This window comes from Vipera ursinii, assembly GCF_947247035.1.
Source record: "Vipera ursinii genome assembly, chromosome: Z".
Lineage (NCBI taxonomy): Eukaryota > Metazoa > Chordata > Lepidosauria > Squamata > Viperidae > Vipera > Vipera ursinii.
In genome coordinates, this window is record NC_139517.1 from 116,143,834 (window position 1) to 116,215,922 (window position 72,089).

Below are 72,089 nucleotides of genomic sequence, written 5' to 3' on the forward strand. Positions count from 1 at the left end.
TCTATGTTTCCTCTTGTTTATTCAGGCTTCCTTTCTATCTTTTTCTCTCTTCCAGGCAGTGGAAGAGAGAAAAAAGAAGCTACGGTGAGCTCTTCTCTGGATGGATGATGAAATTAGATCAAGGATCACATGTAGTCATAAAGCCACAATTGTCAGTTCCCACACTTAGGGATATTACTATGTAGACAGACCTGCTTCACCCAAAGAGGACTGGGATTTAGTTTATCAAAACTCACTTCCTAGAAGGATCCTGGAGGTAATACTTTCCTATAGAACTTCTCTTTGCTGCTTGGCCTAGATCAGAGGTGTCAAACTCAATTTCATTGAGGGCCGCATCAGCATTGCGGTTGCCCTCAGGGGGCTGGGTGGGTGTGGCCTGGGTGGGCGTGGCCTATTGGCTGGGCGTGGCTAGAGTACATATGGCCTACTGGATGGGCATGGCCAGCTCTACATCATTCGCATCAAGGGTGCCTATGGGGGCCTGGGCAGGAGTGGGACAGATCTGGGGGTCTCTGGCAGAAGGAGGGTCTCTGGGCCAGGGCCAAGGCAGTGGGGACCGTTCCCTCACTGTTTCCAGGATGTCTTCACGGGCCACATGAAACCACTTCGCAGGCCTTTTGTTTGACATGTCTGGCCTAGATGGACCTACACTACAATAGAAGTGATAATATTCTGACTAGTGGTTGATCTAGCTACCCTTTTAATTTCCCACAATGGCGTGAAGGAGCCCTATATTAGAAACTGTGAGAAATTAAATTATGATTAAAATCATAACATTCTAGAGCCCCCTGCTTGATGTAAATTAATGCAAATTAAAATATTTCTAAGACAAATGCCTACCTAACTTACGGTATTCTTAATTATATTCAACAAAATCACTGGTTCTACTGTTGAACTACTATCAACATTGTCCTTTCCCCTAACAATCAGAATCTGCATTTCAATAATTTAAGATCATTATTCTTTCTAAGACTAGACAGAACAGGTCTTACTTTCTTCTTTGTGATATCTCTTCAGATACTTGCAAAGTGCTACCATGTCAAGCTTTCTCAAGGAGAAAATCTAGGTCCCTGTTCAGAATAATGGCCAGAATAGAAAAGTTAATTGGAAGTCTAAGATAATTACTAGCAGTAAATCGAGCCCCATTCATCGATAGCACACTGTAAGGTCTTATATCCAAGATGCACCTTTTTTTCTGTAAATCTTCTAGTGAATGAAGAATCTAGATAACAAGCTTATTTTTCCCTTCTATTTAGACTGTGATTTAGCACTATAGTCTATTTCTGAATATGAACAATAGCATTCAGATAATACACCAAGAATTAATGATGCATGCAAGACACAATGTAATGAGCAAGAAAAAAAGAAGCTGTGCTTGGTTCAATTTTGCATTTTGCATTGGTGGTTTTCCCTTTGCCTGCTTGCTTAAATCAAAATTATTTGCAGCAGGCACTCAAATGGAGTTCACCATGAACTTTGCATAAGCTTTTACTACAAATTAAGGACAAATTATTTCTTCTTCTTCTTCTTCTTCTTCTTCTTCTTCTTCTTCTTCTTCTTCTTCTTCTTCTTCTTCTTCTTCTTCTTCTTCTTCTTCTTCTTCTTCTTCTTCTTCTTCTTCTTCTTCTTCTTCTTCTTCTTCTTCTTCTTCTCTGTTTTGCAAACTCATTTTCCCTTCCAGTTTGCTTCAATCTCACTAGAAGGAAACTTTTTTTAACTAAACGTTAGCAGATGAGAAGTATGTGTAGCAGAAATGAGTAAATTAATTTACCTTGCTCAAAGAAGATTTCAAGCTCTAGAGGTGAGGACCCCCATTTATTTTTGTCTATTCCTAGGCTAGGTAATTTTATCATTGGTAGGACTCACATTGGTGTGCAGTGTGAAAGGTTATAGTCATCATTATGAAAGGCCTTTACATAAATGTGCAATTCATCATTGTAATGAGCAGGATGGAGCTCATGTGGTTAGGATGGTGGGTTGATGATCAGCAAGTCCACGTTTGAGACCTGAGTGTTACTGTGAGATAGGGTGAGCTCCTGTCATTCACTCCAGCTCAAAAGCGTACAATTGCAAGTACATAAATAGGGCACATTAATGAGGACATGAAAGGAGCTTCAAACAGGGTGCCCTCCAAGCAACAGGGATATTACCGGGCAATCCTTTCAACCCAGAAGCACCTTGGTGCTTCCAACACAAATGCAAGGCAATGACCAAGGTCAGTCAAAAGGTGTCAGCATTTTTAGAAAGCAATCTTTTGAGGTTGCAACTTAGGATTCCTTCTAGTTGTCCTCCACCCAGAAGGTTCTCTGCTATGACCCGATTTACTTTTCTTGTTTTTTTTTTCCAGGACAGAGGTTCAGCTTCCAAATTAAGCAGTGCATTGAAATCACTCTCTTCTAACATCTAACAGTTCTTGTGCCAGACATGAAAGATACAGAGGCTTTATTGAAGATACAAATGATTCTAGAGTACCAGTTGTTTCATACCATAGGAGCTTTTCATTTATTCTTTTTTTCATATTAAAAAAAATGCAAGTAAGATGGGGGTAGGACGCTAAACACAAGAAACACAGCACAGATACGTAATATATTGCTATCCTCTAACACATCTGTATTATATATGTAAACAGTTAAGTTAGATGTGATTAAACCGTATACGTGAGGAAAAGCAAATCTGACAGGAGAACACGCGGGAACTTTGACAGCTGTCAAAGTTCCCCGCACAGCGCAGGCGCAACCGCTGACAGCTCGCGGCTGTCAAAACACCGAGCCATGCGGAAGCCTGAACTGTCAAGAACAGACGACGCGGATTGGTCCAGATAGACGCGGCGCCAAAATGGACGTTCCTGATTGGCCCTCACTGACAGCTGCCGGCTATAAAAGCCGGGCGAGTTATTCTGTTTTGTCTTGCTCTAAATAAACCTTTTAGTTAACTAGCCTGTCGTCCTGAGTGGTCCTTCGGCTACTTCAACATCACTGCCTTGTTGGTAGTGCAGTAAATCTATGCACTGAGTTGCACCGGCTACTTCACTGGCGACGAGGGTGGGATCGCTCCAGAGCTGAAGTCACGGCCGCGGAAGAGAGTTCCTGGCCAGAGCTCTCACGGAAGTTTTAACTTCCAACGGAGCGAGACCCAGGACCGGACGACATGGCAAACTTCGGTCGCGTGAGGGAATTCGACACCCGACATCCCGAAAGGTGGCAATCACACCTGGGCCAGGTCGGGGGATTCCTCCTTGTCAGCAAAATCACCGATGACCGAGCGAAGGCCGCGGCGCTGCTATACATCAGTGGACCCCCCGTCTACGACGCTGCCGTACGGCTGTTCAGCCCGGTGCCCATAACCGAAGTATCCTACGCGGACCTGGTAGACCAGCTGACGAAGCATTACATGCCAGCCCGATCCGAACTGTACTGGCGGGTTCAATTCGCCCAGAAGAAACAACGCCCAGATGAACCCGCAAACGATTTCATCGCTGGGGTCCGACATGCCGTGCGGAACTGCCGTTTCCCCGACCTAGAAGACCGCATCAGAGACCAGGTGGTGATCGGCCTGAGGGACGAACGCCTACAGAAGAAGCTGACATCCAAGACCGACATGAGCCTGGCAGAGCTGACCAGAGAAATCATGGCCTACGAGTACAACCACAAGAAGAAGCCGACTAGCACGACCCCAGAGAGCCCAGCGACCGTCTTCCAAGAAAGCGCCACCCTCAGCGACAGCGAAGAGTCGGTGGATTTCACCGACGGAGAAGCCCTGCAGCGCAGAATGGAACGCAGGCAACCAAGGAGAAGCGACACTTCGGACCGCCGAAGGTCCAGGAACCCCCCTCCGCCACCGCCGCGTTACGAGCAACGGGCCGCCTGCGCCAGCTGCGGGGGCAACCATGCCCGAGGAAGCTGCCAGTTTAGAAACGCTAAGTGCCACAATTGCGGGAAGACCGGCCACATCAAACCGGTGTGCCGCAGCAAGGGCCGTGACAACATCAATGATTTGGAGGCAAACTCCCCAGGTAGGCCAGCTACCCAGGCCAGCAGAGAAAAACCGCCAGGGGCCCTGGTAGAAACAATTGACAGGGTAAACAGCCTAAGCTCAAAGGTTAAGATCAGGGTAAGAATTCAGGGGGTGCCCTGCCTCCTGGAAGTGGATTCAGGGTCAGCAGTCTCCCTAATTTCATTTATAACTTATCAGGAGATCTGTCAACAAGGCAAGGGAAAAATTCCCCTGAGGCAAACCCAGGTCCACCTAGCAGACTTCCAGAAAACCCCTATTCCTCTGGAAGGGAGGGCTAAGGTGGAAGTAGAGTACAGATCTTTCAAGGGTCCCCTAGAAGTACTGGTAACGCCGGGAAATCGCACCAACCTGATAGGGCTGAACTGGTTCGGACCGTTAGGGATCGCCATAATGGGGATAAATACTGTACAATCACCCAGTCTCGAAGCCGTTTGCAATAAGTATGCAGACGTCTTCGATGGCACTTTAGGGAAATACACGGGTCCCCCCATCTCTTTACAATTAAACCCAGCCATCCAACCCATTAAGATAAGAGCTAGGAGAGTGCCCTTTGCCCTTAAAGAAAAAATTGAAAGGGAACTAGAGCGCCTCGTTGGGCTCGGGGTGCTTGAACCGACAGAGGGCGGAAGCTGGGAGACCCCAATAGTCACCCCGGTTAAGCCTAATGGGGAAATAAGATTATGCGCGGACTATAAGGCGACCCTCAACGTAGCTCTTAGCCCCCATGCTTACCCGTGCCAGCGGTAAGGGACGTTTTTGCTTCCATCCGCTCCGGCGCCATTTTCGCCAAACTTGATCTCACGCAGGCGTAATTGCAACTGCCTGTCACTAATGACACCGCGGAAGCCCAACCATACTTCAACAGGAAAAATGAAATATCTTCACATAGGGGATGCCTGCTATGGGGAAATCGTGTCATAATACCAAATAAGAACACAAATCAAACGTTAGACATCTTACACGAAGGACACCCTGGCATTGTCAAAATGAAAGCTATGGCCAGAAGTTATGTTTGGTGGCCGGGAATAGATAAGGAAATAGAAAAATATGTAGGAGGGTGCTATACCTGTCAAGCAACCCGGAACGAACCACCCCAGGCACCAATCCACAAATGGGAAACAACAAAAAACCCATGGTCACGCATACATTTAGACTTTGCAGGACCTATCCAGGGACAGAGTTTCCTAATTGTAGTGGACAGTTATTTTAAATGGTTAGAAGTCACTCCCCTTAAGAAAACAACGTCAGGAGCCACTATACAAGCCCTAAGAAAAATATTCGCCACACACGGCCTCCCAGACACCATAGTTTCAGACAATGGCCCTCAATTCACCTCTTGTGAATTTCAGATATTCGCTATGAAGAATTGTATTAGGCTGGTCACGTCTGCACCCTTCCACCCATCGACTAACGGGATGGCTGAAATTATGGTACGCTCCACAAAAGAAGCTTTAAAAAAATTCGTCAAGGGGAACTGGCAAAGGCGACTCAGCCAATTCCTAATGTCACAACACACAACTCCATGCACGACAACGGGCAAATCACCAGCGGAACTAAGATGGGGGAGGAGGCTGATAACGCGGCTTGACAGACTGCATCCTGACACATACCCGGAAGAAAACGAACAAACCCCCCCCCATCCGCACACTCAAACCAGGGCAAATGATTTGGGCACGATCTTACTCAGATAAAAACAAATGGGTCCAAGGGACAGTGCTACAACAAACAGGACCCATTTCTTACCTAATATCCACACAAACTCACGGCAACCTACGCCGCCATATCGACCAACTCAGACCCAGACAACCACCATACACCCCAGAACCCCAAACGTCGGAACTCAACCTGCAACCCCCTCCAGAAATACTACCGATACCAAACCAAGAGGAAGAGGAGCAAAGAGACGCACCACCGGCAGACCCAGACATCGCCCCACTTCCACGTCGTTCCACCAGGAACCGAAGGGCCCCCACCTACCTAAAGGACTACCAGTGGGCAGGTTCCAACGACAGAGAGGGAGGAAACGCTCCAGGGGAGGGGTAAGGGGTGTATTATATAAGTAAACAGTTAAGTTAGATGTGATTAAACCGTATACGTGAGGAAAAGCAAATCTGACAGGAGAACACGCGGGAACTTTGACAGCTGTCAAAGTTCCCCGCACAGCGCAGGCGCAACCGCTGACAGCTCGCGGCTGTCAAAACACCGAGCCATGCGGAAGCCTGAACTGTCAAGAACAGACGACGCGGATTGGTCCAGATAGACGCGGCGCCAAAATGGACGTTCCTGATTGGCCCTCACTGACAGCTGCCGGCTATAAAAGCCGGGCGAGTTATTCTGTTTTGTCTTGCTCTAAATAAACCTTTTAGTTAACTAGCCTGTCGTCCCGAGTGGTCCTTCGGCTACTTCAACATCACTGCCTTGTTGGTAGTGCAGTAAATCTATGCACTGAGTTGATGATACATTTCATGCTATTTGCCTCTCTACCCCATTATATAATCTTTTGAACCCTTCATTCAGTTTTCTTTAAAAATAGAAGAGAACTGAATAACAGAGTTGGAAGGGACCTCCGAAGGCCTTCTAATCCAACCGCTTGCTCAAGCAGGAGACCCCATAACATTTCAGATAATTGGCTGTCAGATCTCTTCTTAAAAACCTCCAGTGATGGAGCATCCTCTATTTCCAGAGGCAAGTTGTTCCATTGATTAATTGCTCTCACTATTAGGAAATTTCTCCTTAGTTCTAGGTTGCTTCTCTCCTCGTTAAGCTTCCATTATTTCTGTCCTGCCTTTGGACAATAGGTTGACTCCTTCTTCTTTATGACAGCCCCTCAAATATTGGAAAACTGCTGTCATGTTATCTTACTCTACTCCTTAATCTACTCCTTCACTTTGTTAGATCAGACTTATTCAGTTCCTGTAACTGATCCTCATATATTTTAGCCTGTAGTCCTCTAATATTTTTTTACCCTGCACTCTTTCTAGAACCACAACATCTTTTTTTGTATCATGGTGACTAAAACCGAACACAGTTTTCCAAGTGGGAGTTTTACCAAAGCAGTATAAAAAGTATAAAGCAGTATGAAGCAGTATAAAGTATAAAGAACGCGGTGGCTCAGTGGGTTAGGATGCTGAGCTTGTCCATCAGAAGGTCAGCAGTTTGGCGGGTCGAATCCTGAGTGCCCCGTAACAGAGTGAGCACCTGTTACTCGTCCCAGCTTCTGCCAACCTAGCAGCTCGAAAGCACGTAAAAATGCAAGTAGAAAAATAGCGACCACTCCGGTGGGAAGGTAACAGCGTTCTGTGCGCCTTTGGCGTCTAGTCATGATGGCCACATGACCACGGAGATGTCCTTGGACAAGCGCTGACTCTTTGACTTTGAAACGGAGAAGAGCACCGGCCCCTAGAGTTGGAAACGACTAGCACGCATGTGCGGGGTAACCTTTACCTTTTACCTTTATAAAGTGCTACTAACACTTTGTATGACCTAAGACTATCCCTCTCTTGATGCACACTAGGATTACATTGACTTTTTTGACAGCTGCAGCACACTGCTGGTTCATATTTAAGTGGTTGTCCACTAGAACTCCAACATCCCTCTTGCAGTTACCACTTCTGAGGCCAGGCACCACCTATTCCATGACTGTGCATTTAGCAGTTTTCCTTGCTAAAGTGTAAAACTGTATTTTTCTTAGTACTAAATTGCATATTGTTGGACAGGAACAGGCAGGAAATCTGTCTCAAAAGATTAGAAAATTACTTATTATACTGGTATTCTGTTTTTCAGAATATCAATCTTCCTGAACCAGTTTTCAGCTATATATGTGTTTGTGTGTGAAGGAGAGAGAGAATGCCTACATATATGGAACTAGTTTGTTTTATGGTTTCATTAATATGCATTTGAAATAGGATATAAGCAAGGCAAACTGCATCATTTTTGGTACTCGACTCAGAAAAGAAAGTTGAACATTGGCTAGCAACATAATTCTATAAAATGAAGCCAGTAAAAAAAATGAGAGAGGGAGAAATTCAATGAAATACACACCCTTAGCTTTATTTCAAAAAGAGTTTTAAAAAGCATATGCAGAGAATCACTATGGCAGTGGTCCCCAGCCTTTCTGACGTGGCTGCCAGGATGGTGGGGGAGGGTTACATGTGAGTGGCAGCTGTGCATACTCATGCAAATGGATTTTCATGCATAAGCACGTGCACCAGCAAATGTTCACAAATGGAGTTTCACATATGAGTGTGCACCTGCCACTCACATGAAAGAAACTTTGTGTGTGAGCATGAGCATCGTTGCTTATACAAGTCCACCTGTGCGTTTGTGCTTGCCCATAACTTGTGTGGGCTGGTTCTGAATGTGCCATGGCTAGGGGGTTAGGGACCCCTGCACTATGGAATATTGTAAGAACACACATCCCTCAAATTTTCCTCAACATATTCCAGGTTCTCAGTTTGAACTCCACTTGTTGTGTGATGATTTATAACAGGGGTCTTCAAACCTGGCCCTTTTATGACCTGTGGACTTCAACTCTCAGAATTCCTCAGCCAGCGTGCCTGGCTGAGGAATTCTGGGAGTTGAAGTCCACAAGTCATAAAAGGACCAAGTTTGAAGACTCCTGGTTCTAATGTCATAACTGATTTTTTTTCACCATGACTACTGTAGATCAGCAAAGAAGCATCATATCTCTAATTTTATTTCTGCTGATTATGAATTTCATTATGAGGAAAAAACTGTTGTTGTTAGTTGCGAAGTCATGTCTGATGCATCACAACCCCATGGACAACATTCCTCCAGCCCTTCCTGTCCTCTACCATCTTCTGGAGTCCATGTAAGCTCACGCCTACTGCTTCAGTGACTCCATCCAGCCACCTCATTCTCTGTTGTCCTCTTCTTCTCTTGCCCTCAATCTTTCCCAGCATTAGGCTCTTCTCCAGTGAGTTCTTCCTTCTCATTGGGTGGCCAAAGTATTTGGGTTTCAGGATCTGGCCTTCTAAAGAGCAGTCAGGTTTGATCTCCTCTAGAACTGACCAGTTTGATTACCTTGCAGTCCAAGGGACTCGCAGGAGTCTTTTCCAACACCATAGTTCAAAGGCCTCAATTCCTTGGCACTCAGCCTTTCTTATGGTCCAGCTTTCACAGCCATACATTGCAATTGGGAAAACCATGGCCTTGACTATACACACTTTTGTTGGCAGGGTGACGTCTCTGCTTTTTAGTATGCTATCTAGATTTGTCATAACTTTCCTCCCTAGGAGCAAACATCTTGTACATAGGTCAAATTTGGTATGAAGGACTACTTCAGATGTAAGGCTTTGGAGTCTATGGGTGAAACTGCATACTTTCTAGCAGAAACCAAGAAATAATTATAGGACACGATTACTATTTTGAAAATAGAGAATGGTAAAGTCAGACTGAGGAGAAATAATAACAGAGGTCATGTACATTGAAAATGCTCAAAGGTACACATGGTTGATGTGGGATTCCAATCCATTGAGAAAATGTAATAGTTCACTTATCTAAGCAGTATATTCTTTAAAGGTGGAAGTATGGACAGAAACATCAGTTGTGTTAGCTGTGTTTCAAGGATGGCACCCAATATGGATAAGGCCAGAGGTCTGCAACCTTGGCAACTTTAAGACTTGTGGACTTCAACTCCCAGAATTCCCCAGCCACCTAAGTCCACAGTTCTTAAAGTTGCCAAGGTTGAAGACCCCTGGATTAGGCTGATGGTCGGCACTGGAAAATGTTACAACAGTAAGACAATAATTAAAGAGTCAACATCAATGTGACAGTTAAAAATGTGTTAGGTCAGTGGAATACTTTAGATTTTATCTCCAAAACTGCAGCATCGTTTACAACTCCTTAAAACCATAAGCCCCTGTCCCAGGTTCACACAACATTGGGGGGGGGAGGATTAATATTAATTCCTTGAGATTATAAAGGCTCAATCAATAATTGTTCCAGAGATGACCCTCCCGGGTAGCCGAGAGTGGTCAGAAAAATATAATTTTAATTCACATGTCATCACTACTTGTCCAAAGAACACATTTTAGTAACTTTTGGGGAAAGATTTTTCTTTCATTGATGCTTAATTTATTTTAATTTCAACAACTTTGAAATTAAATAAATTCATTTATTCATTGAATAAGAATCACATAATATAACTGTGAATTTCAGTTAGCCCATATTACTCATTAATGATTTGTTATATGGGAACAACTGTTCATGCAACTTAATGCCTTTGTCAAAATCAAAATTTCAAATAACATGATAAATGTCAGTGTGACATAATTAGATAATTGTAGCTTTTAAAGAAAATAAACCTAACACCAATAGAAAGCCCCACAGCCATTAAAAAAAAAGATTGGCAGTTAAATGAATGACATCTGTCATCACCAGAAATATTGTCAGCACTCCTACTGATTTGAGCCAAGATAAGTTTATGAGTGATGCTTATATTAACTGAGAGACTTCTGAATAGAAGAAGACTGGAAATGTACAGATATGTAAATAGGAAATAAATAAAGGAGGGAATTAAACTGTATCAGAATGCATGCCCAGCTGCTGCCCAAAGTGTCATGATGGTCTTGAGCCTTCTTAAAAATGTGCCATCACTCTGTAACTCTGAAAGAAGGGGATTGTATTAAATCATTGATGCCCATTTCCCTATGAACCATAATTCCCCCCTCAGGTATGGTTAGCCCCCACCCTTCTGCTTTCTGAAAGACTCTAAAATGAGAGTTTGTCAGTGTGCCTGGGGAGCACAAATGAAGATGGAGTCAACCAAGTGATTGATTTGATTAGGTGGGGTGGATGTTATAATTTTTTGTGGATAATTTTTAAATGCCCGGAGTCATCTATGTGTAAGTTAGGCAGCTATATAAGTTTCTTAAAGAATAAAATAGGCATAATCATATTACCTGCATTCATTTATTTGGTGTATGGTGAGGTTACATTATCCAGGAAATTACAATGTTAGTATAAAGTAGTAGTTTGGCTGCTAACAATTTCTTGTTAATTCAGTTCATGCTTGCGCACTACCTGGAATGCACCATAGGGGGCAGATTGGCTACACATAAGGGTTCAAACTTCTCCTTCCACCAATGTTGCATCCTGTTCAGGCATAGCACTGGGGAAAAATCCAGCGCTGGCTGGATTCATACTACTATATGAAACACCATTATTTTCCCACTGAAGTGGTACCTTTTTATCTACTTGCATTTAGCATGCTTTCAAATTGCTAGGAGGACAAGTGACAGAAGCTCACTCCACCACACAATGCTAGGATTTGAACCCCTGGAGCAAAGACCATCTTTAAGCCACTGAGCCTCCCATACCTCTTTCTGTTCGTTCTACTTTGATTGAACACAATTTTACATTAAATCAAAAAGGTCTGTGGCCAAAACACAAAACAAAATTGTACTACTTGACTTTGGATCCTAAGCAAAGTGACTGTTTTTGTTGAATTTCAGATTCAATTTCGCTGCAGATGATTCCTTCAATCTTCCCACCATCTCTGACACCTATTTTCAGAGGCAAGAAAGAGAAAATGTCTATGCTATGAAGGTATCAGCTATCAGCTTTTAGCACGGAACCCGTGACCACCATTTTAAGCGTTCAAACTTAAACACACAGTCAAAGACAGAGAACAAAAATCATAACAAATCATTATCTCCACTTGCTAAAGGAAAGGGATTTGTGTCATGTTTGGAAACTTAGTTATTGCAAAGTCTTCAATGGCTATTACTCACTATATGTCAAACAAATCTCCTTTCTCGCTTCCTCTTAAATATCTGAAAATCACCTGAATACTTCCTAAATCAATTGACTGGAAAACTGTTCATTCACTATGCCCTCTGGTGTTGAAAACTGGTATTTATGTTTACTACATCACTTTTTGAAACAAAAGTGTTTCTTTATTTGTCTCTCCTCCTGGAGTTTTAATCCAAAAACATCCCCCCATGTGTCTTATTTACAACATCCAGTAGTATAATTGCATGAAGACTTTTCTGAATTCTCCAGAACATAGCTATAGTGTGGGTAATGTTTTTTTTTTCTTCCAAAGCCAATTTAGATCATTATAGCTGTTCTCATCACATTTAATCCCATTTTGTTCCACACTATCAAAGAGAAGACTATACACAACAATACACTGAGATTCAAACAAATATAGTCAGGCTGGTAGTGAATTCTAGAAAGAGAATCATCCTGGAGAAGGGAAAAGAGGAAAAAAAAATCTTGTCCATAGCTCTGTACCTACAGTACTTTAGAAATTATTGATGAGAAAGTTGCAGGTGGTATTTTCAAGAAGCAAAATTTGTAAGAAAAAAAAATAAGTAGACAGATATGGCTTGTTCAACTTTTCTATCAGCCAGATGATGTTTCTTTTGTGTACCATTTCCTTAAGGAATGTTAATTGTGCAGTAGAAAATATGGCATTAGTTTAGCCAAAAACAAAAAAAAGCAACCCACCCACCCCCAAAAAATAACCCCCAAACTAACCCCACTTTTCATTTTTTTCCCAAGGAAAAGTATAAGGACAGTTTAACTATAGAAGCATTTGAAACTAGCAAATGGTCACAGTAACCAATCAAAAGCAAGTCTGTCAAAAACTGTGGCCTTGGTTAACTTCAAGGCAGTTTGTTCCAGTACATGATGGGTCTGCCTCATAAACCTATGATACGCTGTTCAATCAAATATGCTACCATAATCGGTTATTAATTATTCTGCACTATTTTTTTTATTTTTACGACTCTTTAATTCCTTGCTTTGGGGTGGAGGCAACTGAATGGATCTGAGTATTTACTGACCAGATGTCCTTCCTGACACCTACACAGAGTTTGCAGCAGATATTTCCTCTTTGTGCCCTGATAGAGAAACTGTCTAAGATTGAAGTGTCAACCTTTCAAGGGGGAGGAGAGCTTCTCTAGGCCACCACACCACTCATTCTGTACCAATCCTGTATATCTTAAATTTGAGTAAATCCATGTAAGATGGTTGCATCACCACATTTTCACGTTTGGTTCAGCAGCCTTCACTACAGTTAATAAACAATTTGTTATTTAATGAATGAGTGTCAGCTGCAAGAGATCAGATCCATATGTGAACATTCAATTTAACTTATTTATTGCCAGAAGCCTATGCACAGGAATCTTCTCATATAGCCAAGAGCATGTCTGAGCTCCATTACTAAACAAGTCTTGGGAGAAATGTTCCTTTACAACTTCACAGAGATAGAAGAGTCACAAATGTTCATCATACCTTTACTCCTATGTCCTACATCTAGCTATGCTCTGGATGTCAGCGCTGCTAACACTGGATGTTTTCGCATTGACAACAGATGGCATTATAGCCATCTTTTACCTTTTGCTTTTAGAGTTAGATGATGCTGGGAGGGGGGAAGTGAATGGGATCCAGCTAGACATAACAACACCAAACCTAAGGTTTATCAGAGCTGATAAGGAATTGGCGGGCTGGAGAAATGGAGAGGATGCCCACTAATTGGGGAATGTGATTTATGACTGTTAATTTGAGGAGGGAATTGTGCTTTGATACTATGTGCTCAGGGGAGGGGAATTCAGTTTTTGGCTTCAATTACGCAGCGCCAATATTATGCTACTCAAAATAAAAATTCTTTAAGGTAAAACAATGCCTCGAAGTTCTTTTGAAGAGTTTTATCTGTTAGAACCATGTCACTGGCTTAACTCTGAGAGGAAACCCCCAAATAAGGACAGTCAAGCACAGATTGTGTGGACAGAACCCTGCATACTCAAAATTTCAATTGTGGGAAAAACTTGTTTTGATCTATTCTCTCCCACCTTGGACAGCAAAGGTGACTAACAAGCAAATACTGCAAGGCATAACACCAGACAGGTCACTGAAAGGTGAAAATCACAACTACATCTCACTTATTTTGGCCATGTCTTGTGGGAGAATTCACTGGAGAAAGCAATCATGCTTGGACAAGTTAGTGGTAAATGGAAACTAGGCTACCAAAAGAACACCATCAAAGATGACACCAGTCAGACAACAACTCTGCACAAGAACTGAAGATGTGGAGAGACCTGCCCCATAGAGTTGCCAAAAGTCAGATATGACTGAATGGATAACACCATCATCTTTGTACTCTGTCTCAAATTTAGACCTTCCTTGACTACATGAATAGGGTTGAGGTGAATAGGGTTGAGGTGAACCCTATACAGGAATAGTGTTAAGTGTTATCGCAGGTGAGCTAAAAGTGCCAAACACACTCACATCACAACTTTCTTTACACATTTTGTTCTACCTGAAGGTAAGACAGGCTCGGTGCTGTATATGTTATACGTGCTGGAGCTGCACAAATAACCACAACTGTTGTGTGACTGTAAAAGGAGGAACAGATAACTCCATAGCTCAGTTGAGTCTACCCCCACTGGAAAATACTCAGAGGTGAGAAATGAATAAAAGAGCTAGCCTGCGTTTTGCTCATTTCAGCTCTGTCAACCGTTCTGAGCATTTTTATTCCGTTCCTGAGTTTCAGCACAGCCATCATTACCATATTTCAATAGCTCCTCCTGTGTGCTCAGAGTAGGAATGGGCAAAGCCTTACTGGATTACATGCCTGATTTCCCCTGAAAGCCTCTTCTTCCAGTAAATATTGCAGCAATTTGAAAGGATTACTTTCCTGTGTCCCTCTCAATTTTTGATCTGCTGGCACCAGCTGATAGTCACTTAAGGGTGACAACAGCACTCTCATCAATTTCTTGTAAAGGTGGACACACATTACGCTTCCCAATCAAAGCTGTGGAGTCCCAAGAGGCCTGTGTGGGGGGAGAGAGTTGTTGGTTTCCACTGCAGATGGGGCTTGAGATTTCTTTAGGAAAATGACTCCCTAATGTCTTCTGTAATTTGCAAATAGCATTTGAGGCTTTGAAACATCTGTTGTGGGCTGAGAAATGTTCAGGTTAATGTAGTCCGAAGAAAGCTTTCAGGATTTTTAAAAATTCTTATTTGTGTTGTTTTTCCTAGTTTCTTGCTGTAAACTGAACCTTTTCAAAGTAGCAAATAAAATGCCTGCTAAGTTAAGTAAACTCCAGCAAGCCTTGCATATCTTTATATACAAATAAAGATGCTGCTGTTTTAGCAACTAAGATGAGCATTTGAGTTTTGCTTTCCCTGTAATTATTCTTCTATTTTTCTTGCAATAAGCTTTTATAGAAAATCCAGAGCATTAGCTTTTTACAGATATGTTTGAGTCAGGGAGAGGTCTTCTCATTACCTCCAAGCAGGGAAGGAAAGGATAAAAGATATAATATTTCAAGTGGAGTTCAACTCCAGGTAACTTTATGTATGCATCCATCTTGACAATAATATAGAATTGGTTTGCCATGCCTATTCCCCAGCCCACCCTACAGACTTGATATTTCCAAGATGTCTCCCATGTAGGTCTGACATTGCTTAGCCTTTTAAGGATCAATTTAGGACTGCAAACTTATTTTTTAGAAAAGCTAACTGAAATTGATGTTGATAAAAGAGAGTTATGTCCACTATAGATATGTATTATCTAGACAAATGTTACTAATCCTTGGCAACTAAGATGTATAAAATTCAACTCCTCTTCTGGCAGGAGATTACTGGAATTGAAGTCTATACATCTTAAAATTGCCAAGCCTTGGGCTAGAGCCTTGGCAACCTCCAAAAGTCTTAAAGTTGCCATGGTTGAGGACCCCTATTTGAATATACACTATTTGAAGTTGCCTTTCCCAAATAAAATGCAAATTTCTATACATCTCATTTTAATATTTGTTATACATACAAATACTCTTTAATATGAGATCCAGTTGATCTAATGCTTGAGGCACCAAGCTTGAAACCAGGAAACTGTGAATTCTAATCCCACCTTAAGCATGAAAGATTGCTGGGTGATCTTGGGCCAGTCACTCAGAGTTTAACCCACCTAACAAGGTTGTTGTTGATGGGAAAATAGAAGGAGGATGAAATGTTGGATATGTTTGCTGCCTTGAGTTATTTGTAAAAATAATAAAGGTGGGATACTAATAAATAAATAAAATGTGATTATTTTTTTTGGTAAATGAATGTCCTATAAATTAATGCATTGTTTTTCCTTTTTCTTAATGTGCTAATTTTTCTAATAAATATTTTGGCATATAACTCCTCTTAATGTATGCATACTAGTTTTTGAATTGCGCAGCATATAGCATTTATTCTGAAAAGTGTGAATTGTGAAATATAAATGTATTTTTATTCAGATACTGTAGTTTTCCAAGGTTTGGACTGAGTAAGTTCCTATGTGAAGTTAAATTAAATAAATTTTTCATTCATCTTTATTTCAGAATTTTTGGACAAATCAGTAGAAATCTTTCTAGCCACCATGAAACTAAACCAATTACTTGCATAAACTTACTGCAGCTCAAAATATTGTGGTATCACAGGCATACAAACATAAGGAAAACTTATGTTTCCTTTAGGTAAATAAAATAACAATCATACTTAACCAAGGAGGCCACTTGGTGAATTTTCTGGAAATATTTATTTTTTTAATAAGATATATCAACTCTACCACTTTGACAACTTCATGAATATGTTCTGATTTACAATTTATTTATTTTTTTAAAAAAATACTTAGTGTTCTTAATTTAGAACTTAAGTCCTTTACTTGTTGAGAGTAATTGCTTTAAAGATTACTTTATTCTGCAATATATGTTAGAACAAAAGTATATTATTATGTATTGGTATATAATCTGAGTGTTCCCAAAATCCAAAATTATTTCATTTAATTTATAATCAGCTCTAGTGATCTCTATAATAAAAAGATTATTCTTCTTTCTTTTAGAACTATGCTTTTACTCTAAAAAAACACAATTCATTTTCAGATATACTTGAGTTTTTAAAAATATTCATAAAAGAATGTTTATGGGCCTCATATTAAATAGTAATCTTGTGTTACACTTTGCAATGAAAATAATGTTCTGTTTGAGAGGTGAGTTACCGATAGCTTGTGTGTGTTATCATAAGCATTTTTAACCATCCTTTTTAAAGCTTTGTGTTAATTTCTAAAGGTCTATTAGCCATATTTGCAGCAAAGCTAAAAAAATTGTCCCTTTGAGCCATGAATCAACCAACCAGAAAATTTCAACCTCAGACAAATACACAACAGTGCACACATAGTAAATGGCTTCTTTGCACATTATTTCACATATATGACTTTTAGTAATAATAAAAGCTGGCAGAGAACAGATATGGAAACCTGGAAATAATTGCCATACAGTAAGTGGAGTAGATAAGTGAATGGAAGACAGGCAGAAAGAGTAAACAGGAAGAACATGCAAACTTTATCTCATTTTGTATCCCATTTTGTAGGGATTAAAATTGAGATCCAAGGTGCTGGTCCTTACCTATAAAGCCCTACATGGCTTAGGCCTGGGATATTTGCAGGACCGTCTGCTGCCAGGAACGATTTCCCATATGTCCCTTAAGACATATCTTTTCCAACAGGCCGACCTGGACTGATGATAATGGGGTTTTAATTATGATTTTAAATGTTTTTATTGGTTTTAGTGGGACTTTGACATAATTTAATTCTTTTTTAATATTTGCATTTAATTGTTGTTAGCCACCCTGAGTTTTTCGGGAGATAGGGTGGCATACAAGTCTCATTATAAATAAATATAAATAAATAAATAAAATTTATTTTGGGGAGTTTGAGGGATCCAAAAGAAGTTTAAGAGAAAGAATTTGATGAATATGGGTCTTTGTTTAATGAACATTCATTCATGGACCTTTTAAGGTTGCAACAGCACTGAAGAAGTGGTATTTAAAAGAGGCCCTCAAACTTCTGGCTGTTGCAGAACCCCCATGGATATTTGGTCAAGATCTGGGTGCTTGGCAATCAGCCCAAATTTTTAACCATCACTATTCCACAGTAATGGGAGCAGTTTGTGACCTTCCCTGCTAGCTTTCCAGAAGCAAAGTCAGTGGGGGAGCTGGCAGGAAGTCAGAAGTCATGATCACATGTGGATCTTGTTTAATGATCCATGCTATTCTTGTTTAATGACAGTAACCGTTGGTCTGCTGGAACTGCTAGTGGCACAGTCATGTGGCATCATGCTTTATGACTGCATTGCTTTACAGTGGAAATTCCTGTCCCAATTACATTGTTAAATGAGGACTACATGTAAGGTCATAGAATTGTGTGCCTCTTTATGATGGTTGGGTTTTTGAACTGTGAATCAAAGCATGGTTATTTAAGGCACTGCCTCCCTATTTATTTATCACTGTAGGCAGTGCTTTTTTGTAAAAGAAAAAGGTGCTGGAACTCACACATGTCATACAACCTGCCTTGCCTACCCTACAAGGTTCCATCCAAAAAAGGTGCCGGAACTCCGTTCTGAGCGTTCTATGAGAAAAAAAGCCCTGACTGTAGGTGATTTACAAAATATGCAGTAAAAGTATCAAACATACTCAAAAGTACATAAAAAACCCCTATCATTTAGGAAAATTTATAAACTCACACAAGGAGTCTCTCAGCCACTCTAGAGGCTGCAAATAGAGCTAGTTTTGAAGAGTTTGTTTAAATATCCAAGAGGACCATCTGAAGCTCAGGGAGAATGATGTTCCAAGGGCAGGAGTCTTGATAGAGAAGAACCCCTTCCAGAGTCCCATCAATGACATTGTTTAATTGATGGGACCACAGAAACTATAGGAGTGGGTGGATAGATGGTCTCTCAGATAATCAGGCTCTGTTCTTGAGGAACAGGAGAATGGAGGCTGGAAGGTTGGATTGGATCTGAGGGAAATTAAAAATCTGAGCCTAGGAAAATTTCCATCTCTTTAAGTAACGATCATGAATATGTATTTAAGACAATTATATTCGCAAAGGCCAGTGGTAAAAATAAATGAGGCTGCCAAAAACCACTGTGACAACAGACCATCAAAGCTGATACCAGCCAGAACATAAAACAACTAAAAGAAATCTACAAAACCAGAAAATATGGAGAGAGCTGGCCCATAGAATCAGTGAGAACTGGACACAACTGAGTGGATTGTATTATCATAATTTAATGCTAGGAAAGCAAAGATTTAAAGCCTACAGGCACTTTATAATATTAAGGCGACCTGATTGCAAGCCACTTAAAGTATTTAATAAAAATTAATTTGATTCCTTATTTAAATATTAACAATGTGACTGCTGTTCATATCTTCCCCACATTCCACCAAGTCAGGTTGCTCCAGACGCATACAAAGAATAGAAGGGGGGAAAAACCAAGTCATTTTTAGACCATTTTCAAAGTTTAGTAGTGGTGAAACAATACAAGTACTGTTAGAAATATCTCTGGGTTAGTGGAATTATGTATCTCACACCCTTTATCCTAGTTTTTTTGGAAATACCAGTATGGGTAAAAGGGTGATCTTATATTCCTGTATTGCTGGAAGCAGAGCTGTATAGAACTTCCAGTGATATGAGCAATGTCTTCCTACATAATGGCTTTTTGCTTCTAATCAGCTGCTTCTGTCAATAAGATGCGCTGTGGTTTTCACCAAATAAATGCTTCTCAATTTGAACAATTGGCTGACTGTTGCAGGGAGGGGGGGGTATCTCAATTATTTGCGGAAATAGAAAAAATTCCTTCATAAAGCTTCATAAAGCATCTTAGGGATACAAAGGGAGGCAGATCACCAACAATCTGCACATCTATAAATGGTAGATTCCCAGAAGATTTTAGTCCAAGGGTGTCAAACTCGCAACGTCACATGACGTGTCACAACATATCACAACTTTTTCTCCATTGCCGGCAATGGGGCGGGTGCAGTTTCAGCATGACACATCCAGCCCATGGGCCAGCAGTTTGACACCCCTGCCGTAGTCATTTAATTATATGGTTAGCTAATCATATTAGAATAGAATAGAATAGAATAGAATAGAATAGAATAGAATAGAATAGAATAGAATAGAATAGAATAGAATAGAATAGAATAGAATTGAATTGAATTGAATTGGAAGGGACCTTGGAGGTCGTCTAGTCCATCCCCCTGCTCAAGCAGGAGAACATATACCATCTCAGACAAGTGACTATTTCTTTCCCATCTTTCCTCTTGGGCCTCCAGGCAATGTGCATTATGCAGACTGTCCTCCAATTTTCTCCTAGAATAACCATCTTGTAAGGTAGTAAGGCTGAGAAAGCAACTAGCTCTAAGTCACCTGATGAAGTATCTATGGCTGAAAGTGAACTTCAACATGGCTTTTCCTGATGCTGATCTAATACATGGGACATTGGTCTTCTCCAACTTTGTGGTTATGATTTTGCGATATTCCTAGGCCCCAAGTGCACCACCACCTCCTCCTATTTTCCCTACAAAAACAACTCCTGTAAGTTGGGATGAGAGAGAGAAAGTCACGCAGCTGGCTTTCATAGCTATGTATGCTGGTTAGCCCTATGTTTAAAAACAGGACTATTTGCTGTTGTCTTCTTTTGATTTTTTTTTAAAGTATGATTCATTTAATAACACATTTTGAAATGATGCTGTTGACTCAAACTTTAATACCCTGTTAGGGAACTTTTTTTTTCTTTGACAACCAGCTAATTTATTGGGGTGAGTGGGAGGGGAGAGGTCAACCTCTTTTTTTAAAGAAAAATGTTTATCGTGTTTATGGCAAATGTCTGACTCAAACTGTCCACCTACATATTCTGAGGGAAGACAAAGGCAACAGGTTTGACCCAAAGACTCCGGCTTGATAGAGCTGAACCACAGGTCTGCTGCAGCACAAAGACATGTACAGATGAAGGGATTATTCATCACTTCTTCCACTGGGGAGAGGGCGGAAGAGGCCCTTACTTGCCATGGGCCTTCCTCACTAGTGAATTGCTCAAATACTTCAGACACGTCAGGGCAATTTTTTTTCAAACTAAAGACCACACTTTGCCATGCTGGAACAACTACAAAAAGCAGCTAAGATCAGAACAAAAGCTAATTTAAGAGAATAAGAGAGTTGGAAGAGACATTGGAGGTCTCCTAGTTCAACCCTCTACTTAGTCAGGAAATCCTATGCCACTTCCGGCAAATGGTTGTCCGATCTCTTAAAAACCTCCATACTGAAACACCCACAACTTCTGGATTCAGCTCCACTGATTCAGATCTAGTCGGTTGATCATGTTGCCATGAAATCAGTGGTAGGATTCAAATATGTGAACAATTGGTTCTCTGTGTGGATGCCAGTTCCGGAAGTCCATCCTGGGCGAGGGCAAGAAAAAATTAGTTATTGGTTCTGCTGAAGTGGTGCAAATTGGCTGAATCCCACTACTGCATGAAATCTACTAGAAAGCTCCAAGTTCAGGCAGGAGGAAGAAGGGAGTAGTAAGGTATTCTGCAAATAGAAAACATGCTATTCCCCCCACCCATTCCCCAACCCAAAAAACTCTGTAATACACACATTCCAAAATGTTCTCTCTTATACGCATTTGAGCTGGAGGTTGTCAGCTCCACCACTTAACATTCTGCTCTGGGAGAACTTGGAAATCTGGAAAAATCCTTCTGTAGACAACCCTTAAATCAACATGGAACATCTCCATGTGATTGAGCTGGAAAGTCACAAGGCTTCTCAACAAAAGCACTTAGATCTATTTAACCTTACATTAACTAAGTTAATTTGATTTGTCAAATTACATTTAGAGGCAGTGGACATCTTAGAGGTCAACTATTCCAATCTGCCCAGTACAGAAATTCAGTACTACCGGATTACTCTGCATTTATTTAATTAATTCCTTCCCTGTTAGGATGTAGAAAGTTAGAAATTTAATTTTGATTACACTGGGGCTGTAACAGAAGAGCTAAAGAAGGAGCGAATACTTTTGCTTTGGGAGCATATCAACTTTTACATTTACATTTCTGGAAGGGTCAAAATATATGCTCAAAGAGTTCAAATGATATTGACTCCTGCTGACACTTGGAGACTGAGCATGAATATGAGTTAAGCCTTCTTACATAAGACTGTATATAGACTGGCCTGCTTGTGGGCCAGGAACCTGAATATCACTATCCTAGCTCATGAGGGATAGTTATGTCTTGCAGAGATTCATGCTGAAGCTCTAGCAATATGATTCATTTGCTGAGATATCATGCAAACATGCCAAAAATCTCCCGAAGGGAAACTCCACCAATCAGCCTCCTTACAATCCACTATGAAAAAGCAACCCAAAATGGCATCCCAAAGGTGGATTTCAAAAGGCAACTGGACTTTGTTTTTCCTTGAAGATGTTTCACTAAAGAAGCTTCTTGGATGAGAAGCGAAACATCTTCAAGGAAAAACAAAATCCAGTTGCCTTTTGAAACAGCATCTTTGGGACATCCATGACCCGGATGACTGAGAATCTCCATGGACAATCCAAAATGATGACTATTTTTCACTTGTGGGAGTCCAACAGCATCCTTCTTGATTCCATACAACTACTAGCATATAGACCTGAGTTAATTAGGCAGAATTCCTTTTGAATAGGTGATTCAGTTGAGGTTTACACTCTGATTTAATTTGGAGAATCTGTTCAATTCCCTCCTTTTTTGCAGTTCAGTGCTGAGGTGATTCAGTTTCAACTTCTGAATATAAAGGAGGAGAAGCAGCTCATATTTGATATGTGAAATCATTCAAATTATCTAAATTGGAGACATCCAATTTGGCTATTCAATTTGGCTTTACCCGTTCAGTTCAGAAAGGAGGTATGATTCAAATGTTTGCCTTTGAATCACATCTCCAAAGGGAATATTGAAATATCTCCTTAATGTAACTTCATCATCAATTTAGATAAATCCTCCCTTTTTAAAAAAATAAAATAAAAAATCCTATCATTATTTGAATTTTAATCTACTCCATTGATTTCCTCGCAAGTTCTGAAGTTAGCCATTGTTTGAAAGGTCCTCACTTTGTTCAAACAAACACAGAGATCTTTTGTACTCATCACCATTTTACATATTTAGTTCCTGATTATTTCTATAATGGAAGCTCCTAGTTTTTCTTTCTGGTACTGCTCATATTAACCTAAGTCATGGATGGGCGACTTTTCATAGGTCTAGATTTGCACTCACCAATTTTAGAGGTTATGAGATACAAAGTGACTTGGATCACAGCCCATTTGCAAACAGGGATGAGTATGGAACAAAATCTTGAAAGATGTCTCAGGTTGTTTTTTTTAAATTGCAATATACCCATTTTAGGGCACACATAACAGTTTGCATCTGTTTTCCTCCTCAAATGGCTGCAATTTTTTTCCCCAGCAATCGTGATCAAAGAGGTCTTTAAGAGGCATGAAAAAGGAAATCAGAACAGTTTGCATCCCCACGGGAGCTGACTGGCCTCTCAGGGATGTTTGTAACCAAGAGAAATACTTTAAAAATGAAATATTTCCAGGAAAACAGATATAATAATAGCAGAAAATGTCAGCTCCTGCACTGTTACCATTTTCTGCAAAAAAAGCCACAGAACAACAACAACAACAAAGAACAACCTCTGGCAGGACTAATCAGATTACTTTCCAGATGGCTATTGTGATCTTGGATAGCAGATGGCCATAAATACTATTACTTAGCTGTGTTTATTTTTTTAATAAAACTTAGTATTTAGCCAAAACAGAATCCCTGCAATATCTGCTCATTAGATCTGCCCTTTAGTAGAACTGAAAATAAATCAGCTCACCCTCTTTGTCAAACTGCTTAATGTATCTGTAGAATAAATGCCTCCTATAGATAGTTTTGTGAAATTGTTTTGTGAAATTCCATTTTCTGAGCTACATTTTTTTTTACCATATCAAAAAACAAACAAACCACACAGGTTAAAATCAGTGCACGGGTAGTTTTTTCTCTATCTTTCTGCTTCACTGAATTCAGTGACAAATTGAGTATCTTTTGAGGCCTGCTGAAGTCAAGGAATGCTGCCTTAGCTTACAGGTGAAATGCTTCAGTGTAACTGAACTATTGATCTGGGAAATATCAGAAAACTCATTGCAATCAAATTAGTAGAAATCAAGTTTCTCAAAGAAAGAAACTGCTTTCTGGTTTCTTTTCAAAACTGTAGAATATCACCTGTCTTTATTTATTTATCAAATTTAGAATCCTCTCCCTCTCCCTCATAGAGGAACTCTGGGTAATGTACAAGTAAAACATTAAAACAAACAAAAAAACTGGACATAAAATTTGTATAAGAGGCAAAGATAAAGATTAAAAATTCAACATTAACAGTTAATTAAGAGGCCAAGGAAGGGTTTGTATGGTGCTATCCAGCTCATGGCTACATGCTGCTCTAAGAAGTGGAAGAAACACGGCAGAACTGGGTCTTCAGGCATTTCTGAAAGGCCAGTAGCCTAGTGCTGCAAAAAATAACAGTTGCAAGAAGTTGTTGTTGTTCAGTTGATAAATCATGTCCGACTCTTTGTGGCCCCATGGACCATAGCATGCTAGGTCCTCTGTCCTCCATTGTCTCCTGGAGTTTGCCCAAATTCACTTTTGTTTGCATGGATGGCACTATCTAACAATCTCATCCTCTGCCATGCCCTTCTCCTTTGACCTTCAATCTTTCCAAGCATCAGGTTCTTTTCCAATGAGTCTTCTCTTTTCATTTGGTAGCCAATGTATTTGAGCTTCAGCTTCACTATCTGTCCTTCCAAAGGGTTGATTTCCTTTGGGATTGGGTGATATGATCTCCTTGCAGCCCAAGGGAGTTCTCAAGAGTCTTCTAGAAGACCACAATTCAAAAGCACAAATTCTTCACCTCTCAGCCTCCCTTATGGTCCAACTCTCACAGCCATTCATTACTACTGGGAAAATCATAGCTCTGACTGTATGAATATTTTTCGGCAAGGTGATGTCTCTGCTTTTTAATATGCTGTCTAGGTTTGTCACAGCTTTATTTCCAAGGAGCAAGATCTTTTTGTTGCAATGAAAGAAACTGGCAAAAAAAAAGTTGCATGAGGCCACCTAAAAGTTTTAGAAAACTTAAGCAAAAATTTCTTCCCTTTATCAGGAATATTAGCAATTAACAATATGTGCCCATAACAGAAATTACTAAACATTCATTGAACAGTGTCCTGCTTACTCTGCTCCAAAGAAATAGCAATGCTAGATCATATAGCAGTAACACAGCTATTATTATTATTATTATTATTATTATTATTATTATTATTATTATTATTATTATTATTATTATTATTATTATTATCATTACTGTTAGAACTTACTATTAATGCCTTCAATAATCAAAAAGCATCTGATTATCGAGGGCATTAGTAATAATCATGAAATCATCACTGCTTCTAAAGGTCATCAGCAGTTTTGTAACTAATCAACCCATCATGTTCACTAATTCAGAACATTAGCAGAATGCAAGCATTTCTATTTGCTATTCACCAGCTGAGGCCACTGCTTACCTGGGAACACTCAGTCTTTCCTGTGAAAAATAAGAGGTTGTCACTTTAAATTTGCAGCAGCACCAGAGAAATGTCAGCTTCATGCTAAAAACATACAGTGAGACACATTTCCTCTGACCCAAACTCATCACATCAATTCAAGCTCATGAAAATGTCATTTCTAGCGTGCTTTTTCTCCCCCAATCCCTTAACCAATTTCTTAGCTGAAAAGTATTTTCCTTCTGTTCATTGGTGAGTACATCTCTACTTTCTAAAATCAAAGTCTAGCTGGATTATTGGATTTCTCTAAGTGTCATCTGGCATGTGTAATGGGCAGGATGAGATCTTAGCTTACCAACTAACATGTTTGTACACATAAGCACAATGCTTTTTTTAAAAAAAAAATTCAGTGTGCTGAAATCTCTTCTCCTATAACAAAACTTCTCATCGATTAGTAGTAAAAATTTTAAGGATTTAAAAATGGTTCACAGAATAAATGGGCAGAGAGGAAAGTAATATTGCTTATTAGCTAGAGGATTTAATTTTGCAATGACATACCAAATGAAAAATTGTTTTGGCATCTGCCTAAAACTAATTTCTTTGAAGCACAATTCTCACAGAATCTCTTTAGCAAGATTTATTGAGAAGAAATGGAGTGATGAGAATCCTAGTAACTATTGAACTATTTCTCTTTTAAGACCAATACAACCCTAAAGAACATTTTTAAAGTCTTCATTATTTGCTTTAATACTGCCATACTATGAATTAGAAAAATAGCTGGTCTCTTCAATGGTAAGGAGGACCTTGAAGCTGTTTGTTTACATAATGTCTTCCTGAATCGTTATCTATTTGGGAGTCAATTATTATACTTAATAAATATTTCTAATTTCCAAAATCTTCATGAATAGAGAATTTGAACTCCCAGGATCAGATCCTGGGAATTGACATCTAACTTATTTGGGGACACCATGATGGGAAGAATTATTTAAATGGGACTGATACATTATTTTAACTTCTCAAGTAGATACAAACTGAAAGAAATTAGAAAACCATGGAAAAAAACACCTTCCCATATCTTGAATACAACTGGCATATCTTTAGGAAGAAAGCTGTTTGGTAGCCAAAACTCAGCATCTGGTACGATCTTTTCAGGATAACACATTTGATTAAAAGGCATACACTTTCATGTCATTTTTAACTTCACATAAAAGGTGAAGGTAAAGGTTCCCCTGCATGTGCGTGCTAGTCGTTTCCAACTCTAGGGGCCGGTGCTCATCTCCATTTCAAAGCCGAAGAGCCAGCGTTTGTCTGAGGACGTCTCCATGGTCATGTGGCCAGCATGACTAGTCACCAAAGGTGCACGAAATGCTGTTACCTTCCCACCGTAGTGGTCCCTATTTTTCTACTTGCATTTTTACATGCTTTCGAACTTCTAGGTTGGCAGAAGCTGGGATGAGTAACAGGCGCTCACTCTGTTACGCGGCACTCAGGATTCAACCTGCCAAACTGCCGACCTTCTGATCAACAAGCTCAGCATCCTAACCCACTGAGCCACCGCATCCCTAAAGACACATAGCAGCTCCGTAAAACTCAATTGGCTCCTTCTGGAAGAGCATTTCTTCCAGACTATTCTTCAAAAAAAAAAAACATGGCTACAATGTTATTTTCACACTCCTTTTAACTTTAGCCTGTATCTTCTGAATCTATATCAAATCATATCTGCATGATTTTCTTTCTGTCTTGCTTGAGCTTTTGTTCCATAACACACCCAACCTGGCTTCTTTTGCTATCTGTTCACAAATAGCTCCTAGAGAGAAATAGTCTACTATTCCAAAAGACTTGTTATTTCTCAGGAGACTCTGCTTCTCAGGAGATCATTGAAACTCTAATAGCTGGTAGCCAGGAGTATGTCAGAAGCTAATATGAAGTCTCCTTTTGTTTATTTTCACATCATATTTCACCACTAGTATTTCAGGGAAGAAAAATAAAGAATTGTACCCATTTGAATACGTGCACAAATTAATCCTGGGATTTTGAAAGTTCTGCATAGGTATTCCTAGCACTGGACACTTCTGAACAGAAAACTCTGATGTTGCTCCTCAGATCTGCTGGAGTCACTCTCTCTGCCTAGGAGTCATAACCCTGAGTGCTCCTACTACCCCTAGGATCACTTTGGCCTTTACTTTGTGCAGTATATCCTCTCCAGTGCCTTCTTCAGTCTCTGGTACTTCTCCAGGTTCTTATACTCCTTTTTCCTGAGATTCTTGTTGCTCAGTACCGATATATCTATCACAACTCTTGACTTCTGTCTTTGTCTACCACCATGATGTCTGGCTGATTGGTCAGGCCTGCCTGCCTGTCTGAATCTGGAAATCCCACAGGATCTTGGTCCCCTTATTTTCTACAACCATCTGTGGGATCTCCTGTTTAGACTTAGGAGGATCTAGCCTATATTCTTACCTTAAAGCTGCCAAGGTTGGGGACACTGGCTCAGCACTGTCCAATCTGTGCTTAAATCCTTTTCTTTCAAAGCTTAACATCTTATATTTTGAGAAAACTGGATATTACCATTAGGGGAAATCACTGCTCCTTTTTGTTCAGGATTGGTCAAACTGTACCTGGAATATTCACTACTGGGTTCTTAGGAATACAGGCAACCCAGCGCATGTCCAGAAGCAGCAACCAAAATGAAAAATGTCTGGAAAGAAAGACTTGTGAAGCTGTTTGGAGACATTAGATATATTTGCAGTGGAGAAGAGATACTGCAGGGAGTTTGAAGGAGAAGAATAAATTCTATTATGTTACCAGAAGGCAGGATGAGAAACAACTTGTTTAAACTACAAGAAAGTAGATTTTGGGTGCTCAACAGAAGAAAAAAAATCCTAATAATAAGAGTCTTCAACAATGAATGTCTGCCTACTCAAGTAATGGATTCTTTCTTACTTGTGGTTTCTCTTTTTTAACAGAAGTTGAATGGCATCTGTCCGAGATGTCATAGGTATTCAGAAGCAAGAGATTCCTGCACCTACTGTATAAATGCTCTTCAATGTACTTTGCAACATTGCATTTTATGATGTTCTTTGAGGCAGTGAAAGGCAACTATTTTCCTACTGTGACAGATTTTTTGATATTTGAGGAGTAGTTACAACTCCTGCCTTGATCTTCTACTGCCGGAACAGTAGGAAAAATTACTTTCTTTCTGGAGCTTGTAAATTTCACTTAGCATAAATGAATCTGTAACAATTACAATATTTTAACATAAGTAGTAGGACTATGTATATCTCTGAAGTTTCAGTAAAGCTTAAGCAAAGCATGTCCTTCAAGTTTCTTCATAAAGCAAGTGGCTGCCTCACTTCCACAAGCAAAGTGGGACAGCTGTGTTGCTTCACTTTATCTGCTCTAAATACTTTGATTGGCACTTGCAATAAGCCTCTTCTGGTTACTGCAAGTGCCAGTTGAGGTGATGAGATTTGAGGTCTTGGCAAGAAAAAAAATGTATTTCTTCTGCAGCACAAAATGCTCAAGACAAATCAAAGCTGCCTCACACAGACCTGGTGATTTAAGGTACTGATGCCAAAGTTCTTGTAAAAATGTCAGAATGCACTTGATAAGAACTGTGACATAAGCTGACACAACAAGACACATGAGTATATGTGGGTAATGATTTTTTCCTCCCCTTAGGTCATGCAATATCAAGGTTATCCAACATCACCGTCATCACACGACATCCCATGTTAATTCAAAACAGGGAATTTCTGAGCATTATATCCCATAGTCCAAACATTGAAAATCCTAGTTTTTCTGTAAAGAGACTCACTTTTCTCTTTTTAATAACTTGCAAAAGTGTGATTGTACTGCTGCTTAAATAAAAGCCCTCTAAACTAAAGTATAGATCTTTGCCTTGTTGAAAATAAATACAGGCAATTAATATTGAAACATTCCAGGTAGTGCCATCTTTTGAATCTCTTTGGATTTATTTATAACCTGAACATGTTAAGATCTGAATTTGACAAGGCTTACTACCTTGTTACTTAAACAAAAAATGAATTCCTGCTTTCAATTATCTCATCTTTGTGTAAAAAAATCTGAAATAAGTAATTTCTGAGTATATCTTACATTTATGCATGCTTGATGAATAAATAAAACTATTTATACTTCTCAAGGCTATTTTTTGTTGAAGATTTCCTGTGTAATATATGAAAATCCAAGAAACATCAGCTGTATATAGGAACAGAAAATTGTAAATGTTGAAAGTATGAATTAAAAAGTCATGTGAAGAAAAGAGAATGGAGGTAAGATTATGCCATTATATAATATATGAAGCCTCTTAAAAGTTGCCAATGTGAAAGATTTTTTTAAAAAATATGCTCTCATTATCTTATGCACTTGGACTATAAAGAATATGTTCTAAAGATTAGATCCAGTAGTTTGTATGAATAACGTATTTATTAAGTCTGTTTCTAGTTCCTATTTTTATTAATATTGAATTAATGCAGAGTTAAGGGTGAAGCTTTGTTCTCTGAGCTTGTGGGTTGGTATTGGAATATTTTATTACCAGACTAGGTAGCATCTTTAGTGGAGTTTAAGGGATGTCAGTGTCAGTGTTCTTCCAATAATAATAATAATAATAATAATAATAATAATAATAATAATAATAATGATGATGATGATGATGATGATGATGATGATGATGATGATGATGATGATGATGATGATGTTGGAAGAGATCTTGGAGGTCATTTAGTTCAACACCCTGCTCAGGCAGGAAACCCTATACCATTTCAGACAAATGGCTGGCCAGTCTCTTCTTAAAAACTTCCAGTGTTGGAGCATTCACCACTTCTGGAGGCAGGTTGTTCCACTGGTTAATTGTTCTAACTGTCAGGAAGTTTCTCCTTAGTTCTAGGTTGCTTCTCTCCTTGATTAGTTTCCATCCGTTGCTTCTTGTCCTGCCTTCAGGCGCTTTGGAGAATAGCTTGACTCCCTCTTCTTTGTGGCAGCCCCTGAGATATTGGAACACTGCTATCATGTCACCCCTTGCCCTTCTCTTCATTAAACTAGATATACCCAATTCCAGCAACCGTTCCCTATATGTTTTAGCCTCCAGCCCCCTAATCATCTTTGTTGCTCTTCTCTGTACCCTTTCTAGAGTCTCAACATCTTTTTTACATCATGGTGACCAAAACTGGATGCAGTATTCCAGGTATGGCCTTACCAAAGCATTGTAAAGTGGTATTAGTACTTCACTTGATCTTGATTCTATCCCTCTGTTAATGCAGCCTAGCACTGTTTTGGCAGCTGCAGCACACTGCTGGCTCATATTGAAGTGATTGTCCACTAGGACTCCAAGATCCCTCTCACAGCTACTACTACTGAGCAAGGTACCACCTATACTATAGCTGTGTGTTTGGTTTTTGTTACCTAAGTGTAGAACCTTATCAGGGCTTCAGATGAGGGTTTGTCAAGTGAGGGCCTTGTGATGGGTCAGGTGTGAGTCATCAGTGAGAAACTTGTGATGCGACAGTTACAACAGGTCAGAGTCATTGAACAGCTGGTGGGGGGTTGTGTGGGTTGGTTTAGAGTCAGTGCTGTCTCTGGTAGGCTGTGTGGTGATGCAGAGTTCTCATTCAAGTCACTCTATGCTCAAATTATCCTAGTTCAGACACATTATGGGAAAACCTAGCTCTCTATTGAAGGCTTTGGAAAATGTGATAAAAAAGGGAAATACAGGAGGATCAGTAGCAAGGTGGATGTGTTCATATACAGTGGTGTACCATTGGAAAACCTAAAGGACCATGTTAAGGAGACAAATGATCAAAGAGAAAATCTATGTGGCTGTGATGGATTAACATCAACTTTATTGCACTTAGTTAATCAATCCTCATTGTTTCAAAGGTTTGTGAAAGGGGAAAAAAATCCTTCTGGATTCATGAAGAATAACAAAATGACAGAGTTGGATGTCTCCTCAGCCATCCAGGTCATGGTAGTCCCAAAGGTGTATTTTCAAAAGGCAACTGGACTATGTTTTTTTTTTCCTTGAAGAATACATTTCACTTCTCATCCCATAAGTTTCATCGGCTTCATTAGTTCCAACAGAGTTGGAGGGGGCTTGAAGTTCTTCTAGTCCAATCCCCAACCTTTGACCATTTCAGACAAATAGCTGTCCAGTCTCTCTCTTCTTAAAAACTTCCAGTGCTGGAGCATTCACCACTTCTGGAGGCAGGTTGTTCCACTGATTAATTGTTCTAACTGTCAGGAAGTTTCTCCTTAGTTCTAGATTGCTTCTCTCTTTGGTTAGTTTCCATCCGTTGCTTCCTGTCCTGCCTTCGGGTGCTTTGGAGAATAGCTTGATTCCCTCTTCCTTGTGGCAACCCCTGAGATATTGGAACATGGCTATCATGTGAAAATTAATGATGCTCTTTCCCTGTATCAACTCTTTTTGGGAGAACACTGAAGGTCTTTGCTCTTCTAATAACTTCCGTCACAAAGATCAAGTAAGAAGCAACAGAGAGCAGAATACAGATTTAAAACAGTTCATTTAATGACTGTTCAAATTTATCATGGCACTGAAAAAAGTGACTTATGACCCTTTTCACACTTATGACTGTTGCAGTAACCCCATGGTCACATGATCAAAATTGAGACGCTTGGTGACTGACTCATTTTTTTTTGATGGTTGCAGTGTGTCATCTGATCACCTTTTGCAGCCTTCTAACAAGCAAAGTCCATGGGGAAGCCAACTATGTTACTATTTTAAAACTGCAGTGATTCACTTAACAACTGTGGCAAGAAAAGTTGTAAGATGGGCCAAAACTCATTAACAAATGTCTCACTTAGCAACTGAAATTTTGGGCTCAATTGTGGTCGTATGTCAAAGTCTACCTGTACTTGCTTTCTGTTTTATGTGCTGTGTAAACAAAATCTTTGCTGAATAAAAGTAGGTGTTACTAGAAGGAGCCTTTTCTTGAGCTTTAATGTTCACCCAATATAGTTCATTTTATCAGTTTTCAATATAGGCTGTGCTTTATTTCCTGAATTTGGAAATATAGCAGATTATTATCATAATGCAATAGCCCTTTGTCAGAAGCTTCAGAAGGTATATTTTATGTCATTTTCTCTTGGTAACTTGTTTAGTGCAGTCTTACTTTGTCCTTCCTCTAAAAGCTGTAAGGAGCATCTTCTAAGCCAGGGGTGTCAAACTCAATTTCATTGAGGGCCACATCAGCATTGCGGTTGCCCTCAGGGGGCCGGGTGGGTATGGCCAGGGTGGGCGTGGCTAGAGTGCGTATGGCCTACTGGGTGGGCGTGGCCAGCTCTACATCATTCGCATCGAGGGTGCCTATGGGGGCCTGGGCAGGAGTGGGACAGATCTGAGGGGCTCTGGCAGAAGGAGGGTCTCAAGGCCAGGGTGAAGACAGTGGGGGCCGTTCCCTCACTGTTTCCAGGATGGCTTCGCGGGCCACATGAAACCACTTCGTGGGCCGGATCCGGCCCCCGGGCCTTGTGTTTGACATGTCTGTTCTAAGCAGATCATCTCTTATTTTGACCTCAATGCTGTAAAGTAAATAAGGTTGAAAAAGGTTGAAAAGGTTGAAAAAAAATTCTTAGTCTAAAGTCATCCAGTGGCTTCAGCTGAAGACTTAAAGTTGAACTCCCAGTTCCAGTCCAGAATTCTGCCATTAAATGCTAAAGTAGGTTATGAAGATGCTCTAAGAACAAAGTGATCTCCTTCTTGGTTCTAATATTTAACATCTTTTTATATAAGGATACAAAGGATTGTACAAACCGATGCCCTTCCCCCCCCCAAGTTCAGTGTCTAAATCAGGGGTCTTCAAACTTGGCCCTTTTATGACTTGTGGACTTCAACTCCCAGAATTCCTTAGCCAGGCATGGTGGCTGAGGAATTCTGGGAGTTGAAGTCCACAAGTCAAAAAGGGCCAAGTTTGAAGACCTCTGGTCTAAATGATAGACACTTAGGAAGAATCAATCATTGAGAAGGGAGGGAGGGAGGGAGGGAGGGAGGGAGGGAGGGAGGGAGGAAGGAAGGAAGGAAGGAAGGAAGGAAGGAAGGAAGAGGAAGGAAGGAGAATGAAAATTCAGTCTTGATATTTACTTTGGCATATCTATCTATCATCTATCTATCTATCTATCTATTTATCTTATCTTATCTTATCTTATCTTATCTTATCTTATCATCTTATCTTATCTTATCTTATCTTATCTTATCTTATCTTATCTTATCTTATCTTATCTTATCTTATCTTATCTTATCTTATCATCTTATCTTATCTTATCTTATCTTATCTTATCTTATCTTATCTTATCTTATCATCTTATCATCTTATCTTCAAAAGCCACCACTATTATGCTCCCTAATTTCCACTATGTGAACAGGCCTTACAGTTTCAAATCTCTAGAGAAATCTTAACAAACCTTTACCTAACCTTAATCCCAAGCTAGTTTTTTTTGGGGGGTGGTCAGTTTCATTTTGCATCTCTTATGAAGACAAGAGTGGGAAATCTTATGTCATATGTGTAGGTCCTTGGAAATAACGATAGTTGCATCACGGTGTCCCCAGCTACTACGGGATATTCATCATGAATTGTTAAGTAGATAGTCTCCAAAGGGTCTTCCTTTCCTTCAGATAACATTTTGCACTCACTGCTTGACCTAAGGCCAGTCATTTGTTTTGTGACATCAATAATCAGTTTGCCTGTCAATATCCATTTTTACCCAGTTTTGGTTAATTTACTCAGGCTTGTTAAAGATTGCACTAGATGTCGGGAATATGATGATTGGCAGTGAGAACATTACTCTGAGACTGATGTATGAGTTTAGAAAGATTCCCATGCTAGCACCTTCTTTGAAGCAGATTAAACAGGTATTGAGAAAGTTATTATAAGAAAAAATAAATCTTTAAAGGGAACTGAAACATTAACAAGCAAATTTAAAAAAATTGATTCATTAGCAGGTTTTAAGATCAACAAATACTAGACAAAGAAGTTAACAAAAACATGAAAATAAAAGATCAAATGGAATTGATTAATAAAATGGGTTTTAAGATAGAGAAGAAGGTAAAGACATCTGTTATCACTGTGACAAATATTTCAAAATAGCAATGTTTAACATCGAATGAAGTTAAAAATGACATGTTAAGATGGGAGAAACTACAATTGTCATTGCTGGGGAGAATTTCTATGATAAAAATGAATGTCTTGCCTAGAATGTTTTATTTCAGACAATACCTGTTTTGACAAGTGACGCACCATTTAAACTGTGGCAGAAAGATCCATCTAAATTTGTGTGGCATGGGTGAATTAAATATAAGATGGTATAAGATGCAAAGGAAAGAGTTTACCTGATTCGAAATTGTATTTTGCAGCTTGCTGTTTAGAGGAAAGAGTGGAGGCTACTGAGAAATAGAAGGCTTTATGAGTTAGAAGGACATTACCTGAGATTTGGATAGATAACATACATCAAAGTTTAAAATGGATTTTAAAAATCATGCCCCATTGAGAATATGGAAAAGATACAAACCTTTGTGACTCTTAGTAAGACAGGAAATAATAGGTAAACACAAATGGCTAACTTATAGCACTTAGCACTAGTACTTAGACTTATATATTACTTTGTAGTGCCTTACAGCCCTCTCGGAAGAGGCATTAGGATGGAAAAACAACAATATAAACACAAGGTGGAGAACCACCTAGCAGACAACAATCCGAAGCAAGTGTGGCAGGGACTGCAGCACCTAACCAACCACAAGGGCAGTACAAGGAGCATGATTAACACCGATGCCTCGTTGGCAGAAGAGCTGAATATCTTCTTCGTTTGCTACGAGGTGAAAAGACCAGACCCCGTAGCCTCTGCTGGCTGACCTTCTGATTCTCAGCAACTCACCCTGTTTGCAGACCAAGTGAGAAGTGTATTGAAGGCTGTGAATCCCAGCAAAGCTGCAGGCCCAGATGGGGTGCTGGGGATAGTGGTTAAGAACTGTGCCAACCAATTAGCAGGGGTCCTGACAAGGATCTTTAACATCTACTTGCAAACGGCATGTGTACCATCATGCTTAAAAGCAGCTACCATTGTCCCACTCCCAAAGAAAACTGCAGTTGGGTGCCTGAATGACTACAGACCTGTTGCATTAACATCTGTAGTCATGAAATGCTTCGAAAGACTGGTTCTCCAACATCTTAGGACATGCCTCCCACTGGATTTCGACAAACATCAATTTGCCTACAGGGGGAACAGGTCAACAGATGATGTCATAGCTACTGCTATACACTCTGTAGCAAGCCATCTTGAGAAACCTGGAAGCTATGTCAGGATGCTTTTTGTTAATTACAGCTCGGCTTTCAACACCATTTTGCTGAGCACTCTCATTGAAAAGCTGACTGAAATTTTCCCCCTCCATCTGTGATTGGATTCAAGACTTTCACAGGGACCAGTTACAAACAGTGAGGGTTGGGTCTGTTTTATCCATCCACACACCCCTGAAGCTTTGCACCGGCTCGCCACAGGGCTGTGTGCTTAGCCCCTACCTGTACTAATTGAACACATATGATTGTGTATCATCCGACCCATCTACTGCGATAATTAAGTTCTCAGATGATGCCACTGTAGTGGGTCTTATTACAGGTGGTGATGAGACAGAGTACAGAGGGGAGGTACAAAAACTATCCATATGGGACTTCCGGTGGCGTCGCGGCGCCGAAGACAGCCTTCCCGGGCTGCCCGCGGCTCAGCTGTTTGTTTTTTCGCCCGTAACAGCGCCGAACAGCTGTTCGGGCGAAATTGAAGCCCCCTCCTCGGGAGAAGAGGAGGGGGTGAGGCCCCAGGTAGGGGTAGAGCTCTCCGAGGCCGCCCGAGCTTGGAGCTTGGGCGGCTGAAGGATTGAACTCCCCCGTAGCCTGGGTTGCTCCCAGCTGGCCGGCGTGTCTGCTCTGAACTTTTTGGAGCAGAGCCAGGCGTCTGCGAACCATCCCTGCCTGAAGAAAGGACTATGATTTAAAGGAGCAGGCAGAGCGGTACAAGAGATAAAGGTGAAGAGGCTTATTTTAATATACTCTCTAACTACTTGAACTTTTTAAACTCTAAGTGAAAGTGCGTCATATTTGAGGATTAAAAGATGGCGGCGAAACCTCCCCCTAAAACTCTTCGGAGTGGTGGATCTTCGCCAGTGCAACAATCATCTTTACAGGCGTTGCACCCTTCTGAAGCGCTGACAGCGAAGGAGTTTCGAGATGCTGTGGATAAACTTTTGGACTCAATTAATCAATCAATGGCTGATAAATTTGCGCAGATGGAGGAGAAATTGGAGAAACTGGAGGAGAGAATGGAAGAGAGGATGGAACAGAAGCTCAGCGTGATGAAGGTAGACATTTTGTCTTCAGTGCATAAAGTGGCGGAATGTGTGGAAGAATTAGATGAAAAGATGGATGATTTGGATCAAAGGAATGCTATATTAGAAGTCAAAGTAAGAGAGAATGAAAATGTAAGAGATAAACTGGAGAAGGACTTAAGTTTAGCCCAATTTTACCAGATGCAGTTTGCTGTCAGAATCAGAGGTTTAAAAGAGGATACTAAAGAAGACTTGAAGCAGCTGATCTCTGAGGCTTTTGAAGAAGTATTAAACCTGCCAGCATCTGAAATAAGAGCAGCTATGGATAAAGTGTTTCGGGTGAATTCATGGATTGCCAGACAGAGGAAGTTGCCTAGAGATGTGGTGGTTTATTTTGCAAAAAGAGAGATCAGAGATCAAATTATACAAGCTGCCTATGATGTTAAAGTGGTGATTGCTGAACAAGAAGTTTTGGTTTTAAAAGAAATTCCTCCAAGGATTTTAAGGGGAAGGAAGGATTATACATTCCTCGTGCATGAGCTCAAGCAAAGAGATATAAGGTTCAGATGGGAGATTCCTCAGGGGCTGATGGTGATGCATGAAGGTAAAAGGTACCGGTTGATTACTGTGAAGCAAGCGCGTGATTTTTACAACAATGTCTTAAAAGCAACTCCATTAACGCTCCTGGAAGCTGGGAAAGGATCTGGAGAAGAAGAACAACAAGAGGAGGAAACGGAGGAAAGTGGAGCGGGAGGAGATCAAGTTACAACTTCTTTGGATGATCCTAGAGAGCAAAGAGTGACGCGTGCTGCTTTAAAACGAGCAAAGAAAATAATAGAACAAGATCAACAAAAGTCTTCAGTTTCTTCGCAACGTACATACAGTCAAGCTGTGGGAGGGGCACGGCCTAAAGAAGTTAGTCCTATCAAGGCTGTGGTCCATGGGCTTTTGGAGAATATTCATGGCAATTAAATTTTTAACTTGGAATGTTAATGGACTGAATTCACCGCAGAAGAGGAAGAAAGTTTTTCAATATTTAAAGCAATTTAAGATAGACGTTATATGTTTGCAAGAAACGCATATTAGAGTTTTGGATCAAAAGTATTTATTGAACGCGAGACTGGGTACGCATTTTGTTGCCTCTGCAGAGAATAAGAAAAATGGAGTAGTTGTTTATGTTAAAAGTGCTCTAACAGCAGATTTAATTGAAGCAGATAAGCATGGAAGATATGTTATGATTGAGCTGCTGTTAGAAGGTAAAAAGATGCTTCTAGTTGGACTATATGCACCTAACCAACAACAAGCTGATTTTTTTAGCTTACTTCATACAAAGCTTACCCAGTTGGATTATAAATCTTTTATTTTTATGGGAGATTGGAATGGTGTTCTGGATGTACACTTGGATAAAGCTGGAGCTTTTAAGCGTGTTCCAAGCCACGCCAGATTGCCTAAAACTTTTTTTGAATTGAAGGATGATTTGGAATTGCGAGATATCTGGCGTGAGAGGCACCTGCAGGAGAAGGATTATACTTTTTACTCTGACAGACACCAATCTTTTTCAAGGATTGATTTTATTTTGTTGACTAATGACTTCTTTTTGAGAACTAAAAAAGTGAAGATATGTGCAAGAACTATTTCAGACCACAGTCCAGTTTGGTTGGAGATTGATAAGGAGAAAAGAGATAGGCGCTCGTGGCGCCTAAATGAGAACTTGTTTAGAGATCAGAGAAATGTGGAAGAATGTAAACAGCGGATGAAGGATTTTTTCGAGATTAATATGAATAAGGGTACCTCTATGGATATGGTTTGGGATGCTAGTAAGGCCTATATGAGAGGGGTGTTGATATATATGAATAACAGACGTAGACGTGTAATGGAAACTAGAAGGAAAGAACTGGAGAATGAAATAAAGGAAAAAGAAAGGGTTTTGATTTTGAATCCAGGGGACGTGAAGATTAAAGAGGCTATTAGGCTGTTAAGAGGACAATTTGATAAATTAATGGCAGACCAAGTGGCAACCAATCTGCGGTTTGCTAGGCATAATACTTTTTGCAACGCTAATAAACCAGGCAGATGGTTAGCCTATAGACTGAGGAAGAAACAAAGGGCCTCTAACATAGACAAGATTGAATATAAAGGAAGGGTTGTGTTTCAACAGAATCTAATTAAGGATGCTTTTGTGGATTTTTATTCGAAATTATATACCAAAGAGGAAATTGAGGTAAAAGACATTGATAAATATTTGGAGAATGCTAATATTCCGGTCCTTACGCAAGCACAAAGAGAGGGGATTAACCAACTGATCACAGAAGAAGAAATCCTTACAGCAATTAAGGATTTGAAGGTTGATAAGGCGCCCGGTACGGATGGCTTGTCTGCGGCCTTTTATAAAAATTTACAATTTGAGATGATAAAACCGTTAAAGGAACTGTTCCAGACAATCCAGAGGGGGGGAAAGGTGCCACCGTCTTGGAGAACAGCTTTTATCTCATTGATTCCGAAGGAAGATCAGGATGCTACTCAAGTTAAAAATTACAGACCGATTTCGCTTTTAAATACAGATTATAAGATATTTGCTAAGGTTTTGGCTAATAGACTGATGAGGGTTCTGCAACAGGTGATTCATGGGGATCAAACGGGGTTTATTAGTGGTAGGCAAATGAAAAATAATGTTAGACATATAGTTGATGTGTTAGAGTTTTTGGAAAGACACAACCAGATCTCTGCAGCGCTAATCTTTTTAGATGCTGAAAAGGCTTTTGATCAATTGAATTGGCAATTTCTGTTGAGAATGTTAGATAAAATGGATTTTGGGGAAAATTTCTTACAGCCGATTAGGGCATTATATCAAAAGCAAACTGCCCGAATCATAGTTAACAATAGCTTGACGGCAGTATGTAATATTGAGAAGGGTACAAGGCAAGGATGTCCGTTATCGCCCTTGCTATTTGTATTAACTTTAGAGATATTATTGAACAAGATTCGGAATTCGGAAAAAATTAAGGGGATACAAGTTGGAGATCAAGACTATAGATTGAGAGCATTTGCAGATGATCTGGTTGTTACAGTGACCCAGCCAGAGAATTCTGTTGTGGACCTGATAGAGATAATAACACAATATGGGAAGGTTTCTGGATTTAAAGTAAATATACAGAAAACTAAAATTTTGGCTAGAAACATGACAGTTTCACAGAAGGCCTTCTTGGAAGGATTAACTGGATTTGAGATTGTTAAAAGGGTTAAATATTTGGGGGTAATTTTGTCGCCCTCGAATACAAAGCTATATAAAAATAATTACGAAAAATTGTGGGGGAAAATTCAAAAAGAATTGGAGACTTGGCAAAAATTGCAATTGACTTTGTTGGGACGGATTGCAGCAGTGAAAATGAATGTCCTGCCCAAATTTTTATTTTTATTTCAAATGATACCGATTCTTAAGAAAGATTCTAATTTGGAGGAATGGCAGCGTGGTATCAATAAATTTGTGTGGGCAGGGAAAAAGCCACGAGTTAAACTTAAGATTATGCAGGATATTCGTGAGAGAGGTGGCCTTAAATTGCCTAATTTTAAATTATATTATGAAGCTGCTGCATTAGTAGGAATAAGTGATTGGATTAATTTGACGCAATTGAGGTTATTAAATCTTGAGGGCCATGATTTGTTGTTTGGCTGGCATGCATATTTGTTGTATGATAAGAAGGTAGGTACCGTGTTTAGGACGCATATTCTAAGACAGGCATTGCTGAGAGTTTGGAAGAAGTATAGACATAAGCTAAGTTGTAAGATACCATTGTGGGCAATTCCAAAACACGCAATAGAAAATATACATGCTGGTTTCAAACACGATGAGACTACCTACAAGGAAATTTTAAGTTTAGAAAGGAATGTTTGGTGTTTGAAATCATATAGCTTCTTGCGAGAAGAGAAGGTTGTACAAACATGGTTTCAATATACTCAGCTACGGGCCAGGTGGAAAGAAGACCAGAAAATTGGATTTGCAACGATTGATGAAAATTTGATAAAGCAAATTAGAAATCAGGGACCTGCACACATTAAACGGATATATCTTGCATTGATTGAGATTGATTCAGAAACAGAGCTTGTTAAGGACTGTATGATAAAATGGGCCCAAAATATCCAGGAAGTTATTACAATGGACATGTGGGAGAAGATTTGGGTGAGGAATGTGAAATTTACTCAAGCTCAAAATCTAAGAGAGAATTTTTATAAGATGTTTTATAGATGGCATTTAGATCCTAAAAAACTTGCAAGTATGTACCCGAATTATCAGCCTAAGTGTTGGAGGTGCGGGGCTGAAGATGCAACATATTTTCACATATGGTGGACATGTAAAAAGGTTAAGGCCTTTTGGATTAAAATCTGGTGGAATATACAGAAGATTTTTAAAAGGAGGATAAAGTTTTGTCCGCAATTTTTTTTGTTGGGAATAATTGTTGATGCTACAGTGGTGGACTCTAAGTTGATGCTGAATTTAATTACGGCAGCAAGACTTTTGATAGGACAATATTGGAAGAAAGAGGAGCTGCCGACCATAGAAGAATGGACTTTAAAGGTTTCCGACCTGGCAGAGATGGCGAAGATATCGGCTTATTTGAAAGATCACTCGCAAGAACGTTATATTATGGAATGGAGAAAGTGGATTGAGTTTATCCAGAATAAGTATAGGGTTAAGAAGTTTTATCTAGCATTTGAATAAGTCTTCTTTCGTGTTTTTTCTTTTCTTTTCCAATTTTCTTTTTTATATATATTTAATAATGTTAAGTTTTGTTTGTTCTTATACAAGTTAGAGGGTGATGGATTTTAGAATTTATGGTTGTTAGTATATGGTTGCTTATGATTGCTTTTATATATATATACCTTGTATTTAGCTCTGGGAAGTCCGGGGGGGGGAGGAGGGTGGGGGGGAGGTATGGGGAGGGAAGAGGGAGGGGGGTAGGGGGGAGGCAAGGGAGGGAAGAGGGAGGGGGGAGCTGGGGAGGGGAGGGTCGGGGGGGATGGGGGTTGTTAATGGAAAATTGTATTGTAAAACTTTTCAATAAAAAAAAAAAAAAACTATCCATATGGTGTATCAACAACAACTTGCACCTGAACATCGGCAAGATGAAAGAAATGGTGCTAGACTTCCAGAGGAAAAGAGAGGAACCTGCCCCACTTTACATTGGGGGGCATGTGGAGAAAGTTTCCTCCTTTAAATTTCTGGAGGTCTACCTCTGCAAAAATCTTACCTGGAAAGTTAATACAACCCAGGTGGCTAGAAAGGCCCAACAGAGACTTCACTTTCTCAGGGTCTTGCGGAAGAACAGGGTAGAACAATGGCTAATGACCCTCTTTTACCGGTCTACTAAAGAGAGCGTCCTCTCGTACTGTATTGTGGTTTGGTATGCTGGTCTGACAGCCGTGGATAGGAAAGTATTACAGAGAGTGGTGAGCACAGCACAAGACATTGTGGGCTGTCCCCTGACACCACTGGATGACATCGCTAGGGATCGCTGCCTTGGAAGAGTGAAGAAAATTCTCAGGGATGACTCACACCCTGGACGGTATCTCTTTACTCTCCTACCATCGAGTAGAAGATATAGGAACAGTGTGGTTGAAAGCACTGAAATTTACACCATGTTGTAACGCAAAAGAGAATTTTTTATAAAATAAGGTACTCTTGGTATATATCAGTGCAGAAATTGTCCAGAAGGTATAAAGGCACTTCAGATTCATGTTGTAAATGTGAATATCACAATGAGATGTTTCATCATGCTTGGTGGACATAAAAAAGCCTAGAAAGTTTTGGATTCAAATGTATACACTCAGTCCAAGGATTTTAAATATTAATATACAATTGAGAGCAAAGGTCTTTATTTTGGGACTGATGGACAGCTGGAAAATGTGTGTTTATGATTGTTACAAAAATTGATTTTTATATGCACAAAGGTGGAAAGATTCAGCTCTATCTAAAATGGAGGAATGGTTAGTGAAGATGGTAGAAGTTTTTGAGATGGTTAAATTGATTTCTATGATCAGAGAAAGAACAATATCTATGTCTATTGCTAACTGAACCCCCTTATAGACTTTTCCATGAAACAGAAAAAATGAACTTATGATTTATGATTTTGATGATTAGCAAGATAGATAATAGAGGGACGCGGTGGCTCAGTGGGTTAGGATGCTGAGCTTGTCGATCAGAAGGTCGGCAGTTTGGCGGGTCGAATCCCGAGTGCCACGTAACAGAGTGAGCACCTGTTACTCATCCCAGCTTCTGCCAACCTAGCAGTTCGAAAGCACGTAAAAATGCAAGTAGAAAAATAGGGACCACTATGGTGGGAAGGTAACAGTGTTCCATGCGCCTTTGGCGTCTAGTCATGCCGGCCACATGACCACGGAGACGTCCTCGGACAAGCGCTGGCTCTTCAGCTTTGAAACGGAGATGAGCACCAGCCCCTAGAGTCAGAAACAACTAGCACACATGTGCGGGGGAACCTTTACCTTTACCTTTTAAGATAGATAATAGAAAGAAGAGAGGCATGTTGTGGCTTTACAGAAAAAAGGAAAAATTATAATTATACTTGTATTTATAATTGTTCTTATAATTGCTGTAAAGAAGGTTGGGGCACTTTGGTTTTTGAGGTTGTTTTTGCTCCTTTTCCATTTTTCTTTCATTTTTCCCCTTTCTTATATTTTTAGCTTTCTCTTTATTTTATTTTATTTTAACTTTATATAAGTTTGCATTAGTTTCTATCTTTTAAAGTTTTCTCTACCTAAATGATGGTTATATGAGAATTTTGAATTTTAAATTAGAATGTAGAATAATAGGATAGAAAGGGACCTTGGAGGTCTTCTAGTCCTACTTCCTACTGAAGCAGGAGACCTTATAGCAAAAATCCCTTTCACCTGTGTAAATCATCCAATTACAAAGCACTATTATAATACCTGACTGCATATAGTTAGGGCCCCATTACATGGTAATGTTAACACTTATATAAATCAATTCAATTAAACAAATATAAAAATAATGACATGGGCAGGAGATTTCAAAGTACCAGGAATTCATAATTCTGAATATTCTTTGTTTCTAGGTTCTTCACATTTTCCATCTTTGTCTGGTTGGCAGATTCAAGCCAATAATGATGTAACAAAACTTCTTCAAAATAAGAACCAAAGGCCCCATGTTAGCCTCTTGGAGGGAAGTATCCCATTCGTAAAGTTGTGCATGATAGTTGCTTGATTTACAAGTATTGATAAAATGGTGTCACGGTTGCCTGCCCTAAACTCACTGAGCATTTCCAGTTCTACTAGAATTAGTCTTTCTCAATGTTTTGCCAGATTGGCCAGAGCGCTTTCAAGTTAGACAGATGTTAGGAGTAACAATGGGAATGTAGTGGATTCAAGTGAGATGTTCAAGATTTTTAATGGACCTTCCTCCTACCTAAACACAAACAACCTTTCTAATATCACCAACTGATTTATTTCTTACAGAAGAAAAATTGCAGATTTTTATAAGGTTAAGTATGTTTCCTTATTTATACCAGAAATTAGATTTAGTCTTCAGGTATTAAAAAATAAAGAGCAGGCCACATGTTCATCCCTTTGTGGACAGCTGATGTTGCTGTGGGCCGTGAAATGATATAAACTGGGAAATCTCTTATGTAGGCAGAAAGGGGGATTTCTTGGGTGTGAGCTGCAGACCTGTCTTTTTTCTTTGATTGCTAAAGTTTGTTTTCGGTTTACATTATAATTGGTGTGTCTCAAAACCATGTCACAGACTTTCAGCTATTTCTTTTTTGAGAGAGAGAGGTTTTCTGGGATGCATTAAAATAAAGAAAGACATTAAGGGACACATGTAATCTTGGGGAATAATTATTATCCCATTTTCCATCTTGGCTCTAGTATCCTAGATAGGGGAAACAAGAGTATTTTTCATAATACTGAGATTGATTGGAGAAAGATAAAAGGCTATTAGATCAAAAAGGGAAATATTAAGATTAATGTTATAATATTATATTATATTAAACTAATAAATAAAATATTGTATTGTAGTATTGATTAAGTTTTTTTTCTTGTTTGATTAATGTCTGGGCTTAGAGGACTCAACTTTTTCTCCACAAAATATAGGCAATTCTGAATTTCTTCCATGGAACGTGGTTTCATCAGCAATGGCCAAGGAGAGGTGGCCTATATGATATTCCAGATGTGGTGAACAATAACTTTCCAAAATTCCATTCAATATAGCTATGGAAATCCTTGTAAATTCCAGTTCAGCAAAATTTGGACTATGTTAAAGTTAGTTCTCATATGGAAAATTATTCCAACACAAGGAACAAATGGAATCTTATTTCCCAACTCCAAAATTTCAGTTTATTAGATTTTATACAGAAAGTAGAACTTTTATTTGACATGCAATGGAATTCTAGGTTTTAGTTTTTTCTATAGTTAACTTTACTTAATATAATTGAATTGGTTCCCAGTCCAGTCTCCTGGCAGAAGCCTGGCCAATTGCCCCTCATTGCACTAGAAAACAGATTTGCAACTTCATCTTTTCCATTATCCATTTAGACTTCATATTTCATTGTTGGCCTCTAAAGTATAGTAGTAAGAATTGTTTTATTAGATCATAACAAATGCTTATTTCATTTATTAGGGTTTATTATTTATAAATGATTCAAAATTCTTAACACATCTAATACCCCTTTCTCCTCCTATTTCCCAATAACAACCCTGTGAGATAAGTTGGGCTGACAGAGGGTAACTTGCCCAAAGACACCCAACCAGTTTTTGTGTTTAAGGTTGGACTAGAATTCACAATTTCCTAGTTTCCTAGTCAGCACCTTAACCACTACACCAAATAGGCCCTCCAGTTTGTTCTTGCCTTATACCAGTCATGCTAAATTACACATACCATTGAGAAGCTCACAAGTAGATAATAAGCAACAGCATTTTTCTGCTTCTCTTTTTTTAGCAACTGATTGTTTCTCTGCAATATTTCAGATAATATATAGCTATCAAGACTAGCAATCATTGTCTTATCCTTCATGATTTAGTTCCCATTTAAAACTGACCTGACTGGTAGAGTGACAGGCAGGCAGGCAGGCAGGCAGACAGACAACAGATGGTAGGTAGGCAGACAGGCAGACACATATTTTGTGCCTTCAAGTTGGTGTTGACTTCTGAAATTGCCTAGACAAGTTTCTGCAGTTTACTTGGCAATGATTTTAGAAATGGTTTGCCATTGCCTCTTTGCTGGGTGACCTTGGCCTAAGAAAAAGTGACTAGACCAAGGCCCCCACCTGATTTTGTGCCTAAGGTGGGACTAGAATTCATGTGTTGGAAGAAAAGTCTTCATCGTGGTTCAGTCCAAGCTGGGAATAAACATGGCAACTGCTTTACGAAGAAGGTTGCAGTTTACTGAAGAGGAGACCCAGACAGGAAGATGGCTGGCAGAAAAAAGAGAGTGAACACATGTAGGGAGTGGGTTTTTATATCCTCTTCAGCCTTTTGTTTGGAGCGATTTCCTGTTCCTATTTGAGGCTGTTTCCTGTGTCATGTATTCTGAGCTGGGTCTGGGTGCGCCCTTTGGCATCTGTGGGTTAATCCTCTTGTGTCCTGTCTTAGAGTTTGGGTGGGGTATGTAGATTTTAGGTGTGTCTTCCCAAGCTTCTAGCTCCAACCTTCCTGGGTTTACATCTGCATCTCTATAGAGCTGCTCCCTGCTTGAGGAAGGGAAACTGGTTCTATTAAGAAAACTGGGCATGCTTTCCTGTCTCTTCAAGATCCTTTGAGGAAATATATTTTTCTGCCCTTTTAATATTTGCTTTTCTGGGGGCTGACTTCCCACACATGGTTCCTAGCCTGATGCCTTAATGGCATCACTTAATCAAACTGGGTGCTCTTTATGATTTTTATGAGAATTATAGCTTCCACTGGACTACAGTAGATATCAGTTAATCTTATATAAATGACATTTCTAGAGTAATTTGCACTAAACCAGACTAGATATTTGGCAATAGAGAAGAAAGGGGGGGGGATTCCATCCTCAACACCAGCACACACAACTGGTACAACAAGTGTTAGGGGGTAAGTAAGAGAGTTCTAAAAATATTATGTATGTATTGTATAAAAAAAATAAGGGATAAAATTCATTAACATCTTGGATTACATCCTAAACTAAAGAAGCATTAACAGAGGGCAGTGTTTGTCACATATGAAGAAAGCATCATGAGACACATATTTCAGTAACAAATTTTATGATTGTATTGCCCACATAGTTGTGTCCTGTCATCCTGGATATATGAATTTTAAAATAAGTTCCACTATTTTCAGTGCAGTTTACTCTGAGGTAAGTTTGTGTGATAGTTTTAAATTTCTTTATCAATAATTCTACCATATCAGGGACTGTTTAGAATATTCAGACTCGTACTGCACCCAACATTATCATCAAAAAGAGGATAGGTTTTCCCTGGATGTTGAAGGAGAAGCCAAAAGACCAACTGTAACTTTAACCTTCTCCCCCAGAATAATAATAATACATGTAGCAAAGAACTAAAGGTAACTCTTATGCTATACATGGGTTAAGTGGCTTTTGGATATGAATAAGTCAATATCTATGAACTTTATTGTCCAATATTGCTAAGCAGAATTTATGAGCTGGAGTGGCATAAGATCAAAAGGCTGATATTACCCACAAAGCTTCAGAGTTGAAGTAATTAAGGGTGAGGAACCTAAAGGCATTTTTGGTAGGAAGGTCAAAATTAAAACATTTATTGTCTGCTCTTAGAACACTAAAGTTAACCTACAGTTACCTTTTTGACACAAGCAGTTATAAGGTACTACATTACCAAACATTTATTAATTTATTAATTTAACATTTATTAATTTATTAAAACAAAACAATTGAATAAACGCTTTCAAGTTATTTTGCTTAGAAAGTTTTTTTCCTGTGCAAGAAAATGAAAATGCACTACCATCAGCAGTCATTCAGGAATTTATGCTATATACAAATCTATACCTAGATTAGAGAGGAAACTCAATCAAGCAATTCAACAAACATCACCAAGCCACTAGTTATACCTTTATTTTGGTGCACCTATTAATTGTGTCCATCTGGACATACAGGAATTCCACTGAAATAAATTCAAATTGTTCTATAGTGTGTTGCCAGGAGCTACTCTAGATAAAACTTATCCAAAGTTAACATTCATTGCAATATCTACTTAATATAGTTGAAAGGTTGTAGCCAGTGCTTTTTTTGTAAAAAAAAAAAAGGTGCTCTGTCTCCAGTTGAAAGCCCTTTACGGAGGGGGGGGAATGCTTTAGGGAGCTTCCAAGGTGCAGATCACATGAGCAGTGTCAGCTGACAGATTCCATTGCTGCAGCTTTTGAGAGGGTGCTTGTTCTGAGCCAGCATGTCTTCTGCCACCTTGTCCTCCTCAGCCTCTGATGACACAGAGGCTTCCTCCGGAGCCAGAGTGACCAAGGCAGCGGCAGTGCTGCTGCTTTGGAAGTGCGTCTGGTCCCTCAAAGAGATTCACTCCAGGAGTTAGTCCTGGTCCCTGGTGGCCAACACGGGGGTGAGGACAGAGCCCCATGAACCAAGGCAGAGAAGAGGGTCTGCTTTCAGGGCCATGGAAATGTTTCCGGGTCGACCTTCAATGACCCCGAATTCCACAGGCAGCTTCCTTTCATCAAGCCAAAGCTTTACTTGCGCTGGCAGAAGGAGCCAGTTCTTCTATTCAAAAAAGGGTGCTGGAACGCCGTTCCGTACGTTCTATGAGGAAAAAAAGCACTGGTTGTAGCTGTTCCAGTTCTGATTTTATAGAGATTATTATCAGTATGATTTTAGCCAAAAAGGTAAAGTTGATGACTAATTAAAAATAGTTCATGCAAATATTAGACTCAATAAAATCCAGTTTGGTCTATTGATTAAGGGACCAGGCTACAAAGCAGAAGATGGTGAGTTCAATTACCATCCTAACTATGAAAGCCAGCTGCACCAGTCATTCTCTTTCAGCATAACCCATGTCACTGGGGGTTGTTCTGGATAAAATAGGTGGAAGATTGAGCCAGTTACTCTCTCTCAGCTCAACCAATGCCACAAAGATGTGGGAAAACAAGTAGATAAGGATGTAGTTGGGTATGTTTGCTGCCTTGATTTATTTGTATCAGTAATATCATGATAGGATACAAATAAAATAACAACATTAAAATAAAAAATAAAGTAAAGTAAAATAATGAAATAAAATAAAATAAATGCAAGCTAGGTCTATCAATGTGCAGCAGAGTCCTTTCGGGAAAAAGCAAGTGTGTCAAAAGGAGGAAGATATAAGATGGCAACATTAAATAATATGATGTTCAACGTATTGCAGAGATCTTCTCAACTGAGTGAAGAAGTGATGTAAATATCAATCTTTTCCTACAGATGCTTATTTCTGACATTGTCACAAAATTAGTCACGTTTTCCCCCCCCCCCCAATGTATGTAAAATGCACAATATAATGGTAACAGGAAGTTTCTTTATCATAATAACCTCTGTTTATATCAGAAGTTTACCAGACTACAACTAATATAGTCTGTGATTCAATATGTCCAGGATCTTGTTGCCTTGAATCCTGACAGATAATTGGTCTTCACTGATCTGAAGAAGTTTTAGTTTAAGCTGAAGTGAGATCATGTCAGGAATAGTCAAATTTTGCAGTGCAATACTATTTCCATTAATCTTCAAATATTTTCTTAGCTATTATAGTAGCTAGGAATTTAAAAAATGGCAGTCTAGCACAGCTGTAAAGTACTATGTTAGGGAAAGGTGGTGGAAAACTGATAATTTGTGTGTGTGTGTGTGTGTGTGTTTGTGTGGTATGTACACAAATGAAGATCTATTCCCAGAACACATTTTCCTAATTACCCAAGTAGAAAAGGTTAATTTTCTCAGGACTAGTTCAATAATAATGGCGATATGTTTTATTACTTTATTGCATTACTTCTGAGTGCTTAGAATAATGAATTGGAAGGGATGAAAAGGACTTTGGAGTTCATCTAGTCCAACCCTCTGCCTTTTAAAAAAATCCACCGGTGTACTATCCCTGACAGAATGTCATCCACGCTGTGCTTAAATACTTTCAGGAAAGGAGAATCCATTACATCCTGAGATAATATATTTCATTGTTAAATAGCTCTTACCATCTGAGAATTCTTCCAAATGTCCAACAGAATTTTGCTTCTTAAGTAGTTTAAATTTATTTATTTTCATGTTTTCTGGCACAAGACTTAATAATTTGGCAAATCATAAGGGTATTCTTTTCTTAATGCTAAATATTCTAAATGTTTCCAATAATTCCTCCTATTGTCATTGTCAATTTCAGAAAAGGCAGGCATAGCCACACTTCTCTGTGCATAAATGATTCACCTGTGGAGATGGCTACTAGCATCAAATTCCTGAGTGTGCAGCTAACGAGTAGGCTCAGGCTTTTTTTGTCATAGAACGCCCAGAATAGAGTTCTGGCACCTTTTTTGGATGGAACCTTGTAGGGTAGGCAAGGTGGGTTGTATGACATGTGTGAGTTCCGGCACCTTTTTCTTTTACAAAAAAAGCACTGAGTAGGCTGGCTTGGTCACTCAACAGTGAGAAACTGGCAAAGTGGGCACAGCAGCACCTGCATTTTCTGCATTGCATGAGAAAAGCACATCTTCCTTCTCCCATCCTTACCACTTTCTGTAGTGGGACAATCGAGAGCATTCTGTCATACAGCATCACAGTCTGGTTTGGAAGCATCCCTGCTTCAGACAGGAAGGTGGTGCAGAGAGTGGTGAGGATGGCCAAAAAGATCATTGGCAGTTCCCTCCCCTCCATCCACGACATGGCACAGAAGCGTTGCTTGAGCAGGGTCCGTAAGATTGTCTGGGACACTACACATCCTCTTCACGGCCTGTTTTCCTTGTTACCTTCTGGGAGGAGGCTCCGTGGTATCCAAAGCAGAACATCCAGATTCAGCCATAGTTTCATTCCATACAGCATTAACCTTGTGAACTCTCAAGCTTCCTCCTTCCGTTATATATTCAAGATGGACAGTATTTCATATTTATTTGTTATGTATATGTAGGGGTGTGGGTCTGTACATATGTGTATATATTATGGTTAGGTATGTGTCATGTGTTTTTCCACTTTGAGAGCAGGCAACTAAATTTCATTTTTCATTTGTGTCTTCTTTCCACAGTAAAAAAAATGACAATAAAGGTTATCTTATCAATCTTATCTATTTTGTTCCTTTACAAGCTCCTGGCATCTTGGGGTCTGTTTTTTGGACACAGTTTGTTAGTATCCTTTCTAATGTGTGGTGTTTTGAATAGATTTATTTAGCTATATATTAGATTTATGTGCCACCCATCTCAAATCAAGGAAGTTCTGGGTGGCTTACAACATTAAAAGCAATAAAACCATCAAAATAAATATTTGTGATATGAATAAAAATTGTTGTTGTTAGCTGCAAAGTCATGTCCGACCCATCGCGACCCCATGGACAATGTTCCTCCAGGCCTTCCTGTCCTCTACCATCTTCTGGAGTCAATTTAAGCTCACGCCTACTGCTTCAGTGACTCCATCCAGCCACCTCATTCTCTGTCATCCCCTTCTTCTATTGCCCTCAATCTTTCCCAGCATTAGGCTCTTCTCCAGTGAGTCCTTCCTTCTCATTAGGTGGCCAAAATATTTGAGTTTCAACTTCATGATCTGGCCTTCTAAAGAGCAGTCAGGGTTGATCTCCTCTAGGACTGACCGGTTTGATCACCTTGCAGTCCAAGGGACTCGCAGGCGTCTTCTCCAGCACCAGAGTTCAAAGGCCTCAATTATTTGGCGCTCAGCCTTTCTTATGGTCCAACTTTCACTGCCATACATTGCAACTGGAAAGACCATAGCCTTGACTATACACACTTTTGTTGACAGGGTGATGTCTCTGCTTTTTAGTGTGCTGTCTAGATTTGCCATGGCTTTCCTCCCCAGGAGCAAGCGTCTTTTAATTTCTTGGCTACAGTCCCCATCTGCAGTGATCTTGGAGCCCAGGAAAATAAAATCTGTCACTACCTCCATTTCTTCCCCATCTATTTGCCAGGAATTGAGAGGGCCGGATGCCATGATCTTGGTTTTCTTAATGTTAAGTTTCAACCCAAGTTTTGCACTCTCCTTTTTTTAATTTATTTATTTTTATTTGAATAAAAATACAAATTGCAATTAAAAGATGGAGTGGGAAGAAGTGGGATTTGCAGGTGAGGAGGTGAGATCTTTATCTTATCATTCATCTCCTGAGAGATACTCCCCCAGGACAAAATGCTGAAAATCACACTCACATGACTGCAGGACATTGCAAACAGCCATAAATATGAGCAGGATGCCAATCAACCAAAATGCAGTCATGAGGAGGGAAATGTGAATTGTTGTAAGTCAAGGACTACCTATAGTTTATGATTCATGAAGAGGTCCTTCTTTGCACATGTTGCTTTCCAACTTGGTTCCTTCCTTAACCTATATTCATGCCTTTGATTTTTCCTGCTTAAATGTAGGACTTTGTATTTATCCCTGTTGAAATTTGTTTTGAAAATTCTTGCTCATTGTTCCAACTTGTCAAAACCTACTCTTATACTGAATTAGATAAAGCCTAAGAGTGAGAGTATTAGCTAAAGTTGAATATTGTCTGCATGCTCATGACAAATTAGACCAAAACTTGATTAACATCTCCCAACAGTCATATACAAACAGTGTTAAAAAAGGCAGCACAATGGAACACCAACATCATTGCTGAGAAGTTAAGTTTTATCATAGCATCATTTCTGTTTGTATGGAAACAGCCATACAATAGAAGTTAAGTCATAATCAAAAGGTAGCTTTCCCATACAATCATACGATCTCTCCAAGAAAATAGTATGATTGACGGTATGAAAGCTGCAGAAAAGTGTAGGAAAATCAATAGTGTCACACATCTCGTTTCTTCTTTCACAAAAGATGATCTCTGCAGAAACTCAAGGCAGTTTTTTTAATGCCAAAATCACATTCTGAAAACTGATTCAGCTGAATCTACTGGGAATATTTTGTTTAGCTGAATAAACCAGGACTTGAACCTGGAACATTATTTCTTCATAGGTGCTGGTTCTTACCTATAAAGCCCTACATGGCTTAGGTCCGGGATATTTGCAGGACTGTCTGCTGCCAGGAACGACTGCCCATCGCCCTGTGCGCTCACACAGGGAGGGCCTCCTCAGGGTGCCGTCGGCCAGACAGTGTCAACTGGTGACCCCCAGGGGGAGGACCTTATCTGTGGGGGCACCTGCCCCTTGGAGCTCCGGATGGCCCTGGATCTCCATTCCTTTCGTCGCAACCTTAAAACATGGCTTTTTCAACAGGCCGACCTAGACTGATGGAAGGGAGGTTTTCTTAATTTTGTTTTATTGTGTTTTTAATTGGACTATTTATGGGATAATTTGATTTAATACCTTTTAATGTTTGTATTTTGTGTTTTTATTGTTAGCCGCCCTGAGTCCTTTGGGAGATAGGGCGGCATACAAATCCCATAAATAAATAAATAAATAAATAAATAAATAAATAAATAAATAAATAAATAAATAAATAAATAAATAAATAAATAAATAAATAAATAAATAAATAAATAAATAAAATGATGTATAAGGAAACTATGCTTCTTTCTCGTATTATCTTTCCTTTTCTTATTACAGTTTGTTTTTTACAGGATTGAGGAACTGGTTGTTGTTGTTATTGTTGTTGTTTTTCCAGAAACCACCCAAATCAGAACATTTCAGGTGATATAATGCTGTGGATGGATATCTTTCATACTTAATTTTCCAGGTGGTTCTTTCTGTTCCGAATTCCACTTTCCATAATAAAAAGAAATAAGATTGCAAGCAGCTGTGCAGTTATTTTAATAAACTTCGGTTAGGACGCTGAGCTTGTCAATCAGAAGGTCGGCAGTTTGGCAGGTCAAATCCCGAGTGCCGCGTAACAGAGTGAGCGCCTGTTACTCATCCCAGCTTCTGCCAACCTAGCAGTTCGAAAGCACGTAAAAATGCAAGTAGAAAAATAGGGACCACTACGGTGGGAAGGTAACAGCATTCCGTGCGCCTTTGGCGTGTAGTCATGCCGGCCACATGACCACGGAGACGTCCTGGGACAAGCGTTGGCTCTTGGGCTTTGAAATGGAGATGAGCACCGGCCCCTAGAGTCAGAAATGACTAGCATGCATGTGCAGGAGAACCTTTACCTTTACCTAAATTCCAAAATATATTTGGTTTGAATATATATTGCTTTTACCTCTCAGCAAGTGCCATCTCTCAGAATTAGGAGGCTTCTTTTTCTTCTTCCAGACTTTCCCTATCACAGTTTCCAGGGGCATCAACAGAGGTCAACCTGTATTAAAATCTGCAACAACATTCTACAAATTATGGCCAGAGGCTGCCTTTACTGCTCTACTTGAATAAATGTCCCTGCATAAATGCCTGAAAGCAGGTTTGAAGAATTAAAAGGAGGGACAGTGGGAAATGATAGATATTCATGGAAACATAACCACTGTGCTTTTCTCTTTGCAATAAGTAGCGTTTTGCAGATTGGGGAAAAAGGAGTAGAAAATAGAGAGTCAAAAGAATTAAAGGCACACAGTAAGAAAAATACAACAGCTAAAACTAGTTTAAACATTATTCATTACAATGCTCCATACTTGCTAGTCCTCAGAAACAAGCCTTGCTTTTATCACCTACATGTATTAATTCATGCGTTCACTTTTGTTGTTTGAACTCACTTTTTTAAGAGCTTACCCACAGCATCTTACAATGATGTTGTCAGTTTTCTCCTTCCTCTCAACACACTCACTCTTCCCTCATACTAGGGATGTGTTGCTCTATGGATACAAAGCTGAAAAGATGTTTTGTAGCACAGGTGGGCATGAGGATCTCACCTGTCAAAGCCATCAAGAATCAGCACTTTTTTCTGCCATTCAGAGGTCTTTGTTGCTTCAATGTTCCAACAAACATTCTTTTCATGCTCGTATTTCATATAACTCCACACATTTTGCCAGTCTGTAACACATTTTTTTTCACAGTTTCAAACAGCTTCCACAGCTCCTTTCCTTGTGTCTATTCTTTGTCTGGGGAGGGGGAGGGAAGGGGATTGCAGTATCTTGTAAAGCTTTTTTATACAAAGTTGTCGTGTCTCTTCCTGCAGTCATTGTACTAGTCTCATTATTTTCAACTTTTCTTCCATTTCTACTATTTCCCAAGGTCCATTCTTAACACAGTCCCATATTCAGAACCTATCATCATCCTTATATTCCTTATAAATTATCTCAAACTTTCATAACAACAATCAAATTACTCATGGTTTTAGTTGTTTATTTTTAAATTCTTTGGTCAAACATACATAATATACCTAGGACTAAACTGAACATTTGAAACTCTACATTTGAAACAAGCTGACTTTTTCCTATATAAATACTCACCACAAGTTAACATTGCTGGATATCTAAGTGCCTCCTCCCCCATTTTTTCTGTTCAGTCTTTGTTGCTTCCACACAGGTAGCCATGTAATCTAGTAAAAATATAATAATTTTCCCTCACAGATTTCATTCTAGAATCTTTCTTATGTTCTTCCAAAACCGTATCCACCATTTACTAAAAATGTAACATGCAGCTATCACCAGCCTACAAATTCCTACTTTCAAATCATCTGCAAGAATTTAGATGGCACTAGTTCATATGTTTTGATGTATATTTTAGCCCCCTTATTCATCATTAAATGTAAATCTTGACTTCCTTGTCTTTATTCATCTACTTTACACCATCAGACCTCCTTCATTCAGGTCTCTTAGTTTCTCTTTCTCTTAGTTTCATAACCACACAATACATTTTTTTCTTTTATTCAATTCGCTACCACTCTAGAAAGAGTACAGAGAAGAGCAACAAAGATGATTGGGGGACTGGAGGCTAAAACATATAGGGAACGGTTGCTGGAATTGGGTATGTGTAGTTTAATGAAGAGAAGGGTGAGGGGTGACATGATAGCAGTGTTCCAATATCTCAGGGGCTACCACGAAGAAGAGGGAGTCAAGCTATTCTCCAAAGCACCTGAAAGCTGGACAAGAAGCAATGGATGGAAACTAGTCAAAGAGAGAAGCAACCTAGAACTAAGGAGAAACTTCCTGACAGTTAGAACAACTAACCAGTGGAACAACCTGCCTCCAGAAGTGGTGAATGCTCCAACACTGGAAGTTTTTAAGAAGAGACTGGCCAGCCATTTGTCTGAAATAGTATAGGGTTTCCTGCCTTAGCAGGGGGTTGGACTAGATGACCTCCAAGGTCCCTTCCAACTTATTATTATTATTATTATTATTATTATTATTATTATTATTATTATTATTATTATTATTATTAGTGCAAGTTGTAATCTTTCATAGATATGCCTATATATACTGACATTCACTGCGTATCTTGGCTTTGGACAATTGAGGCTACTGTATAATCTACTTTTGTCAGATACAGATTATTTGAGGTGTATTGTCTGCTTTAGTTGTACACATGCCATGTACAATAGACTTGCAAATGCTAAAGATACTAGTATGCTCAGCAGATCAACCAAAGCTCTGATCTACCCCAGGGGCACAAACTATAATCTCCAATCTGAACATTGAACTCTAATCTAAAAAGTAGAGATGCCCACTATTGCACAGAAAGTGTGTTATGCTTTAAGTTCAGTCCAGTTCAAAAAAGAGAAGCCTACTTCAAGGCTCCTATGGCCATCTCCCCCCCCCCATTTCTCATAGCAAGCAAAACTAATGGTACTGTTTCACCATTATCTCAAAAGGAGGTTCTGGGGAGATTTCAGGAGCCTTCATATTGATATGAAGTGATATGGAGTTTTGACTCAACAGTCAGCTTGTCTTTGCTAGCATTACAGAGTTTCTTGGTATCCTCTTTCTTCCATCATCAAAAGACAAAAAATGGCAACTTAGAAAATCCCCCCAAATCTCTTTCCCCTGAATGCCAATGTTTAACTCCCTCAAAATTTACCTTTCCTGAAGACAGTAAAAGGCCCATTTGGGCTAAGATTTGTGCTGTGTTTCTAAACGTCATATCCAAAAGATGTCAGGCTGATTCCGTCATTAACAAAGTACATATTGCAGGTGAAAATATGGCTCTTTCACAGGTCTTGTCAGATAGCAGAAAACCACTTATACTTTGCCCTATGGGTTTGCTACAATTTCTTTGGTTGATGCTTTTATAATATTGCTATTTTTTTATTTTTTATTTTTTGAAATGCATGAGTTTTATGTTTCTCCTAATCCACTTATCATAAGCAGGCCTGAAGGTCTACTAAATTCTAGCCATTCTAAGGCTGAAAAGATATGCTATGTATTAGTCCACCTCCTTTTTGTACATGCAAATACATATGTAACAGCTAAGAACATACATATTATTTTTGATTAGTGAATGTGACAGGGAATATTAAGGAATTTTCCTGGAACAAAAATTCAATTACATAAGAAAAAATACAAAATTCAAACATTAGCAACTGAAGTATAAAAAATGAATAGAAATATTCACCTGTATACCAAGCTTTTTTTTTAACTAGGAAATGTTCTAAAATATTTTTTCTTGTGGTATTTCAGTCATTAGAAAAACACATTGATGCTTATTATATTAGCTGGATGATGGCATTTTGTAGCAAAGATATATTCCAAAAAAGATAAAGTTTTTGCCATTTTTTTAACAAAATGAAAACTGGAATGTTTTAAGGTCTATTGATGTCAATTATTTATTGGATCAGTTCTATTTTCTTTAACTGTAGTAATAATACACTCACTCAAAGTTTGCTCTTATTTGCATATTACACAGGGGATTGGCTAAGAATATTCCGATAGATAGATAGATAGATAGATAGATAGATAGATAGATAGATAGATAGATAGATAGATAGACAGACAGACAGACAGACAGACAGACAGACAGACAGACAGACAGACAGATACTATACTAGATTGAAAGTTAGATATCTCACTATAAAGAATGGGCAGGAAACCTATATCCTTCCAGATATGTTGTATTTACAGATATAGTTTACAGTTATGTATTAGTTAAAGATATTCCAGACATGCATGTATCCCTCTCCAGAACAAAGAAATATGATGGCTTCTATAGCTAAAATCTGAAGCAAGCACTTTCTTTCATTTAGGCAATCTTAAGAGGGAAATTGATATGTATTCAACTGTTAATGTTATGTTATGTTATCAACTGTTACGTTTAAATAGTTATGTCTAACAAGTTACGAATCAATTGTTAAACGCTATATGAGGTAATCGCCGCTGACAGAAAAACACGTGGCAATTTGACAGCTGTCAAATTGCTGAGAGCTACCACACAGGCGCAACGTTTGACAGCTCCACACGCGGACTCAGGCTGTCAAAACGACGCAGCCGATTGGGCCAAACCGACAAGCGGGAGATGACAGGTTCCGGATTGGTGGAGCCAACTTGCAGCTGGCTATAAAAGGGACTCAAACCCCTACTGGGTTGCCTAGTGTGTACCTCAATAAATCTGAGTAGCTGAGCCTGCTGTCATCGCGTGATCCTTGACCCTCATATCTTCCAGAAATATGAGTTGTAATATGTCTCATGAAGGCTGTTTACTTCTAAATTTTAACTTTCTCCCCAACTCAAAACTGGGATGAAACCATATATAGAGATACACCTCAGCTGATGCCATAGCGTTCTTGCATTATCTATGGCCTCTACAAAACTAAGAGGTTCAAATATTGTCTTCTTCTTCTGTACTATACTTTTAACATCTCTACCGTAATTATTGGCTTTGGTATTGTGGCTGCTGGGAGTTAAGTAGTAGTTTTATGAGTGCTCGCTGTGTACCTTAACTCTTAGTCTAAAATAATTTAATGGCATAGTAGAACTCCCATATAAATTCATTCACCAAGGTTTACCTGCTAGAGGGACTAAAGCTCATGATCAGATACATTGTACCTTATAATGGCCTAGGGTCTTTGAATGATCTCCTACAACCTAAGTACAATTGTCAAATTGATGCAATTTTGCCCTTTCAGAGCTTTTCTTGCTGTTTTCCTATCTTCTTGATTTCCATGCCTCTTAAAACTACCATAATTGTAATGTTCAGTCAACTCACAGACATAATTTCAATGTCGTATTGACAGGAATTATATCTACTATTCATTGGATATTCTCCTTTTATAATGGCTCTGATTTTTTAAAACAAATTGCTTCTCTCTGTATATGGCAGAAATAATGGCAGAAGAGTGCAATTATATTTCTAATCTATATATTCCTTTTCACATCTCTACAGCTCTTTCTTTCATATATGCCATCTCAAATGGTTGATATTTCTAAAGAAAAAGAAAGGTTCCGTGTGTTCAAAAACCTAGCAAATAAGAAGTCCATGAAGACACTACAGTTTTTTTAATTAAATTCATTTGGGGCTAACATACTCAGTAAGATCAACATTTTATTTGGAAAAGGGTTACTGCATTTCTCTACAAACTAAGATAGATAGATAGATAGATAGATAGATAGATAGATAGATAGATAGATAGATAGATAGATGATAGATAGATAGATAGATAGATAGATAGATAGATAGATAGATAGATAGATAGATAGATAGATAGATAATGGATGGATGGATAGATAGATAGATAGATAGATAGATGATAGATAGATAGATAGATAGATAGATGATAGATAGATAGATGATAGATAGATAGATAGATAGATAGATAGATAGATGATAGATAGATAGATAGATAGATAGATAATGGATGGATAGATAGATAGATAGATAGATAGATAGATAGATGATAGATAGATAGATAGATAGATGATAGATAGATAGATAGATAGATAGATAGATAGATGATAGATAGATAGATAGATAGATAGATAGATAGATAGATAGATGATAGATAGATAGATAGATAGATAGATAGATAGATAGATAGATAGATAGATAGATAGATAATGGATGGATGGATAGATAGATAAACATACAGACAGACACTAATGCCTAATACAAAGTAAGAAAAAGAGAAAGAAATCAAAGAGAAAGCTAAAAGTGCAAGAAATTATTTCTCTAAACTTCTTTCTCTTTCTGTAAAGTTAAATATGTCTCTTTTCTTTTTATAATCTAGCCTGTCTAATGAACAAAATCATGAATATTGTTTTTTTCACAAAAGATATATAAGGGATTTCCACTGCCACAAATATAAATATTATATTTCCTCTGACCAAAGAAGTGAATTTAGCCATCTCAAAAAATTTCCATCATCTTCACCAACCATTCCCCCATTGTGGGTAGTGCTGCATTTTTTTCATCTTTGCATATAGAATTTTGCTGAAGTTATTATGTACAAAAACAAATTTCCATGGAATTTTTCCATTTGTTTATTCATTAGTCCCAAAGAAGAAACTCTTGTCTCAACTGTATATTAATCTTTAAAGTCCGTGGAATGAGTATATGTATCTGAATCCAGAATGTTCTATCTTTTTTTACATATCCACCAAGCATCAAGGATCTTCTTAAACCAACAAGAAGTTGTGTGCAAAAGCCTTTAATGTATGTGCTTATTTTTTAATCTTCATTTCCACATGCCTCTCATCTTATAACTCTATTCAGTATTTCCAGAACCTAGATGAACCAGAGAGTAAACAGTGGGCATCCCTGTCTTGTTCCTTTCTGTATCTCACAGTTTTCTTAGATCTCTATTGAAAAATATTTGTGCTTTCTGTGAAGTGTCAATCAATCTTGACCTTTTATATAAAGTTCCTTCTATAATTCATTTTCTCCTAAATCTTGAACAAGAAAGTCCAGCTCAAATTGTTAAACATCTTCTATGCATCAAGAGAAGGCGAGCTTCTTGTTTTTACTATGTGGTTCCACATACCCCAACATTGTCCAATTTTTAACATTGTTCTTTAACTGTCTTTTAGGTAAAAACCCAAAATGACCCTCCTAAATAAATTCTTGTAAAATTATTTTCAGTCTGTCAGCCAGAACCATTCTTTGTAATCCAGAAAGAATAATAATTCACCAAGTGGAATTTTTATCTTGCTGTTCAGAAAATCTCTCTTCAGTTGTATATTAATTATATATAATTACATGTAATTGCCTACAAATGAAATGAGGTCATGCAAATAATACAATATAGATTGTATTATAGCTGTGAACTTGGTTGAAATCCCTCAACTCTGAGTTGCTCAACTCACAAACTAATCACAAAAACCTCAGTTCCTGCAGTCTTCTCACAAGAAGCAGCTGTCTGGAGTGCAAGTGAGCGATCTCATGATCTCTCCTTTTTCTGGATAGACTGTGCTAACCAGAATTTACTGTTTAGCCATCAATATGACTGAAATGTTGTCCATGTTCTTCCAAGGACATCTTGGAAGTTCACCAGAAATCCAACCTAATTTAAACAGTCTAGCATGTTTTCCATAGACACTTATCTAGCTTTTTTCCATATGCCAAAAATTAGATTTAGGCATGAGCTTAGAGTAGAACATCAATCCATACTTTCAGAAAGAACAAAAAATTTCTTCTGCTTGAACACACAGGTATGCTTATGAAGTAGGAGCCCAGTGATTATTCTTTTTTAGGGTAGGAATTGGCAATATTTTAGTGGTCTAAGGTTACCCTGTTCGGGGTAACCTAGAGTTGCAAAATGGACAATATCACTTTATATGTTCTGGTGCTTAAGGCACCAGGCTAGAAAGTGGGAGACTGTGAATTCTAGTCCTGCCTTAGTCAGCTGGGTAACCTTGGGCCTGTCACTCTCTCTCAGCCCAATCCACAGGGTTGTTGTTGTGAAGAAAATAGGAGGAAGAAGGAATATTTTCTGTGTTTACAGCCCTGATTTATTTGTAAAAATAATAAAGGTAGAATATGAATAATTTACTTACTTTAAGTAAGTAAAATAATAAATAAAAGTGTAGAGGGAATGAAATTCCTGAAGGAGTGAGTGATTTTCTTTATTTTATAATATGTTTGTTTCAAGATTAAACCTATTGTTTTCATACATTTCCCATCTTATTGTGATGAGAAATTTTGTTATCTGGTTCAACAGTAGTGAACAGAAGGAACTCTTAAGAGCTGCAGAAAAGAGATTTAAGATACATATACAATACTAGGATTAAAGGTATTCATTATTTATAATTATCTTTATTCATAATTTATATAAGCAGTCCAGGGTTCTGGTTTCTTTGGGTAAGGTTTTTCTTCCCACCCTCCACTGGTGATAATAACAGCTGTCTACTGTCGTTACTGGGAGCTGAGTAAGAATTCTGGAGTTGTCTCTTGATCGATTTTGGTAGGAACTTTTATCAGCTTACTACTTTTGTTAGGTTTAGATCACTTTGGGGTTCATTTATCTCTGGCTTTGGGGCACAGCTGGCAGAAGGCTGGGATACCCTACTTGTCATTTATGAAGTACTCTAAAGTATCAGGGGTGGTTTAGGGTACTTAGTATTGTCCTCATGCTGACCAGATGTTAGGTATCAGATTCTATCTGATAAATTCTGAACAAAGGACTTGGTGGCAAAGACAGGGATACTAATCTATCTTCAGGAAAGCAACAAATAGCTAACATAACTGACTCATTTCACAAGAAATGGTGGAATTGCCTTTAATAGACTTTAGCTGTCATCAGCTACCCAAAAGTGGTACACGATTTCTCATATGGCAGATTAACCAAGTCACAAAGTTCAAACAAGAGCTTCAGGAAGAAAGGAACAGAATGAAAGCAGAAAAGCTAAAACTTGCATGAATCTCAGCCTTGACCCTGTTCTGGAAGTGATCTTAGATGAATATTAATGCCGTGGCTTTTTATATGCTTCCACTTCAGGTAAGAAAGAAAGAAAGAAAGAAAGAAAGAAAGAAAGAAAGAAAGAAAGAAAGAAAGAAAGAAAGAAAGAAAGAAAGAAAGAAAGAAAGAAAGAAAGAAAGAAAGAAAGAAAGAAAGAAAGAAAGAAAGAAAGAAAGAAAGAAAGAAAGAAAGAAAGAAAGAAAGAGAGAGAGAGAGGAAGACCCCATAAAATATTCATGAGCATTAATATACTCATTTGGCAGTACTAAATCAATAACCTAGTCCTCAATTATATATTCTTTTAAAATTGCAGGAATATCTACATTTGTTGTTTATTTAAGGAGACTGTGATATGTGGGATTTGCATTGCAAAAAGTCTAGAAAGCCCTAGGTTGGGTAACTACTATGAAACAATCAGATTAGGTTAGAATTCTGTCTCTGAATCCTCATGAATTTTCACAGTGAACATCTTACTTCTCCACTGTATTTGAAATATCCTGCCTCCCTTCTGAATGTACAATACAACTACAGACATGTTTGAAATATGGAGTCACAATGTCAATTCTGACATTTATTTTGAGAATATTAGGTGTTTGCAGCCCTTCCATTCCCCAAATTTAAGGTATCGTTGTAGACCGGTGAGGCCTCCCCTCTACCTGTTAAAACAGTCATGGGAATATATTCATGATATTTTGTATTGGTTTTCTAATGAAGAATGATTATCCTTGGAAGTCTATTTATGGAGAAGAGATCTTCTGACAAAATCTTTTTAAGATGTAGTTGTTTTTAGGACTAGAACCTGGGATCACCTTATATCAAATGATTTGTGGTGAATTCAGTCTAAGCATTAATCAATCTGTAGAACTTCACTAGCATAAGAGGGGCCATGGATCACGGTGTCACCCCAACATTGCCATTTTTCAGAAGACTTTTTTTTCCTTCAGAAAGAAGTTCTTAAGTTAAACTCAGGGTGTTTAATTTATCTTAGTATTGGTTTTGATCTTTCTTTATTTCTGGAAGTGGCAGATGGTGGTGTTACTTTTCACTTATGCATCTTTCCATCATTTCACTGTCCAACTTCCAAAGCTGAAAAAACTCCTTAGGAAGAGTTCTTTCATTATGTGTGAAAGATGATGAGGAGAGGAAGGGAGAGGAAGAGAACAGGCCATGTACTTTGGCCTTGACCTTAACTCTTGACTTCATTTGGTGATGAGTAAGATGAGTAGTGACAGTGACAAGCTGTTCATTAACTTTACAGTTATGTTTAAGATTATCAGTAACATGTAGTAAGGGTCAGGCTTTTTAACAACTTGTTTCCTGTGATGATTGAGGAGCTCAGGATAACCAGTGAAATCTGTAAAAGTGAAGTAAGTTTCTATTTTTTTAAGGCTATCTAATGTGGATATATCTGAGCTGGGAAACTTATAATATTACTAGGGGCTAGTTATCATTTGTGAAATTATTTGTACTCTTTCTGAAAAGAGGTACAAAATTATTTTGCATGACCTAAAAATCTGACAATGATCCAAAGATCAATAGTAGTTTTATAGTGGTAATTCATTGTGAAGTAAATTACATGAGGGGAAAAAATGTTTTCAATAATAAATGCAATGGGGGCAGAAACAGAACTTCCATACATTCATATGAATTCCAATTTTCATGTAAGAATCTTGCTATCTTCATTTATCATATTAATTTGAAATTGAGTTTCATCTCTAGCGAGCATGTTTGTATAAATAACTCTAATTAGTCTATCTATTGTATTTATGCAGATGTACATATTTACTGCACATCCCATAAGTAATGAACTTTTTTCTAAACCTTTGACTGTATTGAAATAAAATAACATAGGTTCTGTTTTTTAATCTGGTTGGTCTGCTACACTTCTGTTCAAATCTCCCTATAATTTGCTTTGGGGAAGTGAAAAATCAATTTATATACTATATTGTATCTATAATAATTAGGGACGCAGTAGCTCAGTGGGTTAGGACACTAAGCTTGTTGATCAGATGGTCGGCAGCTTGGCAGGTTGAATCCTGAGTGCTGCGTAACAGAGTGAGCACCTGTTACTCGTCCCAGCTTCTGCCAACCTAGCAGTTCGAAAGCACGTAAAAATGCAAGTAGAAACATAGGGACCACTACGGTGGGAAGGTAACAGTGTTCCGTGCACCTTTGGCGTCTAGTCATGCCGGCCACATGACCACGGAGACGTCCTCGGACAAGCGCTGGCTCTTCGGCTTTGAAACAGAGATGAGCACCGGCCCCTAGAGTTGGAAACGACTAGCACACATGTGTGTGGGAACCTTTACCTTTACCTTTATTTATAATAATTATTAGGGCTAGAGATTCATTTTCCAAGGACAAGATGTGATTTGGAGCATGATGTAACAACTATTGGAAACATCTGAGATCAGCTGTGTCTTTTCCTGAATTTGTCCTTCATCTTCTATAGCTGGCTTTCAGATAAGATAAAATAAGATAACCTTTATTGTCATTGTTTTTACTGTAAGCACAACGTCACACATCAAAAATGAAATTTAGTTGCCTGTTCTCAAAGTGAAACACATGACACATACCTTACCATACTATATACAACATATATATAGACCCACAACCCTACATTACATAACAAATAAATATTAAATACTATCCATCTTGAATATCTAATGGAAGGAGGAAGTTTGAGAGTTCACAAGGTTAATGCTGTATGGAATGAAACTATGGTTGAATCTGGATATTCTGCTACGGATACCACAAAGCCTCCTCACAGAAGGTAACAAGGAAAACAGGTCGTGAAGAGGATGAATAGTGTCCCAGATAATCTTACAGATCCTGCTCAAGCAATGCTTCTGTGCTATGTCCTGAATCGGAGGGGAGGGAGCTGCCAATGATCTTTTTGGCCATCCTCACCACTCTCTGCACTGCCTTCCTGTCTGAAGCAGTGATGCTTCCAAACCAGACTGTGATGCTGTATGACAGAATGCCCTCGATCATCCCTTTGTAGAAAGTGGTCAGGACAGGGGAAGGAAGATGTCCTTTTCTCATGTGACACAGAAAATGCAGGCGCTGCTGTGCCCGCTTCACCAGTTTCTCACTGTTAAGCGACCAAGCCAGCCTGTTCATTAGCTGCACACCCAGGAATTTGATGTTGGTAACCATCTCCACAGGTGAATCATTCATGCACAGAGAAGTGTGGCTGTGCCTGTCTTTTCTGAAATCGGCAATGATCTCTTTGGTTTTTCCAGTATTTAAGACTAGGCTGTTTTCCTTACACCAATTCACCAATCCTAGGGAAAGATGTGTTTAGTTTAAGATATTTACTCTAAGGTGTTTCACACATACATCTCACACTTTATGTTGTCCTTCAAATCAAGATTTCTGTACTTATTATTTATTGTTTCTGGATCCTTAATACATTAAATCAGAAGTGGATCCCATTCATTTCAGCTAAAACTCCAGTGGAATAACAGCTGTTTCTCAGTTGCTTTTTTTTAAAGTCACAAATATATGACCGAGAACTCTGGGTATTAGCCATTGTGAGAGGATGGCCGAATTTACATCTGCTGCCCCTAGAGGTGAGAGCTCTATGGGGCAGGCCATACCCAGTGCGGTTGCTCCAGACTTCCATCCCCCCCGAGAATTGGCTCTGTGGCCGTAGTGAGAGGACGGTGGTAGGCCTGCCCGGGGGGTTTATCCAGCTGAGTGGCAGCGGCTGGACGGAGGCCTGGGACTCCCTCTCTGAATAGATCCTCCTCATGGACTATTATCTATGGACTGCCTGCGATCCGGACTGCTATTTATGCCTTCCTTTAAATATTCTTCCACGGACTTGTGCGCCCTCGGGGGTGCTCCCCCCTCCTGGGTGCGACCCGCCTTGCCAGCCGATTATAACTTCGAGGAAGGGCCCATTTATTGGGACCCTGAGAGTTGGCTGGGCACGGGTAGGGGCCTTCGACGTAGACCTAATAAGAGGCCCCTGATTATTTTTCTTTCAAAAATTTTTAGGGGGTTAGGGAGGCGGGAGGGTTCTTTTGGTTGTTTGGATAAGGGGGGCTATCGAACTACCGTTGTTCTGGCTAGGGCCGATGGAGATCGCAGGGGGGAGGAGCGGGGGTCGGTCACCTCCGGGGCTCCAGGGCTGGTCGTGGGGCTACCTATTTCCACGACATCAGGGAATGGCAGCAGATGTAGGAGCAGAGGGCCGTATCGACCTCAGGGAAGGCCTCTCCGCTGCTTACAAGCGGTGGGGCACTCCGACCCTCTGGCTCTACCCCAAGGTCCCGGGAGTGAGGGTGTGCAGCCCCCTGAGCTCCGGCTGGTGTATTTGAACGCCAGGTCCGTCTCTAATAAGGCTCCTCTCGTTCGTGATCTGGTCGAGGGTGAGCAGGCGGACCTGGCTTGCATCACGGAGACTTGGTTGGGCCCAGAGGGCGGGATTCCTCTGGTTGACCTTTGCCCACCAGGTTTCCGGGTGCTGCACCGGCCTCGGGCTCAGGGTAGGGGTGGGGGGGTGGCTGTTGTTATGAGGGAGACCTTGTGTCTGCGGGAGGCCACTGTTCCTCAGATAGTCGGGTGTGAGTCTCTCTTTCTGAGATGCGGCCCTGGTGTGCAGTTGGGCTTGCTGCTGGTGTACCTTTCACCTAGTCACGCAGCAGCAGCCCTGCCTGAGCTGCTCGATGTCCTCTCTGGGCTGGTGGTTGAGTTCCCGAAACTTATAGTTTTGGGGGACTTCAATCTACCATCGCTGGGAGGATCATCTGAGTTGGCTCGGGAGTTCATGGCTTCCATGACGGCCATGGACCTGACGCAAGTAATTTCGGGACCGACTCATGAGGGAGGCCACACCCTTGACCTAGTTTTTTTATCTGGACGGTGGTTAGATGATCTTGGTGGGGGCTCTCCAATTATTATGCCCCTGTCATGGACCGATCATCATCTCCTGCGGCTGGTCTTCCGTTTTGCCACCCCCCCGCCGTGGGTGTTTGGAACCAATTAAATGGTACCGCCCCAGACGCTTAATGGATCCCCAGAGGTTCCAGGCAGCGCTGGGGTCCCCACCTGCCTCCCTTGCTCACAGCTCGGCAGACGCCTTAGTGGAAGCCTGGGAAAGGACGGCCACTGAGGCTCTTGACCGAGTTGTACCCCTGCGGCCCCTGACCCGGTGCAGATCCCGTTGAGCTCCATGGTTCTCTGCGGAGCTCCGGGAGATGAAGCGTCGGAGACGGGGCCTAGAGAGCGGTTGGAGGTCCAGCCGATCCGAATCCGACCGATTGCGACTAAGAGCCTACATTAGGTCTTATGTTTTACGTTTTACGTTTATGTTTTATTTAATTTATATACCGCCCTTCTCCCTGGGGACTCAGGGCGGTTCACAGGGCATATAAATAAAAATACAATACTATACAAAAGTTAAAACAGAGATTAAATCAATGCCCAGTTAAAAAACAATAATACAATCTAAAATAACAATTTAAAACCCAGCTCCCCCATCAGGCCAGACCGGCCAATTCAAACAAATGGGTCTTCAGACCACGACGGAAAGTTCCTTTAAAGTTCCTCGCTGCGATAAGGGAGGCGAGGTCTAACCACTTCGCCACCCTTATCGCGTCCGCAGATAATCGCCCGGCCGCCCTGTTTAGGGTGACTCGCTCCCTCCTAAATCAGGAGGTGAGGGAGGATCCCTTGCAGGGTCGTGCCGAGGAGTTTAACCAACATCTGTCGGACAAAATCGCTCGGATTCGGACCAGTCTGGACTCTGACTGGGCAGAGTCTGACAATCAGGACACTGGCGGTCTTGTCGATATCACCTGGGAGGAGTTTGATTCTGTGACTCCGGAGGAAGTGGACAGGATCATGGGGAGGCTGAGCACCACCACGTGTTTATTGGACCCGTGCCCTTCCTGGCTGCTTTATGCAGCCCGGGAGAGGACACGCAGCTGGTTCCAGGCAGTTATATCGGCTTCTCTGAGTGAGGGTAGCTTCCCCGCCGTCTTGAAAGAGGCGGTGGTGAGGCCTCTCCTCAAGAAGCCTGCCTTGGACCCAGCTGTATTAAACAACTTTCGTCCTGTCTCCAACCTTCGCTTTCTTGCGAAGGTTGTTGAGAGTGTGGTGGCGCATCAGCTCCCTCTGGTCCTGGATGAAGCGGATTATCTAGACCCGTACCAAACGGGTTTCAGGCCCGGGCACAGCACGGAGACGGCATTGGTCGCGCTGGTGAATGATCTCTGGAGGGCTCGGGACAGGGGATATTCCTCTGTTCTAGTCCTATTAGACCTCTCGGCGGCTTTCGATACCATCGACCATGGTATCTTGCTGCGGCGTCTTAGGGGATTGGGAGTGGGAGGCACAGTTTTACAGTGGTTCTCCTCCTATCTCCAGGGACGTTCGCAGTCGGTGTTGGCAGGAGGACAGAGGTCGACCGCGAGGTCTCTCGTTTGTGGAGTTCCTCAGGGGTCGGTCCTCTTGCCTCTCCTGTTCAACATCTACATGAAACCGCTGGGTGAGATCATTCGTGGCTTTGGAGTTGGGTATCATCAGTACGCTGATGATACCCAACTTTTCCTTTCGACCCCAAACCACCCCAGTGATGCCCTCAACATGATGTCCCGGTGCCTGGAGGCGGTTCAGGTCTGGATGGGGAGGAACAGACTTCAACTCAACCCCGACAAGACTGAGTGGCTTTGCATACCTTCATCCCGGGTTTATTCGGATATTCCACCTCTGGCTATGGGGGGTGAACTATTACCCCCCGTAGATAGGGCTCACAACTTGGGAGTCCTCCTAGATTCACGGCTCACCTTGGAAGACCATATAGGAGCTGTGACTAGGGGGGCCTTCGCCCAGGTTCGCCTGGTGCGCCAGTTGCAGCCCTATCTTAGCCGGGATGATTTGTGCACGGTCACTCATGCGCTCGTGTCCTCTCGTCTGGACTACTGCAACGCTCTCTACATGGGGCTGCCCTTGAGGACCACCCGGAAGCTCCAACTGGTACAGAATGCAGCCGCGAGAGTTGTGTTGGGAGTCTCCCGATATTCCCACGTTACACCGCTGCTCCGTGAGCTGCATTGGTTGCCAGTTGTCTTCCGGGTGAGATTCAAGGTACTAGTAACGGTGTTCAAAGCCCTCCATGGCATGGGGCCGGAGTACCTTAGGGAACATCTGTTGCCGGCATCAAGCTCCCTGCGCCCTGTGCGTTCCCACAGAGAGGGCCTCCTCAGGGTGCCACCGATCAGAGAATGTCGATCGGTGGCCCCCAGGGGGAGATCCTTCTCTGTGGGCGCTCCGGAGCTGTGGAACCAGCTACCGGTAGAGCTCCGGATGGCGCCCGATCTTCGCTCCTTTCGTCGCGATCTCAAGACGTTTCTGTTTGTACAAGCCGGCCTAGCCTGATGGGGATTGGTGGGGTTTTTTAATTTTGTGCTTTAATTTTAACTTGGTGTTTTAGAATTGTTATTCCAACTGTTTTAATATGGGCAATTATTTAATCTTTTTTTAACGTTTGTATTTAGTATTTTATTCTGCCCTGTGAACCGCCCTGAGTCCTCAGGGAGAAGGGCGGTATACAAATATTATTAAATTAAATTAAATTAAATGACTTTAGAGGTATCTCAGTACATGTGGATTTGCATCTGTTTATTGTGGTCTACATGCTGGTCTATAACCATAATAAAGATGGTTATATGCTGGTTTTTCTAGTAAAATACACAAATATGTGAAACACAATGATTCATTGGAAACACTTCTGAGTACTTTGCCAAAAGAACATCATTGGGGAATCATTGCATGCAACATTTAGCGCTAATTATCTTCTTCTATTTCATTGAGGGCTTTGCAGTCTGCTCTAGGAGACAGAGGGTGCATTGCCAAAAGAGAGACAGATGGTGTGTAGCCAAATGAGTCAAGACTAATATTTTCAGGGTAATGACCAGTACAACAGATACTATACTTGGGATCTGTGTAACCCCACAGTATTGAATAGCAATAGCATTATAGCAATAGTACTTAGACTTATACACCACCTCATAGGGCTTTACAGCACTCTACAAGCAGTTTACACAGTCAGCCTATTGCCTCCCCAACAATCTGGGTCCTCAGTTTACCAGTCTCAGAAAGATGGAAGGCTGATTCAACCTTGAGCTGGTCAGAATCGAACTGCTGGCAGTAAGCAGTGAGTTAGCCTGCAATACTGAATTCTAACCAATGCGCCACATGGTTCATTCAATAGATAAGTTGCTCTAGGACTGGATAGGAACATCTGTCTAATTTTAAAGCCAGACCTGATGGTCAGACTGCAGATCGAGATCCTTCAACTGATTTTCCATGAAATTGTTAAGCCCTTTTGAAGAATAGATGAATTGTGGAGGAGCAAGAGAAAATGTAGAAATGAATTCACCAGGTTTTAGCTTATCAAGGTTTTGGTTTTTGTTTAGGTCCTGTGTCATGAGAGACCTATATGTGTATTTTTTTATAAATACATACCTGTAATCAGGTATGACTACAGGGACCAGTCCTGTAAGACAGGGGTCCCCAACTGTGGCAGCTAAAACCTGTGGACTGGCAGGCTGGGGAATTCTGGAAGTTGAAGTCCACAGGTGTTATGTATCCAGGTGAAGAGAACACATACACACTTACATAGCAGTCACCACCAGGGGGCGTTGAACTGTAACTGTTTTGGTAGGAACCTAGTTTCGGCGGGAAACAGAGGTTCAAACCTATTGGCTGGCTGCTCACCTGGTCAGGTATAAAAGGAGGGCAGGTAACCCCTATTCCCCAGTACAGTCACTTCCACCAAATAAAGATCTGCCATGCTGTACTCACCGTCTCGGCGTCCTTCCTGCTCTCCAGAACCCACTACACAACAACAGGTCTTATAGTTGCCAAGGTTGGGGACCCCTGCTGTAAGAGATTGATTTTCCTTAATGTCATACATTAATGCCATACATAGCTACTTGCCAAACCCTGGTTATTGAATTAATTTGAATATATCTGAAATTTCTGTGGTGGGACATTTTGCAAAAAAATAATAAAATAAAATAAAAATTGCCCATTTTATTCAGGTTGTTCCTTTCATTAGTGGCATGTAACTTGGCTTCTCCAGGATTAAAATCAAAGATGAATGATGGAGAGCTGTTCTAAAGCACACAGTTTACTAATTCATCTGAGATCAATAATGATTAAATGAATAATTTAACCAAGCCCCAAATGTACATTTTCAAAACAGGTTAATTTTGTGTGACAAAGAAGTCTATTATTTACATTCAGGAGAACCAAGGAAAAAAGAAAAATGGATGTACACTCATCATTTATGTTGGATTCCACATCCTTTTGTTATATTCTTTCCTGAAAGCAGTGTTTTTACATTGTCTTATTATATTGTTGCCTCTTGTGGGGTAGAATAACAGTTATTGAGGCTATACAGTGCTTCAGTAATAATTTGTAAAGAATGTTCTGTCACATTAAGGAAGTGAACAAAGCCTCG